This window comes from Castor canadensis, chromosome X (genome assembly GCF_047511655.1).
Source record: "Castor canadensis chromosome X, mCasCan1.hap1v2, whole genome shotgun sequence".
NCBI classification, from domain to species: domain Eukaryota; kingdom Metazoa; phylum Chordata; class Mammalia; order Rodentia; family Castoridae; genus Castor; species Castor canadensis.
This window is the reverse complement of record NC_133405.1, coordinates 14757793-14829881: the sequence shown is the minus strand read 5'-3', so window position 1 is coordinate 14829881 and position 72089 is coordinate 14757793. Positions and strand designations below refer to the sequence as shown.

Genomic DNA, 72089 nt, shown 5'->3' with positions numbered 1-72089 from the left:
AGGTGTTGGAGTTTTGCCTCTTCTTGGTGGTTTTTCCTGCAAGGTGTATCTCCAGAGTCTCTCCAAGATTTTACTTTAGGAATCATGCTTTCTGCTTCCTCCCTCTAATCGCCATCTTGGAATCTCTCAATGGTCTTTAAACAAATGAAATGATACAGCCTGCTAACTACAATGAGAAAGGTAGGAACATGGAGGAGGAGCAAATACACACCCTAGCTAAACTACCATCACATTCTCACTTCCAAGGTTGTCCATTTTGATTTGATATCTCAGCAGACCTCTCCACATCTACATTTTTCCAAGAACAATTTCAGAGGTAGCTTTTTAAAATTTTTCTGCCTACTATATGTCACATATTCTATACACATTATTTCATATGATCCTCACAATCACTACATAAGAAAGATACAAATTCTAGTTCATGGGCTTAGAAAAAAATGAATAAAATTACCCAAGAATTTGAATCTAATTCCAGCTTGGCTTAACTCCCAAAGCTCTGGTGTACTGAACCTCACCATGCTGACTCTCAAATTTTAAAAAGTAAGGTGATGATTAGGTTAGAAAGAGCAAAAGGGTTGACCACCATAAGTGAGAAGGGGTCTTTAGACTTGATCACTAGGAAATCATACCTGTGCCCACTGTGCTAGTTTTCTAGGGCTGCCATAACAAAGCACCACAAACTTGTTGGTTTAAACAATAGAAATTTATTTATTGTGTCACTGTCCAAAGGCTAGAAGTGAGAGATGCATGTGTCAGCAGAGTGGCTCCTTTTGAGGGCTATGGGAGAGAATCTGCTCCAGACCTCGTTCCAAGCTTCTGGTAGCCTCCGGTGTACCTTGGCATGGAGTTGGCATTCTCTCTCTGTTTTCATATCATCTTCCCTTTGTATGTATCTGTCTTTGTTCAAACTCTTCCTTCTTATGAGGACACCAGTCATATTAGATTAGGGTCTAGCTTGATGTCATTTTTGATTACCTCTACAAAGACACTATTTCTAAATAAGGTCATATTCTGAGATAGTGGGGGGTGGTTAGAATTTCAACATATCTATTTAAGTGACTTCAGACACAGTTCATCCCATAATACTCATTGCACTGTGCAAGCACTTTGAGCTCAGTAGCAAGAACAGGAGGCAGTTCGAAGTGTCATAAGAGATGTAAAGTCACTGGGATTAGGTGGGGTTAGATGAGTCTTGAAAATGTTTTCAAAGTGAGAGAAAGGCCCTATAAGAAAGGGAGAACTTCAAGATCTATGAGGAGCAGGGTATAGCTCAGTAGTAAAGTGCTTGCCTCTCATGTGTGAAGCCCTGGGTTCCATCCCCATTACCACAAAAAAAAGCTATATAGAAGGGATAATTGACAGAGCAGAGTCCTGAAGCAAGGAGAGAGGATGTGAATTCTCAGAAAAAAAGGAAGGACACCACTTGTTTTGAAACAAAGAAAGAGGTGAGAGAAGCTTTAACCCACTGCTATTGGGGTGTGATTCTACAGACATATTCATCATCTCAGCCCAAATCTCTTCCTGGACATTCCAGAGGCCTACCTTCTACTTCTTCAGTAACTTGGAGCTACAGCTTTATAACTTCCTAATAATTTTATTTCTTGCTTTATAGTTCTCAGGTACTGCTTACCACTTAATACAGTGTATCACAGGACATCCCATTTATTTCTAAAAAATGTTTGTACAGTTGGATAAATTAATGCACAGCATAAAGAGGAGACTTTGTCATACAAAATAATCAAGTCTTGTCTTGACTTAAGCCCAACCATTGCACAGTGCTCTGCAGAGCTGAGGTTAAGAATGCCTGCATTAGAGGCCTGTGGGCACAGACAAGGAAAAGCACTGAGTGAAGGTGTCGACAACATGTGACAGACAGGAGCCTTCCACTTACTGCAACTGCTCACACTCCAGAAACAAAACACTCAGAGACAACAACCACAAGCTCTTCCAGCCTAATTTCCTGCTAGAGTAGTCAACAGCTAAGGGCAAACCTGAAACCCTTAACGTATGGTAAGCAGTTTGAAGGGAAAGGAAACCTTATTGCTTAGAATGTCAGTGTTTCTACCCTGTTGTCAAAATTCAAAGTTACTGGACAAGAGACAAGACCTACAAATGAGTGTGTGGTGAGTATTGTTGGAAACAGCCATTTTGGATATGGTGATCTATCAACCATCAGGATTCCAGTGCTTCAAGCAGGGCTTTGTGGAGTTCGTCCCTGGTGTCACTGATCTGGACACTTGGTAGAGCATAGCTCTTGTTATCATTTCATACTCATTTTCACAAGCTGAGAAAGCTCATTAGAGAAAGTTGAATTGCTTTCCCCAGGCCCCCTATCAAGTTGATACAAGGGTACAGAGTGTGACCCAGAAGACCCAAGTACCCAGCTTGTCTACTAGCCCTGAATCACAGTGAACTCAAGTCTATAGCACAATACAGAAGAGAAGTATGGTAACATTGTCTGTATTTCTCTCTCAATTTCTTCACAATTCCTTCTGAATTCACTGTAATATACATTTATGGAAAGAGTTTATAAATAGCTTTCTTGCCTAAGACCAGAATTTGTTTCATATAAAATGTGACATCTTATAATTGAGCAATACTCTACACACCTTATTCTTTCAATAATTTGACAGTTATGTCTTGAAACAAAAGGTCCTCTTCAATTAGCACCTTCTGTATATGTATCTGTGTGTAACTGTACATAAAATAACCAAGAAAATATTTCAGTATGTAAAGTAATAATAGGGCTAAATTTAATAAGCCTATCCCCAAAAGAAAATGAAGGTTACAAAAAACCTGACATGTTCAACCATTACACCTTGTCCCTTTAAGGCATTGTTCATAGAAACAGGTTTTTGGAAATGCATATCAAATTATAAAAATAATTATGTACTCCAACTGCTACATTATCTGTTCATAATTCCAATATTTTATTTTCAAAGCAAAGTTCCCATGAAGAAACAAATTCCAGAAACAATGCTTGGACTAACTCAGTCCATGCATGGCTTAGCTTTGCTTTTCCCTCTCCCTCGGCTCCATTTCGGAGCTAAGAGGCAATTACTGCTGTCCCTATGCACTCTGGTTAACCACAGAAGCACTCAATTCAGAAAGTCCAACTGTTGCTCACTCATGCCAATTAAAGGACTCTGTGTTTAAATTTGCTTGTGGCCATCTATTAGAAATAAGCCTTTGCAACCAAAATTCTCATAGCGGCTAAGGCATTCAAAATTAATTAGTACTATTCCCAGGTACCAGCAACAATACTGCTGTGCCACTGTGCTTTAGGAAAGTGCACTTGGGACTCAAAGATATGCTCAGAAATTGCACTATCTTACTTACTTTCTAAGTTGATTCTTACAAATAACAGATACTGGCAGGTCAGTTCAGGCAAGGTAAAATTCAAAGAGCAAAGAACTAAAAGTTGAGCTAAACCTTCAATTCACAATACACATGGCCTTAACCTTCTGCTTCAGAAGAGATTTGTATATCAAGAGGGCTCTTCAGACAAGCAGGGATATGGAATCTGCCTCTAAGTTGTCACTGATGACATGACATTTAATGGTGACAAAGGGAAAAATGGCACTCAGGTCTTCTTCTTTTATGTGACCTGGTGCTGAATGTCAAAGTAAATGATTTCATATGTTTAAATGGTTAGAATTTCTTCCCTCCTGTTAACTTTTCCATCTTTATCCTACTCCACTCTTTTCTTCCCCTATACAAATTGACAAAATACTAAATTCACCTGTGGAAGATGGAATATAGAAATGTCTTAGTTATAACACATTGCATTGGCTAGGACAAAAAGTGGATCCCTTATAATATTTGCTTTGACACACTGTCTTCCAAATGTCTCTTTAGTATCTTTTAGTCAACAAAATTGTGAGATTATCTCCCACCACTTTTAAAAATACACAAAAAGTCTGCTAATATACAGTTGACTCTGTGGTTACTCCAGCTCAGGGAGGGGTAATAGCATGATGGGACTTCTAGAATTAAATTTTGTTCTATATTTATTCTCACTGTCAGGCACACACTTGGAACCTCACACATCACCTCATTTTCCTTTCTTTTTCAGTGGCCTTTATAAGCTCTTCCCTACCTTCCAGACCTTTAAAGTGTTAGAGGACCCAAGTCTTTGGACATCTTCCCTTCTTTAAGCTTACTCTCTTGGTGATCTCATCTGTCTCATGGCTATCACTTCCATGTAGACACAGACAACTCCCAAATCTAGATATATCCTTTGAGGTCCAGATGTATGTATCTAGCTACCTCTTCAATAATGCCATGTGAATATCAACAGGCATCTCAAATTTAACATCTCCAAAACCCAAGCCCTGACTTTCCCCCCAAAACCTGCTGTGACTTAATCTTGTCCTTAAATTAATGACAATCCTACCCTTCTAGTTGTTCAGGCCAAATCCTTAGACTCATCCTAACTCCTCTCTTCCTCTATTTGCAATACTTTCAAAATACACCTAAAGGCCCATCATTTTTCACCTCCTCTGTTGCCAACCTGGTCCAGCCATCATCATCGCTCTCCTAGATTGTTGCAACAGCCTCTTCATTGGTCTGCCTCTGCCCTTAGTCCTTCAACCTGATTTTTTATTATTATTATTCTTTTATTCACATGTGCATACATTGTTTGGGTCATTTCTCCCCACTGTCCCCCTCCCCCAACCTCTCCCTCCTTCCTCCCTCAGTTCCAGGCAGGTCCTGTTCTGCCTTTATCACTAGTTTTGTTGAAGAAAAGAGACAAGCCTAATAAGGAAGACAAAGCATTTTTGCTAGTTGAGTTAAGGATAGCTATACAGAAATATTCCTAGCATTGCTTTCGTGTACATGTGTTATGACCCATGTTGATTCATCTCTAATTGATCTTTGCCCTGGTTACTGATCCCCTTCTCATGATAACCTCTGCTGCTTTAAGGTTTCTGTATAAGGTTTCTGTATTAGTTCCTCTGGAGTGGGGACATCAAACGCTTTCATGTTTTGGGTTTTCTACCTATTTCTATATTACCAAAATGTGCTCTCCCCTTATCATGTGATCCAAGTCCAACCACATTGCTGCATTTGTCCTAGATCTAAAGTCCGTATATGAGGGAGAACATATGATTTTTGGTCTTCTGAGCTTGGCTGACCTCACTCAGAATGATGTTCTCTAGTTCCATCCATTTACCTGCAAATGATAAGATATCATTCTTCATGGCTGAGTAAAATTCCATTGTGTACAAGTACTACATTTTCTTGATCAATTCATCAATAGCATCTTGGTTGTTTCCATAACTTGACTATTGTGAATAGCACTGCAATAAACATGGGTATGCAGGTGCCTCTGGAGTAACCTGTATCGCATTCCTTTGGGTATATCCCTAGGAGTGGGATTGCTGGATCATATGGCAGGTCTATGTTTAGATTTTTAAGGAGTCTCCAATTTTTTTTCCAGAGTGCTTCAACCTGATTTCAATGCAGCAGTCTGAGTGGTCCTTCCTCTTAGTACATCTCAAGCCACATTACTTCTCTGCACAAATCCTTCTATCAGCTCCAAATTTTCCCAGAATATAAACTCAGTTTCTTGTGCTGACCTGTAAGTCCCTCCATGATCTGAAGGTCTATGGGCAAGCTCATTTTTGTCTCCTACCAAAATCTATTTCACTCACACAACTCCAGATACAGTATTCCAGTGGCTCAGTTACAATTATGCCTAAACTGAGGTCTTTGCAGTTGTTCTTCTCCCTTGCTTGGAATGGTCTTTCCCCTAGATATCTGCCTACATCATTTCCTAGACTCCTTTAAGTATTCATTTAAATGACACCCTCTCAATGGGGCCTTCCCTTGCCACCAAATTCTAAATGACACCTTCTTCCATATACCACATGTGCCCTCAGCCCCCTACCTTCCTTTAGCCCATAGCACTTATCACTGATATACTGTACATTTCATGTGCTATTTAATTCTTTCTCCCCTGACACATGAATATTTGTTCAATGAGGTCAAGGATTTTATTCATGTCTTACACTCTCTTCTGTTCCAGTCACCTGGAACAGTATATTGAGCTCATGATAAGTGCTTACTAAATATTATTTCAATATAATGAATTAAAATCACAAAGCAATTAGTCAATCCAGAATAGAAATAAGGCAAATCTGTTAAAGTAGTTATACATCGAATAAAATGTGCATTCCAACCACCATTCAATTATTTGAATTGCAAAAGAGGAAAAAATACACTAGTTAGCAATGAAAGAATGAGATCAGGAATAAGGGGGAATCTCTGACCATAGGTACCCCTGCTCTTGGGTCACCATCAAAGCAGGAAGCCAATTTTGTAAACCCAATCCTTTAAGAAATAACTTGCAGAGCTTATGATGAAGTAGTACTGACAATTCAATTTGCCATACAAAAAAAGGCAGATTCATCTAAGTCCCTGCTGAAAAGTCTGCATTTTATGACATGATGTGTCTACAATCAGTTATAAATAAAATTACCAAGTCTAATTATTTCTTTTATCTGATAGTTCACCATAAATAGAAAAACAGACTAAACTCAACAGGAAGAAAATGATAGATGCTATAGGAGGAAAATATGGTTTAGCAATGAATTAATAATCTTGTTTGTCTTTTCTACTATAAAGTCCTGCTTTCTTCAGCTCTCAATTCTGTCATTTGAGTGAAAAAGCTGAGTGAAAAATTCTTTGCAAGAATTTTTTTAAGCCAGGAACTTCATCTCTGCTTGCATTTTTTTTTCACCTTGTGATTTTTTTCCTTCAAGACATATTTTACTCTCACAGGATTTCTCACATGAAAGCAGAGTTCAAGATAGGTTACTACACACAAGTCTAATTAAATATTTGAGAAAATAGGTCTTTTGATGCAGCAAGAACTCAAAAATGTATTCATTCATTCATTCTTAGTATACTAAAGTTTGAAAGGTGGAGGTTTAAGATATCTGAACAAATAACAGGTCAGAGCATAACTCATCAGAGATCACAGACTTGGATAATGGTGAAAACACTATCTAGGACTCAAGAGTCCTGGCTTCCACACCTGTAAGACAGAGAGTAACTCTTTTTCCTGCCCATCTCAAAGGATTGCTGGGAGACTCAAACATGAAAATGAGTGGGAATGGCCTCTATCCATTGTAAAAGATGCACTTACATGCCTGACTACTGAGAGAAGTAGAGAAACTTGCATCTACTTTGCTCCCAAGCTGGGTGAGCAAATGGAATTGCTAAACTTCAAAAACTTTTAGCCCTTGAGGAAAATGAAATGCTTTAAAAGGCAAAACATTGTTGTGTTGAGTTGCTCAAAAATTTCCTTAATGTACCATCCGATATGATATAGTATCTTTAAGACAGTATGATGCTTCTCCTGTTAAAATGTCATAGTTTTGAGGATAATAATTTAAGAATTTCAGACAAGCCAATAAATTTCCCTTAGAAGATCCTTTTTTAAAAAAATGACCAAGTGTAAATCCTTTACCCTTAGTTTATATAATAATAATTGATAACCATAGTGGCCAGCTGACTTGTAATTGGCTAAATCCTACCAATATGGCTCTTAAATCTAGAATGTAGGGTACAATAACTACTTTTATAAAAGCCTAAGATACATATCAAAAATCAACTCCTAATATACCACTATTTTGATGTCAAAAACCTTATAATAGGTACAAGAGTGTCCTCTCTGTTTCCTTTTATCTATATTATGCTGGCAAATTGCACCTCATTTTCCCTGGGTTCTTTTGTTCTCTGATGATTCTTATAGAGAGGATATTTAGTGATTATCATTTCATCCTCCAGTTTTGATTCATACATAGATTAAGGACAGCTTGCCGTGTTTCTGCAACTGAAATGTAAATGTGGTTACATCATAAACCACCCACTGATGCAACCCAGAACACAAAACCATAAAAAAACTGAAAGAATCTTATTCTTTTTTTTAATCATTTATTCATATATGCATACATTGTTTGGGTGATTTCTCTCCCTTGCCCCCATCCCCTCCCTCTAACCCCCAAACATCCCTCGCTTCCAGGCAGAACTTGCTCTGCCCTTATCTCTAATTTTGTTGAAGAGAAGACATAAGCAATAATAAGAAAGACAAAGTGTTTTTGCTAGTTGAGATAAGGATAGCTATACAGAGAGATTCCTAGCATTGCTTCTATGCACAAATGTGTTACAACCCAAATTGATTCATCTCTACGTGACCTTTTCACTAGTTCCTGATCCCCTTCCTATATTGACCTCTGTCGCTTTAATGTTTCTGTATTAGCTCCTCTGCAGGGGGGACATCAAATACTTTCAAGTTCTGGGTTTCCTACTTATCCACATTCCTCCAGTATGTGCTCTCCCCTTAGTGTGTGACCCAAGTCCAACAACATTGCTATATTTGTCCTAGATCTAAAGTCCACATATGAGGGAGAACATATGATTTTTGGTCTTCTGAGCCTGGGTAACCTTGCTCAGAATGATGTTCTCCAGTTCCATCCATTTACTTCCAAATGATAAGATTTCATTCTTCTTCATGGCTGGGTAAAATTCCATTCTGTACAAGTACCACATTTTCTTAATCCATTCTTCAGTAGTGGGGCATCTGGGCTGTTTCCATAATTTGGCTATTGTGAATAGCACTGCAATAAACATGGGTATGCAGGGGCCTGTGGAATAACCAGTGTCACATTCTTTTGGGTATATCCCCAGACTGGGTTCTCTGGAATATATGGCAGATTTATGTTTAGATTTTTAAGAAGCCTCCATACTGTTTTCCAAGATTGGTTGCAACAGCTTTCATTCCCACCAGCAGTGTATGATGGTTCCTTTTTGCCCACATCTTCACCAACACTTGTTATTGGTGGTGTTTCTAATGATGGCTATTCTAACAGGGATGAGGTGGGATCTTACTGTGGTTTTGATTTGCATTTCCTTTATGGCTAGAGATGGTGAGCATTTTTTCATGTGTTTTTTGGCCATTTGAATTTCTTCTTTTGAGAAAGTTCTATTTAGTTCATTTTCCCATTTCTTTATTGATTCATTGATTTTGGGAGAGTTTAGTTTTTTAAGTTTTCTGTATATTCTGGTTATCAGTCCTTTGTCTGATGTATAGCTGGCAAATATTTTCTCCCACTCTGTGGGTGGTCTCTTCAGTTTAGAGAATATTTCTTTTGTTGTGCAGAAGCTTTTTAATTTCATGAGGTCCCATTTGTCCATCCTTTCTCTTAGTTGCTGGGCTGCTGGGGTTCCATTGAGGAAGTCCTTGCCTATACCTATTACTTCCTGAATATTACCTGCTCTTTCCTGTACACACTTCAGAGTTTTGGGTCCTTGATCCATTTTGAGTTGATACTAGTATAGGGTGATAAACATGGATCTAGTTTCAGTTTTTTGCAGATGGACAACCATTTTTCCCATCAACATTTGTTGAAGAGACTGTCTTTTCTCCATTGGATGTTTTTGGCACCTTTGTCAAAAATAAGGTGGGCATAGCTGTGTGGATTCATATCTGGGTCTTTTCTGTTTCACTGGTCTTCATGTCTGTTTTTGTGCCAGTACCATGCTATTTTTATTGCTATTGCTTTGTAATATAGTTTGAAGTTGGGTATTGTGATACCTCCAGCATTGCTCTTTTTGCTAAGTATTGCCTTGGCTATTCATGGTCTCTTGTGTTTCCAAATGAACTTTAAGGTACATTTTTCAATCTCTGTGATGAAAGTCATTGGGATTTTGATGGGAATTGCATTAAACATGTAGATTGAAAAAAAAGAAATACTACACACAGAAAAGGAAAAAACATATGTAAAAAAAAACATGTAGATTGTTTTTAGTAGTATAGCTATTTTTACTATGTTGATTCTACCAATCCATGAGCATGGGAGCTCTTTCCACCTTCTGTAGTCTTCCTCGATCTCTTTCTTCAGGGGTTTGTAGTTCTCCTTGTAGAGGTCATTCACATCCTTTGTTAAGTTTACTCCTAAGGATTTGATTTTTTTGAGGCTATTGTAAATGGAATTGTTTCCATATATTCCTTCTCAGTTTGTTTGTTGTTGGTGTATAGAAAAGCTAATGACTTTTGTAAGTTTTTGTATCCTGCCACCTTACTGTAGTTGTTTATGATGTCTAGGAGTTTTTGGGCAGAGTTTTTTGGGTCTTTAAGGTATAGGATCATGTCATCTGCAAATAGGGATATTTTGACAGTTTCTTTACCTATTTGCATTCCTTTTATTTCTTCTTCTTGCCTAATTACTCTGGTTAGGAATTCCAGGACTATGTTGAATACAAGTGGAGAGAGTGGGCACCTTTGTTTCATTCCTGATTTTAGGGGAAATGGTTTCAGTTTTTCTCCATTAAGAATGATATTGGCTATAGGTTTGTCATATATAGCCTTTACAATGTTGAGGTACTTTCCTTCTATTCCTAGTTTTCTTAGAGCTTTTATCATGAAGTGGTGTCAGATCTTATCAAAGGCTTTTTCTGCATCTATTGAGATGATAAAGTGGTTTTTGTCTCTGCTTTTCTTAATGTACTGTATTACATTTATAGTTTTGAATGTGTTGAACCATCCCTGCATCCCTGGGATGAAGCCGACTTGGTCATGGTGGATGATCTTTCTGATGTGTTGTTAGATTCAGTTTGCCATTATTTTATTGTATACATTAGCTAGGTCCATTTGATCTATGCTGTGATTTAGTGAATTTCTTTGTTGATTTTTTGTTTGGATGACCTATCTATTGGTGAAAGGGGGGTATTAATGCCTCCCACTATCACTGTGCTGGAGATTATGTATGTTTTTAGGTCCTTCTGAGTATGTTTGATTAAATTCGGTGCATTGACATTGGGTGCATATAGGTTGATAATTGTTATTTCCTTTTGGTGTATTTCACCTTTTATTAGTATGGAGGGTCCTTCTTTATCTCGTTTGATCATTGTAAGTTTGAAGTCTACTTTGTCTAATATAAATATTGCTACCCCTGCCTGTTTTCGGGGGCCATTGGCTTGGTAAATCTTCTTCCAGACTTTTACCCTAAGCCAGTGCTTGTTTCTGTCAATGAGGTTGGTCTCCTGTAAGCAACAGATTGTTGGATATTCCTTTTTAATCCAACAGTGTCTTTTGATGGGGGAGTTAAGTCCATTAACATTCAGTGTTAGTGTTGACAGGTATGCTGTGATTCCTGTCATTTAGTTGTTTTTGTTGTTTAAGAGTTTGATTGTGTGCAGCTGAATCAATGTTACTCTCTACTTTCTTGTCTTTTCTCCTCCTGCGGTTTGGTACTGCTTGTCCTTTCATTGTTTGGTTTGCTTTCATTTAAAAGAATCTAATTCTTAAGCTGTCAGTTAAAAATTTGAGCTGTGGTAAACCTGTGTAAGCAGATCAGTTAGTGGTACCTCAACTTCCCTGTTCTATAGCTTTCCCAGATGCATCTCTTGATCTCTCCATTCAGAAGCAGACAAAATCATGGCTAATTTTAGCCCCTACCTCGGTATGATATACACTTAACAGAGATCAAAGCTCTAAAAGGCTACAAAAGGAAAGTAACATTTATTTTATTGTATACCTATATGTGACAAGGACATTATCTCACTTAATAGTGCATTCATTCATAAATTAATAACCTATTAAATGTTAGACAACTCAAAATAAACAAAGCACACAATGTTCCTACATTCATGTATCTTACAATCTAGCACAAAGAACACACTTCAAAATGATCACACTACTTCTGTTTCAGTGTAACAAGTCACAGCAAATAAACACTCCTGCTGTAGTAACTGCTTAAATATGAATAAACTGTAAAAATCATATTTTAAATGCCTGAGAGGGCTTTGCTAGCAATTAAGAGTGGTTGAACTAAAATTCCAGCATGTAAACAACCATTCCAAACCCTGTACTACAAGAAAGAAAAAAGGGACTCCTTGAGGCTAAAGAAAAAGATCTCACAAGGGAACACATAAATGCAGGCAGAAATGAAGAACATAAAAGATGAATGTGTGGGCTAATATGAATAATTATTAACTTCTCAATGTAATAATAACACTGCTTTTACATTAAATGACAACAATAACAAGAAGACAATAGCTAAATGGAGTTTAAAGCTTATAGGGTTTTATTGGTTATGGGATATGGCAAAAAGCTAATTTGTATTACAGTAAGGTAATCAACAAATGCATGTTGTAATTTCTAGAGTAACCTCTAAAAGTATAGCCAAAATGCATAATAAATCATCAGAAGGAAAACATGAAACAGAACAATTTTTTATTTTTATTATTACAGTTTTTTGGTCTAGAGATTGAACCTCGTGCCTTACCAGTCACTCTACCACTGAGCTATACTCCCAGTCCCCAAAATATTTTTAAGTTAATCCAAAAGAAAGTAAGAATGACTCTCAAAAAAGAGAATAAAGTTGGAAAACTCATACTTTCCAAGTTCAATATTTACTAGAGAGCAACATTTTTATGACTATTTATATTAGATGGCCAAAATAAGCAAATCCACAGACAGAAAGTAAATGAATGTTTTCTGTGGTCTTAGAGTGAGTGGGAAACTAGAAGGGGTTAATAAGTCTTGACTTTCTGTTAGGAGTGATGAGAATGTTCTAAACTTAGTGGATATGCTGAAAATCATTGAATTGAACACATGAAAAGTATGAATTAGTTATGCTATAGAAATTATATTTCAATAAAGCTGTTATGACTTTAAAGCTAACTATATTATGCTTATGAAAGTTTATATTTAAAATAAAAGGACACAGAAAATAGGACTTTTCTAAAGTGCTCTACCACTTGATCCACACTTCTAGACATTAATTTTGCCTTTTTTAAAATCTAATGATAGCAAAGCAGGATGACCGCTACTTTCTCATCAGATATACGCAGGTTATAAGATAGTAAAATGGCAAATTCAAAAAAATTTTTAAAAAATTTTTAAAGATCTCCCAGAATTCTATATCCAGTGAAAATATCCTTTAAGAATGAAGATTTAATACATTGTTAGCAAAAGGAAAACTAAGAAAATGTGTTGCAGTGTTCTTTGAACTGAAGAAAAAAATAATGGAGGAAACCTTTGAACTTTGATAACAAATAAAAAGCATTAGAAATTGTTTACTTCTTAAATTCTTTAGAGTACATATTACTATTTGAAGGAAAAGAATAACATCATCTTGTGTGGTTCCAATGTAGGCAGGTGCAATGCACATAGCAATTATAACAAAGGATGACAGTGTCAGGATTAAAGGGAGCTAGGTGTTTAAAAAGTTTCTACAATAAAAAGTTTCTACAATTTACATGAAATTCTACCCTATCAATTTGAACTAAAGTGATGAAATTTAGGGACGTATATTGTAATTGCTAGTGCAACCACCAAAACTAATTGGAGGTAGGAATCCTGGAACAATAAATCAGAGATTGATTAGTTTGCTCAGATCACCTAGCCACTGAAATTCTGAGCAAAAATTTGAATCCAGGTTATTTAACTCTAAAGCCCATGCTCCTTTCACCATTGCATGCTGCCTCTTCAAACTGGCTGTAATCATATCCATAACACTTGAATTTCTATGCACTAAGTCACAGAGTCACTCTGTAAGCCAAGAATTGAAGCAACACTGTCTTAGAAGCAACAGTCAGCTGGTGGGCAGACCTTCTGGTCACTAGGTATCCCAATGCTCGTATGTATTTCTTCATATGCAAGGAAAAGTTCCTAATATTTCTATGCATAAAATATCATTAGATCTTATCTTCCACACAAGATTATCTTCCACAGGATAAAGAACAATTTACACAATGTTTTCACACTCCTACTTTTGTTTAATCTTCCAACTATGATCATGAGGTATGAAGCTATGATCTCTCCCATTTTTATAGATGAGCAAACTAGGATCTAGAAAGGTGATGTACCTTACTCAAGGTCACGCAATGAATGGTGGAGCTGCAACTTGAACCTACGACTTTGTTCTCAATAGTCTGCCTCTAGTTTACCAGTCTACCCCACTTTTTGAGACTTGTCACTAACTGGAATGTGAAAGCAAAATTTCCAGTGCCCATAGAAGATCTTTGAAGAAAAAGACAATCACTAACTGTAATTATAAGAATCACTCTTCTCCTGCTCTGTCATGACACAGCCTCGTTCACATGAAAAAGATGGCCAAGTGCCCACCTATGCATGATGATCAATATTCAATGTATGTTCCCACCTGAGACACACTAACACCTCTTCAGAGGGCCTTAAGGGTGGACAAGAATGTTCTAGACACACAGAGGTCACTGCACACAGCCCAAAGGGTCATGGGGCCAGTTTCCAGAGACAAAGGCATCTGGCAGCATACATTAGCACATCAGAATTGAAAAACATGAGCTGCTGAGATTGCAAGAGCAGGCTCCCAACTCCAGGGAATGTGTGAGTAAAGGAGACTATAAACTGGTAGAAGACTTAAGGTAAATTGGAGAGTCAAGTAAAGGAAAATGAGGCAAAAGACCAGTGAGGTGGTCTGGTTGAAGAGTTCATCTCAGACATAGTGGACATAGGCCCTGGAAAGAAAGGAGACCTAGGGCTCACCTTATGGCAGGGATAAGACTTCATACTCTTTCTGCCTCAAGGCTGGTTGAGTCTAACTCCATACGCGAAAAGCTGAAGGAAGAGGCTGATAGAGCTTTCCCTGGACAGAAAAAATTCTCAGTAGTTTATTGAAGAGATGAAAATAACATGGTTTTCCTGCAGTTTGATGTATGGGAGTGAAGTGATTAAAAGACCTACCATTTTGTTTCTGTAACAAACTTGTCTCTAAAGATCAACACACTCATCTCTAAGACATTGCTTCATCCTTTCTTGTGGCTGCTTCTCTTGGAGAAATGCAAAAGAGTATTTCAGGTAACAACCAAGGCTAGAGGCTTTTCCTTTCTAAGCCAAGTAAGTCCTAGAGAGAAGTGAAAAGGATGAGATGAAATTTTGCCAGGAAAACCCTGAGAGGTTACTCTCAGCATGAGACTCTCTTGCCCAGCCCACTACAGGCTGGCTCTTTGGGCCTTCATTTTCTGAGAACACTGTCTTGTCTTGCTAACTAAGAGGCCACCTAACAGCCATAATTATTTCCCAGGTGTACTACAGCATGAGGGTTGTTTTGTGGATGATTGACTCAATCAGTCTGAGAAGAAGAATCTAATACTATTTCTTCCTCATAACACAGCTGTTCCAATGGAATTTTCAATAATTTTCTCAACTTTAAAAATACCAGGTACATCATTTATTTTAGTATTCTTTATACAATTAATCATCATTTGTGCTGTGTAGGCTTTGGTGAAGAAAAGTAACTAGTTACCAACTGTTTTTATTCAAACACTCTTCTTTATGAGAAAATTATAACTGCTTCCCATTCAAAACCCTCACTATTCAGCACTCTGAGTTATGCTGGCCATAAATTTCAATGTGAAATTTCTCAGAACCATATTTTGAGGTAGTCCTTTGAGCCCAGGTCATGTTCTGAGAACTGTGTCCATATTAATTTCTGAGCCATTCTCAGATCCCATTTTGTAGTCACAAAGATCTGGTGATTGACAAAGACTTCAAGTATTTAATACTCCCAGATTTCTGCTAATTGATTATGTCACTTAATAAGAATAACTGAACCAATCAGTTTGAATAAAAGTTACTATGGTCCTTGGAAATTTGCAGTCACAACAAAAATTCTCTGAAGTAAGAACTTTGGGTTGACCCATATAAATTATGGCCTAGTGTACTGAGGATATTATTTCTACAGTGCAATATTTGAGTACAAAAACAACTTTAGTGATTTAGTGTTAAAATTGCAGGAAGGAAAGATGGTGGGATTTAGACAACATAGGTTTGGGAGTCAGACAAATCTGGATCACATTCTGCCATTTCCTAGCTGTGACTTTGAGCAAATTGCCTTATCTCTGTGAGACTCAGTGTCCTGATCTGTAAAGTAAGAAGAGAAAAAATATAAGCATGTTATAAGAATGAAAATAGAATAAATATGAGAAGAACTTGAGAAAAAGCTCTGGTATGTGGTTCACTTTCAATAAATAAGCACTACTGATACAGCCAGAAGTATTTAATTATTCACAAGGTCTGCAGTGTGTTGACCACACATCCTCTATTCCAGGCATCCTCAACTACTACTTGGATTGTTCTGGTGAGTACCTTACATTCACTGTCTTATTTCTCTTTTTTAATCCTGACAACCACTCTATGTGGAAAATGCCAACACAGTAGCTAACCACAAGGATTTTACAATCAGAAAGACATGGGTTTCAATTGTGACTCTCCACTTAATAGCTATATGACCTTGGACAAGCTATAAAACCTACATTAGCTACAGAGTACCAACTTCTCCACCTGTAACATATAATTCCTAGTTCTGCTGTGAGTATTTAAGGGAAGAGTATCAGTAAAGTTTCTGGCACATAGCTAGTGTTCATTGTTAGACAACTTCCTTCTTTCTGTACAATTTAATAAGAAAAAGACAAATGAATGAGTTTTATATTGCTTTATCACTCCTTAAATGTAAAAATTAAACCAAGATTTGTAGGAAGAAATACAGTAGTGGAAAAAATCATCTTGGAAGAAATAGAATGAAATGAGATTTTTTAATCTCAGCTTTTTCTTCTATTACACCTGAAAACAGTGCTATTTTTATTTGGATGTGGTGTTATTTCTCAGTTTTATTCACTTGACAACTGCTTCAGTAGTTCTTCATTGGGGTTATGTTTACTGGAAGAAAGCATATTGTGACATTTGAATAAACCATTTTTAGAGGCTTTGTTTTGGCCAAATGTAGACAATATAGATGTCAGGCAAGCAGTCAGAAATCAGCCCAGTGGCTAACTTCATCTTAGTGGTAATAAACCTCAACTGTCAATTCCCAGAACCGTTCTCACTGGCCCCTTCCCAGCAAGAGACAGGGTTCAGCCTCTACAGAACATCACAAGCTGCCCCTGCCCCATTGCGCCAATGCCTAGTACTCTTATTTCCTCATCTGCCTGCTACATTTACTCCATACCTTTCTCCTCACTCGAGTTCCCTTCATTCATTGGCACTGACCATTCCAACTTTAAATGGCCTCCCTCCGTGGGGAGTAGGGGTGAGAAGGAAAAGAGCAGAGGTGGGTCAAAGGGTACAAAGTTTCAGGTAGTTGAAATAAGTCCTGTTGGTATATTTCACAGCATGGTAATGATGGTTAATAATGTAATATGTAAGGTGACAGAAACATTCATTCCACCATGCATACATGAATCAAAACATCACATTGTATCCCATAAATACATATAATTATTATTTGTCAATTAAAAGATAAAAATTTAAGAATAGTCACTCCCTCAGATGGACAGATAATCTAGTCCAACCAAACTTTCATCTTTGGCTTCCTCCTGGCCTGTGTTTTTATCATCTCCCAATTCACATTCTGATATTTCTCACAATAACACTCTCCTTGGGTTATTTGGCTCCATAGAAAACTTCTGCCCATGCACTGCCCTTGTTTGCAGCTTGCTAAACCTGTTCTGTCATAGCCTGGTATACACCCCTGGACTAACAGGGAGAAGCAGGAGCCAGGGGTCAGCAACCCAATAGTCATCCTTACAAAAAGCCTGAACAGGAGGGCAAATGGAATTCTTACAGAATCAAACTTCTTCCCACAGCCTGTCCACTCTCTTTTTCATCTTTCTTCCTTGTATTATCCCAGCTCCAGTTTCTTTTAAGATCAATTCCCACAATCACCCAGACTTAATGTCTTCTCCCTAATTGTTCTCAATATCTAGCAATTTGGATGTTAGCAGCAATGGTGCTCCCAGTAGCCAATATAAGTGACTGCGACAAAAGAAACATCTTTCTGAGTTGCTGCTGATCACAGCAATATCTTTAACGGCTTGTGTGGAATGGTCTAGCACATGTTCCATATTTCCATTTAAGACAAATGCTTTGGCTTCTATGGACATAACTACAGCAAACACTTTGAGATTTCTTCTCTCTCTCTCTCTCGCTCTCATTCTTTCTTTGTTGTACAAAGCAGTTTCACTGTGATATTTCCATACATGCATATAATATACTTTGATCAAATTCACCCCACCATTACTTTTTCTTATCCCCTGTACCCACCTTTAAACAACTTTAATGGGTTTCATTATTCTGTTTTCACACATGCTTATGAAGTACTTCAATCATATTCACCTTACCTTCACCCTCTCCTTTTGCCCTCCCAATATTGAAATTTCTGCAACATTCAAACAACTTATTCATAATACCTTTTGCCACCAAAGGAATTTAAACTATGTTACTATATGGTATGACAACATTTTATTGATCTCATTTTAGTTCACAATAAAATGAAAATTGAAAATAATAAGATAAAAAGTCAGGAAATTGAGCTAAAGTAAAAATAATGGCAGAAAGGTTAAAACAGGACCAGGAATAGGTTATTATTCAAAATGTCCACTGAAAGTCTGGAACAGTTGCCAATTGGTGAGCCACAACACTGGCCAGTATGAGGGAAGAAGAGTGGTTACATGATTTACATTACCTGTAGGAAATGAGCTAAACAAGAGAGGCATGGGGATCCCTACTAATGAGAGCAGTCATGTTATCCACAGCAGTGCATTTCACAGGACAATTTCCTGTATGATCACTTTTGCAGCCAATGTCTTCAGCTCCATGCACAATCAGCTTCTACTGGGAGTCAGAATAAACAGATAAGCAGCTCTCCAACAGAGCTCTTTCAGTCACCAGTTAAAAACTGAACCATGTGCTTTAGCAATGACTGTAGCTGTACTGAATCAAATACTCATGTTAGTCATTTAAAAATATAAAATATCAAGCCTAGAACAGTGTAGTGTCCTGCTACACACTTTAAAATGAATGACAAGTGTGGCTGATAAATAAATAAATAACGTGATAGCTCCCATGATGCCTTCTTCCTCGTGTCTGAATGTAGGTAGGACCTGTGACTTGCTTCTAGCCAATACATATGACAAAAGTGACAGGACATTACTCATGTGAGTAGGTTACATACTATAAGACTTCATTTTGTTAGTGGTCTGGCTTTAGAGACTCCTTACTAGCTTCATGAAAGAAATAGTCATATTGGGGAGGTCCACACAGGAAGGAACTATGAGCAGCCTCCAGCCCACATAAACTTAGGGCCTCAAGAAATGAACTCTGGCAACCACCTAAATGAGCCTAGAAGTGGTCTTCCTCAACTGAGTATCCAAATGATTACACAGCCAGGTTAATACCTTGACTGTAGCCCTGTAAAGACACGAAAGCAGAAGACCAGTCAAGCCATGTGTAAACTTTTGACCCACTAAAACCATGAAATAGTAAATGTTGTTTTCAACTACTGAATTTGTCCTGCAGAAACAGGTACTCAATACAACACACACTTGTTTTAAAATGTTTGCCAAAATAGCAGTCCATTTGTTTTTGGCTTCAAACAGATATCAGAGCTATCTGTTTCTCTTGGTTTGTGCCAATACCACCATTTCATCTTCATTGGCTGTGCCCTTACTGTGTGCAAAGCAGACTTACTAGGCGGTGGGAGAGCAAGAACAGGGCAAAAATCCAAACCCTAAAAAAACTTACAAGAAGCTCTGGGACACCAAGCATATAAAAACCAAACAACCTACAAATACCAAGTACAAACATAATGCTAACTAGCAACGTTGCAGGTAATTCAATCAGAAGAATAGCATGCATTTTAAATGCATTTCCATTCAGCTTTAGATGTTTGAAGTACTTATATTTGATTGTGCAAATGCCTGCTATCCTGAGCGACCCCTCAAAAAAAACCAAAAAAACAAGAACACCACACGCCCATTAGCCCCCATTCTGCCACTGGACACTGGAAAAGGAGCAGACTCATTTTTTTCCTATCAGTTGATAATAGTTTTGTCCTCCCTCACACTTTCCCTGGAGCAGAAGAGATACCCAAAGGAAAGGCTAAAGTTCAGTGGACTTCTCCACTATATCTAAGTATATAAGCTTCAGCAGTTTTATTCTTGATTTTTAAAAAAATACATGCACTCTACAAAATTGTAAGGAATTACAAACAAGGAGAAAAGATACTTAAAACTTATAATTCCCCCCCCAAAAAAAACTTTTAAAAATAGAGGGGTAACCTGTTGTGGCTTAGAAATGTATATGTGTATGTTAAAACCAATTGCATACACAGTGAATATAATCACACTAACACACCGATATTTTGCCTCACTTAACAAATTGCAAGCATCTTTCCAAAATCCTTATCATTCTTCTTTTTTTTTTTTTTTTTTTTTGGTATACTGGGGATTGAACTCAGAGCTTCATGCTTGCTAGGCAGCACTCTACCATTTGGTCCATGCCTCCAGCCCTTTTTTGCTCTAGTTACTTTGGAGATATTTGGAGATAAGATCTCTCTGGCAGGGACACCGGCCTTCCTATTTTAAACTTTCCACTATCACTGGGATGACAGATGTGTGCCACAATGTCAAACTTTTTTCCATTGAGATGGGGTTTGCAAAGGCTGTCCTGGAACTGCGAATCTCCCAATATCAACTTTCTGCGTAGCTTGGGATGACAGGTGCTCTATACCTCTTGAACTATTTGCTTGGATTGGCCTAGAACCACAATCTTACAAATCTTAGCTTCTCAAGTAGCTAGAATTATAAGCATGAGCCACTGGCTCCAGGCCCTTATCATTCCTTTTAAAATCCAAGATGTTGTTTGTTTTCAGCTTTCTTGAAAATAAAGCAAACAATCCAGTTTAAGATCATTGGAAAAACATTATTTTAGATCTAGTACATTCATTTGCATTCATTGATTGAGACCCTAATTTTATTCCATACTAATCACCAATTTAAAGAGCACAATTTAATGATTTTTGTGTATGCATAGAAGTGTAGAACTGTCATTATGATGAATTTTACAACATTTTGATTACCCCCAAAAGAAACTTTGTCCCCATTAGCAGTGATTACCGTTTCCCACCACCACCAACTTGTCCTTATACTAAGCTCTTCAGCAGTCACTAATCTACTTTCTGTCTCCATGGATTTGCTGCTTTGGGAGACATTTCATACAAATTGAATGATATAATCCTTTGTGTGACTGGCTTCTGTAAATTAGCATAAATTTTTTAGGGTTCATCCATGTTGTAGCATTTATAAATAGTCCAGTCCTGGTTTTGGCTTAATGACATTCCATTGCATGGATAGACCACATTTTTCTATCCATGCATTTGTTGGTGGACATTGAATTGTTTCTACTTTTATGCTATTACAATAACTATAATTAATATATTTAGAAGTGAATTTTTGCAGTTTTATAATTCACAGAACTAGCAGGAAAATGGAAGAAGACAAAGAACAGGCAATTTACAAAAAGGGAGAGCCAAAAGTATAAAAAGCATACAGAGACATATTCTAAAATGTGAAAAGAGAAATATCAACTGAAATGGATAGCATTTGCCTCTTTTTAAACTAGAAAGAAGCACAAAGGAGGAGGATGTCAAGCACTGGCAGGAAAGTGCCATATAGAGATCCATATGCACTGCTAGTGACAGTGTGGATTGGTGCGGCCAGTCTGAAGAAAGCAACTGACAGAGCTTAGACAAATCAGGACTATGAACACTCTAAGACCCAGGGATTCTGTTCCTGGGTATAATTCCTAAGCAAATTAGCACACCGTTCCATCAAGATACTCATAGAAGGTATCCATTGTTTTAGGCAATCTGGGTGTGGATCACTGGGAGAGTAGTTAGGAAAATACGTGGTATTATGCACACTAGGTAGAAACAGAAGCATTAGACTAGATAGTCATATAGCAGCACAAATTGATCTTAAAATGATGACACTGATTTTAAAAGTTAAACATAAGCATATGCTTCTATTCATGTAAATTAAAATATATACAAGCTGAACAAAATAGCTCAAACAAAAAAACCCACAAGTATAGAATAAATTAACTTTTTTAAAAGGTGACATGGTAATACTAGCAGCAATACAAAGTAGTACTGGAAAAATTCCATATCTGTATAAAACAAAATAACATAATCTGACTATTACCTCACTCCATTATACAAAATTTATTCAAGATAGATGATATAGTCTAAAATATTAAAGCATAAATCTTTTATAAGCTCAGTGCTGTAAAAACAGAATAAAACTGTGCTGGTGTTAACAGTTCAAAAAAGAACTTCCGGGAGAAAGCCATTCTTAGTACAAATGAAACACTGATGATGTATATCAGTCAGTTTGCTACTGCTGCATAACAACTTCCATAAACTTAGTGGCTTCAAACAATATCTTCCTTATATCACAGTTCTGTAAAGTCAGCACTACAAGCTGGCTCAGGTGAGATTTCAGTTTAAGGTGTCACAAGGCTGAAGTCAAGGTATCAAGTAGAACTAGACTCCCATTTGGAGGGTTTGGTGAATAATCCACTTTCAGGCTAATTACACTTGCCGGCAGAATTAAATTCTATTATTTGACTACAAGAATTCAGTCTCATGTTGACCGGTAGCCACAGGTACCTGTGAGTTCTGAGAGATCAACCTTCTGTCTTTTCACAAGGCCCTCTCTATCTTCAACGTCCCCAATGGTTCATCAAATCCTTTATGTACTTCAAATGTCCATGACTTCTGCTATCATTTGAAGAAAGCTCTCTGCTTTTAAAGGGCACTCCTGATTGTATCAGGCTCACCCAGACAATCTCAGCATCATAATATAACTGATTTGGAACTTTAGATATCAAAATGACACCACGAAGGATCTGGAAATTAAATTGGAATTGGAATCATGGTTCAGAAAAGTAACCATGGACCTGAGTGTCAACCCTACACAGGCTGACTGCCTGCTAAAGAAGATTGAGAGTCTTTTAACATGAATGAAAAAATGTCCACAACACAATTAAAAATCACCTATCATACCAACAACCAGAAAAATCCTATATAATGGGAAAAGAGAAGCATGGACAGCAACACTAAAGTAAATCAGATGTTGGAATCATCTCACAAGGCTATTAAAGCAATCACCATCAAAAAATGTTTCAACAATTAATTGTGAATTACCACAAAATATTAACAAGCAGAGCGTCTCAATAAAATTTTGAAGCTATAAAAAAAGGAGAAAATGGAAATTACAGGTGCCAGTGGTTCATGCCTGTAATCCTAAGTACTTGGGATGCTGAAATTAGGAGGATTAGGGTTCAAGGCCAAGCCGGGAAAATATATCCCATCTCCAAAATATCCAGAGCGAAATGGACTGGAGGTATACCTAAGCCGTAGAGTGCCTGCTTTACAAGCCTGAAGCTCTGTGTTCAAACCCTAGTCCCACCAAAAAACAAAACCAAAAAAAACTACAGCAAAGATTATTAAACATACATTGTATATGTACTGAATTATCATAATGTGCCCCATAAAGATGTGCAAATAATAGCTGGGCATAGTGGTACATGCTTGTAATCCCAACTACTTAGGATGTGAAGGCAGGAGGATCACAAGTTTGATTCTGGCCTTGGCAATGCTAGCAAGAGTTCAAGGCCAGCCTGGACTACATAGTTAGACTCTGTATCAAAAAAAAAAACTAAAGATTAAGAAATCTTGAATGCAGTCAGAAGAAAATAACACATTACCTCTTAAGGAAGAAAAATTTGGATAAAAATCAGTTTCTTATCTGGAACTATGGAAGGCAGATAGACATTTTCAAGTCTGAAAGGAAAAAAGATATCAACCAGGAATTCTCTATCCAGTGAAATAAAGGAATTTGCAGAGCAAGGATAATGAAAATAACTTGTTGACAACAGTCCTATCCTTAAAGAATGACTAAAGGAAATTCTTCAAAAGGAAATAAATAATAAATGAATGAATCTTGGAGCACTGGATAGGAAGATGGAACAATGGAAAGAGCAAAGATATACCTTTCCTCAGGAGTTTTGTTTTGTTTTTTTTGGGGGGGGGAATTGAACTCAGGGCCTTGCATTTGCTAAGAAGGAACTTTACCACTTGAATCCCATCCCACTGCTTTTGCTTTTTAATTTGTTTTTCACATAGGATCTCACACTTTTTGCCCAGGCCAGCCACAGACCATTATCTTCCTAGCTCCATCTCCCAAATAGCTGGGATGACAGACATGAACCACTACTCCTGACCTCCTCATAGTTTTATAAATCAAATTTAATGATTATAAAAAACCATCAGAACTGGAGATCATCGTGTTCAACAAAATAAGGCAGACCCAGAAATACAAATATTGCATGCTTTCTCTCATATGTGGTGTCTAGATAAATAAAAAAAGAAGACATGAAAGTACAAGGAGGACTATTAGGGAAGAGGAAAGAGCCCAGAGGAGGGCCAAAGTGTATGAGAGAAGGACATAGGGACATGAATATGATCAAAATATATTGCATACATATATGAAAATGTCATAATGGAGCCCATTATTTTTGTACAACTAATACACATTAAAATCACCATCTGCTTATGAAGAAAATAATGTTTACAAATGGAGAAAGTGAAGGGACCAAAATCAAAGTAAGATTTCACACTTCACTTGAAGTGTTAAAATGATAAGATAATAGATAGTGCCAAGTGACACCACACACACACACACACACACACACACACACACACATTACCCACAGCAACTGCTACAAAAATATCTCCCCAAAGAAGATACACAGATGGCAAACAAAAGGAAATGAAAAAATGTTGGACACCATATGTCATGAGGGAATTACAAATTAAAACAACAATGAAATACCACTACATCCCTATTAGAATGGTCAAAATCCAGAACACTGACAATACCAAATGCTGGTGAACATGTGGAGAAACAGGCAACTGTGATTTATTGCTGGTGAGAATGCACAGTGGCCTGGCCACATTGGAGGACAATGTACCTGTTTCTCACAGAACTACATATACTGTAACATAGAATCCACCAGTTATGTTCTTCATTATTCATCCAAAGGACTTGAAAACTTATGAACACATAAAAACTTCCACGCAGTTGTTTTGGGGAACTTTATTAATAATTGCCAAAAGTGAAAGTCACCAAGATGTCTGTCAGTAAGTGAATGGACAAACTGAGATCTATCCAGACAATGGACCATTGCTAAATGCTAAAAATGAATGAGCTAGTGCCAGGAGCTGGTGGCTCACACTTGTAATCCTAGCTACTTGGGAGGCTAAGATTCAGAGGATCTTGGTTTAAGGCCTGCCAGGCAAATAGTTTGCAAGACCTCATCTCCAAAATAACTAGAGCAAAATGGGCTGGAGGTTGGCTCAAGTGGTAGAGTGCCTGCTTTGCAGGCATGAGGCCCTGAGTTCAAACTACAGTGCAACCAAAAAATAAATAAATAAAGTTAAAAAATAAGAAATGAGCTAGCAAACAATGCAAAGACATGGAGGAGCCTTTAAAGCATATTACTAAGTGAAAGAAGCCAATCTGAAAAGGCTACAGACTTAGGAATCCAGCTATATGACATTCTAGAAAAGGCAAAACTGGAGATAGTAAAAATGATCAGTGTTTCCAGCAGGTGGGGAGTAGACAGGGTGGAGCACAGAGGCTATTCAGGGCAGTGAAAGTAGTTTGTATGATACTGTTAAAGTGAGCATATGTCCTTATACATTAATGTACAACACCAAGAGTTAACCCTAATATGAACTATGGACTCTGGGTGATAATGATATGTCAGGGTAGGTTCACCAGTTGCTTCAAGTGAGCCACCCTAGGGAGACTATGCCTTTTTCTCAATTTCTCTGTGAGCTTAAAACTACTCTTAAAAATAAAATCTTTAAAAGGAACACAATAGCATCCGTACTTATGCCAGAGAAAATGAAACACTTAAGTATACACTTACCAAAACATATGTAGGATCTAAGCACTGAAAATTATGAAATGCTGTTGAAAGAAATCAACACCTTAAACTAATGGAGAAATATGCATATCATGTTCAAGGATTGGAAAACTCAACACATTGAAGACGTTAATTCCCTTAAATTGACATACAAGTTTTATATAATTCCTATTAAAATCCTAGCAAGACTTTTTTATATACAAACGAGATCACTGTAAAATGTATATGAAAAGGTATAGGTCCTTAGAATAAGAGCAATCTTTCCAAAGAACAATAAAGTCGGAGGAATCACTCTACCTAATATAAAGGCTTACCATATAACATTGGTAATCATGACAGCGTGGTATTGGCAGAGGGATAAACACATACATCAGTGAAAAAGAGCAGAGGAACTAAAAATAAACTCAAAACAAGATAATCAAATGGTTTGGGAAAAATTGCATCAAGGTAAAATAGTCTTTCTAACAATTGGTGCTATAGGAATTAGATATTCATACACACACACACACACACACAAAAATGAAGTCCGACCTAAACCACATACCTTACCCAAAAGTTAATTCAAAATAGAGCACGGGCAAAAACCTAAAACTGTAAACCATGAAACATTTTGAGAAAAAAACAAGGAAAAAATCATCAGAATCTAGTTAACTGAGAGGCTTTTAAATATGATCTTTAAAAGAAAAAATGATAAAATGGATTACATTAAAACTAGTAAGTTCTGCTCTGTGAAAGAACTCATCAAGAGGATGAAAACACAACCTACAAAACTGCACATCTAGCAGAGATGTCATTGGACCTTAAAAATCCAACAGTAAAAAAAATCAAACAATCTAATTGGAAAATAGGCAAAACATGAACAGACACTTCACCAAAGAGGATGCCGAGATGGCAAACAAGGAGATGATACAGTGTTCAAATCACTACCCATTAGAAAAACACACCTATCAGAGTGGCAAAAACAAAAAGTAGTGATAACATCAAATGGTTGCAAGAATGCAGAGAAACTGCATCAGTCAAACACTCCTGGTAGAAATGTAAGGTATACAGCCACTTGGGCAAACACTTTGGCAGTTTGTTGAAAAACTAAACATATGAGTTCCAGACAAGCAGTAAATTGCATTCCTGAACATTTATCCCAGAGAAATTAAAAAGTTACATCTATACAGAAACTTGTACATGAATGCTTATAGTATGGTACTGCAAAAAACTGGAAACAATCAAACTGTCAGGAGGTGAACTAAACACTACATCCTTATTATGGAATACTAGTAGGCAACAAAAAGGAATTCATTACTGAAACATGCAACAACATACATGGATCTCAGGGGAATTGTGGTGTGTGAATGAAAACAGCCAACCTCAAAAGGTCATCTACTGCATGACTCCTTTCATATAGCATTCTCATTATAGAGACAAAGCAGATCAGTGGCACCAAGGGTTAGGGATGATTGGAGGAAGGAGGCGAGTGTGATTATAAAGTGTAGTATAGAGGAGGTATCTGTGGTCATAGGATTATACTGTATACTTACTGCAGAGGTGGTTACATAAATCTAGACATGTAACGAAATGACTAAGAGTTATATGCATACATCATCCCAATGCCCATTACCTGATTTTGAAACTGTGCTATATTTATGTTAGATGTGAGCCCTGGGAGTAAAAGGTTGGTGCAAAGGATCTCTCTGTATTGATTTTGCAATTTCCTGTGGCTTTATAGTTATTTCTAAACAAAAATTCAAAAATAAGGTCCAAAATTTTTCCACATTTTATTTAAAATTTCAAAGCACAGATCTAAGCATCTAAATGAACCCCTAAGAAAGCCTTGTCTTATTGTACCCAAGTTTCTGAAAAGCAATGACAAAAATACTGCTTTCTAATCAGAAATAAAACATGCCAGAAGTCAATGGAATGACATCTTTTATGTGCTGAAATAAAGAAAAATACTCAATCTAGAATTCTACAACCAGTTAAATTACTTTTTAAAAATAAAAACAAAATAGAGACATTTTCAAACAAACATGAATTATGAAACCTACACTATTAAAATTGTTAATGGAAATTCTTCAGAGTGATGAAAATAGTATAACAGATTGAAATTTGGATTCTCCACAACGACATGAAGAGGATCTGAATGGTAAACATGTGTCTAAATATAACAGATGTTTCCTTATTTTTAAATGTCTTTGAAATATTATTGACTGCTTAAAGTAAAAGTAATAACAATGTAATGTAGGATTTATAACATATGTAGAAGTAAGTATCAAAACATCAAGAATGGCAGGTAAATTATAGTATACTTTTATATGAGTTTTTAATACTATATATGTTGTAGAATAACACCATATATTAATATATACTATTATATAATATTCAAAAACGTATTTGTATATATGTGTATGTATATTTGAATAACTATGTATGTATATGGATATATGTGTATATATATGTATATGTGCATATATCTATATATACATGTGTAGACTTACATACACATAGACATACCTACATGTGCTCAGAGACAGGGTTCGTATGTATCACTACATGGATACATGGCAGAATAAAGGTTATAAAGTCCTGATTATGAGGAAGAGCATAAAGAATCCATCAGGTGACTCAGGAAATCTGAGCATATTTTAAGGTGTTTTAAGGTAAGTGACAAATGATTTTTTTTCATCTCTTTACCTTTAAACTACATGATATTATTGCTCCCTGACAAAGATAAAATGGATCCCACCAGTGAATTTTGCCACCACAGTAAATGTAGCCACCACACTTACCCGCATTCTGAAGATGTATCACTTTCTGCTTCAGCCTCAAGTCAGCCACACTGGCAGAAGCCCATGAAATCAGAGGTGACCTTTGATGATGACCACTGCTCATTCTCTTCTCCTGACCCAAGAGGCCATTGGAAATAGTCCAAAGACCCACTGAGGGAGATGGACATTATTTCCCAGAAGCAAATACAGCTCAGCTTGTACTTTGGAACAACTGACCAGCCTTACCACTTGCACAATCTACTAGCAAAGGTCATGCAGCGCCTGAACACGATCATGGCAGAATCACCGGGTCTCATTACCATCTGCCTTTTCGGATATCTCCTCAGTGCTGAATGTACAGGTTTGTTTCCTTTCCAAAAGTACATTGAGTGTGCTTGTCTTTCAGATATAGAGATGTCTGGAACTGTCTTCTTTCCTAAATAATGATTATATGTGTTGACAGAAATATTTAAGATTCTAGTAGCCTGCATGTGGGTTGGTAAGCTCTGGCTCTCTGGTAGCCCGAACTAACTAGATTTACAATGATTATGTCTTTATTTAATGGACACTGTTGAGCTTACGATTTGACAAAGTAATGCCTCTCCGAAAACATTTGTCTGCTTGGTTTTAAAAAAGTTAAAAGTGGGAAAATCTCTTAACAAAGAAACTGCTGAATATGCAAAACAAATAATTATTTTTGATTTTTTAGACTCATCACTTTGAAATCAAAAGGAGAAACATCAAAACCACAAGCAATGCTCTGATTTACACAAAAAGTCTTATTTGAAGATCCATGACATGTTTCAAAATTTTAGAGCTGTAGAATGAGGAATGTCTCTACTTTTTAAAATTAGATGCCTTTGATTAAAATTTTTAGTTAAAGCAGTAAGATTTACCTTATATTAGTAACTTGTTATTTATCATGAAACTTTTCCATGGATTGAAGTAAATCATTTTGTCTGTAATTCCACATGTCTCAGAGTTGATATTTTAGGAAACTCAATTCCCAGTTTAGCATCCTAGGGGACAAAAGTAAGTCCACAAATTGATATAATGAATAAAAACTTAGTTAATGCAGCATATATCACTTTGGATTTTTTTTTTGCAACCACATTGACTTTATATACTCCTCAGAGGAAAGGACAAAGGAAAGTCTTATTCCATTTAGACAAACAGCGTGTTCTCACAGGAAGCATTTATCACACTTACTTGTCAACCTACTGGAATCAAGTCTAGTATCTGAGAGTGCCAGGATCAGCGGTGTCAAACCCTAAGCATCCCCAGAAAACAGACTGGTTCTATGGCTCCCACTCCAGACATGATGTAAGCTACAGAATCAGACTGAAATGTTGAAATAATGATGCGAGACTGCAAAGGTTAAATTGAACTAGAAAATGGACAGAGTTAAGAGATTAAGAAAGTATGTTGGAAAACTCCCAAAGCAGACCATAAAGCCAGGTCATTAGAAATATGTCATCAGTGTGACATACGGGAGGACAAAAGATCCAAACCTTTTCTTTGAAATAAGTGGTAAGATGATGGAGGGTGTAAGAGAGTTACTGTCCTCATGAAGACCTCAACTCAGAGAAAGTATAGAAAGAAACAGGAACCAAGAGTTCAGAACTGGGGCCATAATGACTCATGATAATTCTGAAGGGAAGTTAAATATGTGATCCCCAGACAATACTGAAGAAAAAAGCTATAGGATTCTGGAGCCATTGTGGTCAGAGATAATAGGCCCTGGAGAAGAGGGCCAGGGGAATGTCCCTTAGGACAGACAGTATTGACCAGTACTCTCTCACTGGCTTCTAAAATCAGATGCTGCATGGTCATGGCTGCAGCTCTGAGGCATTACTGCATCAGCTTAAATTTTTAAATCACAATTTTTTGTGGCACCAATTCAGTTTTATAAAGTGCATGGATCAAAACTCTCATTCATTCATTCAGACATTACTAAGTTATTACAATGGTGCTAGGTGCTGTGGCAAGGCACTAAGGACATGGGGATAAGCCAGGCTCCCTCTTTGACCTAAAGCACCATGAGGTTAGATGAGAGGTTTCAATATAATGTGATAAAATATGTACTGTGTGCCAGGGGAGCACAGAGAAGGTAACACAGAAAATTGAGGAAACACCTAACAGAGAGACAATATTTGATGCTGGGTCTTAAGAGATGAGTAGAAGTTCACTGTCCTCAAATGTCTGATCAAAGATATTCTATGTAGAAAGGATCCCTTTAGTGCCAAGATCCACATCCACAACAATGTGAGGCTTTTCAGGAGCTCCATCTGGTTTGAATATTGACCATCACAAGTGAGGGAGGAGAACTAAGCAGGGCCAGGTCAGCAGATCATAAAGGTCCTAAACTAAGGAGATTGGACAATGGAATGCAATGCGAATGTATCAGAGGTGTAAACATAAGAAGTCCACTGATGGCTGAGTTACTCTGTCTGGTAACACTTAAACTGCTATGGGGAAGGAGAAAGTAAGAGAGAATAATCTTAAGGCTATTGCAATCATCCAAAGGAAACACTGAAGCCAGAACCTGGACAGTAGCTATACAGGGAAGAGGGGATTCAAATGATATTACTTAATAAATGTGAATATGGAAGGTTTAGGAGAAGTATATCAATTGTGTCTTGGGGGTTTTGAGTTTGATGTGATTATGAGGACACAGTACAGTGCCTAAGAGCACAGGCTCTGTAATGCAACTATCAGACTCTAACTCCTGGCTCTGAAGCTTTAGTATGTGACCTTGAGCAAATGACTGTCAACAACATGGTGAGGTACATACATATTACACCACTATCATGTCCACTTTACGTATGAGAAATTTAAGGTTCAGAGATTATGTGACTTGTCCCAGTTCAATAGTAGTTATGTAGGTAATTCAAATCCAGGTATGTCTGATCTGATTCTAAACCTTGTTTCTTTTTTTTTTCACTTGCACATGCTGTAAATAGATGCAGATATAGATGCATCCATTTAGGAGGGCCCAGAGCCAAGTAAATGAGCTTCTGAGCAAAGGTGCAGGCCTGGTGTAGCTGAAAAATATCAATACGTGATGGTACCCATGGGCAACTTGGTAACGCACCCCTGCCCAGGTGGTCAGCTGCCTCAGAAGAGAAGCTAGAGGCAGATGGTTACCCCGTTCTAGAGCTTGAGATTACAGGCCAGGTGTAGCATTGACAGGAGATGAAAGAAATTAAGAAAGTTGGCAAGTGAAGAGTGGAAGAGAAAAAATACTGAGGGTAAATTCAGAAAAAAAAGTGAGCCCAAAGAGGACTTACAGAACAAGGATGTCAAGGCACTAAAAGGTTCCATAAAGCAAACAGCTGCAATGATATTAATTTCATTTCTTTCTTCTTTTTTTTTTCTTTTTGAGTTAATGAGAAAGTAGTCCCAAATGCCCTGGAAAATTCAACTTATAAGCACTTGGTCCTGTTGAGACCAGTTATGTTGGTGGTCTCTTGAAGAAGGAACAACCCCAGGCAACTTCTTGAGTTCCTATTATTAATTATATACACACAAATACATATGCAAATACATAAACACATGTGCCTGCATGTGCGCACGCACACACACACACACACACACACACACACACATATATATATATAAAGAGAGAGAGAGAGACAGAGACATATAGACAGACTGAGTCAGACATAGACACAAAGACACAGGGGAGGGAGAGAAGGAAGGAGAGAATTTGGACAGAGGCCTCAATCCTCCAACGTTCAGACATGTCCCTACAGACTAACAGTTATAACTAAAATATACCACTTCCTGAATTTCAGAGAAATACTTCTATCACTGAAATTCCTATAATATGTATGAATTAAAGATGGCATGGGTCTGAAGATAAAAAAATTAATGCGATGCTCTTTCTTTAACATCTAGTGAAAGACACTGGAGTCACATTTGCAGCTGGACTGCAAGTAGGCTTCTGTTCTCCAAGAGACATTTGTTGCAGAGTCATTGGGTAATGCATCCCACTAACAGCTCAGCCAGGGTGATGGATCACCTTGCAAGGATCTGCAATGAGCTATTTTCAAGTGATGACAAAGTGTGAAGTTAACTGCTTATTTGAGAACTTTCTTTTGCATCCAAAGTAAATTCAAATATGATTGAAAATCTGACCATTTATTATTGGAGCTCTCCTGACTAAAAGTAAAATTGAATTTTAATTCCTAAATCTCCATTTGTATACTGTATGGGGGGAACATTACAGATTTTGGCTCCATGTCCCCAAAGAGCAATTGGCTTTGAGATTGCTTGGATTAAAACAAAGCTTTTCTTAAGAGATGTATTTAATTTTCATGATGATTTCTTTTATTAAAACTAAAGAATAGTTCTTTTAAATTTCAGTTTTTCTTGATCGTGAAAATGCCATGAAAATTCTGAGCAGGCCAAAGAGATATAATTCCGGGAAACTGGAAGAGTTTGTTCGAGGAAACCTTGAAAGAGAATGTATAGAAGAAAAGTGTAGTTTTGAAGAAGCACGAGAAGTTTTTGAAAACACTGAAAAAACTGTAAGTATGTCCAGATAACAATGGATAGAGAAGCCTTAATTCAAAAAAGAAACTTGTCTTTTAAATTTTGAAACATCCATACATTTATTTGCATTATAAATATTATATAAAAGAAGGAGCCGACATCAAAACACCTTAAATACTCTTTTTTTTGTCTTTCTAGACTGAATTTTGGAAGCAGTACGTTGGTAAGCAATTCATTTTATCCTCTACATAGAGAATGAAACATTTGAGAATTGTCTACTTTTTTCTTCTGCATCAATAGATAATATATTCCATTCTTTCAAAAGGTTTCAGTAAAGTCAGTCCAGCTCTTCGACCCAATATCAAATAGTAATGCAATACAGGTTTATGTCAGTGTGGAAGGTACCAACTAGAAGCAAAATGAACCCCTCCCTACAGCTTCACAAAGAGCATCATTCCACCCCAGAAAACTGGATGGAAGAAACCCAAATTGTTATTATTTCATTTTAGAACTGAATGACAGTTTTCAATTCTCAGTAATGTCAGAGAATGCTAGTTGACAAATGTTTATTACTTTAAGTCCTCTTCGTTATGATAGCCTACATGGCTCCATGATTGCCTTTACCCTCTCTTCCCCTTTCAACTTCCTCTTCCCAACTTCCCCTAGGCTTACTCCCTCACCTCCTAGGTCTTTGCATAAATATCACCATCTCAATGAGGACTGCCTTGATCATCTATTAATACTTCAACATATCCTCCCCAAGTAGCCCCATTACTCTAGACACCTATATCTTGCTCTAGTTTTTGTACTATGGGTTGAGTATCCTTTATCTGACATGCTTGGGACTAGAAGTGATTTTTTAAAAATTTTTCCAGAGTATTTGCATATACATAATGAGATATCTTGGAGAATGGACCCAGTGTAACCATGAAATTCATTTATGCTTCATACATACCTAATACACATAGTTATTTTATACAATAACTAATAATTTTGTGAGTGAAACAGAGTTTGAGGTATGGAATTTTCCACTTGTGGTAAACACATTGGTATTCAAAAAGTTTTGCATTTTGAAACAATTTGAATTTTTGATTTTCAGGCTGGAGATACTCAACTTTAGTACTTTGCACCATCTAATGCATCATAGCATTTTCTTACTTATACTATTTAGCACTGATTTTTTTCCACCTTCTTAGAATGCAAGCTTCATTTTGGCACAGAATCCATTGTTTCATTTATTGATGAATTCCTCTGTAACAGAGGTACTCAGTAAATATTTGTCCAATGAATTGGCCAAAAAGAGGAAAACTCATATTTTAATGACAACCAAGTTTACATATACTTTGAAATTTTGGTTGCTTTGTCTATGATAACCAATTTTAAAACTAGCTTAAAATCCAGCAGTAGGATTTTTGAGGGAAGGGAAGTTTCATGGGTTGACTAACCTCAGACCTTCTGCTCAGAGAGAAACAAATTAACCTGGACACCACATCCACTGAGTTCCATCAACTTGAGGTCCAATTATATTTTCCACAGTTCTTGTTCTGGAGTCACTACTGGACATTCTCATACCCTCATAACTCACAATTTCTCTACTTTTGTTTTTAGATCATGAGATAAAAAGAGGTTCACTGTATTATATTGCTTTATCCACCTTTCCTTGTTCTTAGGAATGAATGCTACCATGCTCACTTCTGCTGAGTTCATCCCAACTCTAAAGTTCATCCCAACAGGCCTTTTTATTCTCTATTCCTACTGAATTTAAAACTGAATCTCATGCCTGGCATGGTGGTTCACACCTGTAATCCCACCACTCAAGAAGCAGGGGCAGGAGGGTTAAGAGGAGGATAGTGAATTCCAGGCCAGCCTGGGCTATAAAGCAAGACTCTGCCTCAAAAAGCAAGCAAACAAACAGAGAAAACCTACTTTGAATCTCATGACTTTTTTTTTAAAAAAATGGATCAATGTCGACGTTTCCAAAACCAGTATTCCACGACACCTTCATTGCTTACCTCACCCCCCACCACACACAAACACACACACACACACACACACACACACACACACACACACATCTGAGCTCCAAGAGCATATTTTGAAGTTGGGCCCTGACTTCTAGGTCACACAGGTGCAATATGTACATATCTTGGATAGATACCTAGGGAGCATCAGGGTGTGCTTCTGTCCCTGCTTCTTTGTAAAAGAAACCAGCTCCACACCTCTTTTCACTTGAAGCTGAGATTCCTAAGGATCACAAAAGTTGTTTATGTTACATCTCACATACAGCAGAGACCCAAGCTCCTTGACCTTGTCCTATTCCTTACCATTAGTTCACCATGCAAAGAGCCTGGTTAAAGAAGAATCATCACTCAGCCAAATTAACTAGCATCTGTCAGACACTGTACAGAATGAAGTTTAAGAAGCTGTTTTCACATTTAACCCTCACACCATCCTTGTAAACAAAGCATTATGAGTTCCATTTTGCAGAAAAGGAAACTGAGGCTTAAGAAGGTTAAGGGATTTGCCAAAGTCACTCAGCTGGGCAGTCACATAGCTCAGAAGAGATCCACATTCTCTGCTTCCCAAGCATGCTTTCACTATCAGACCTCATGGCCTTCAAATCTAAATGCTGTTATTCCTTAAAAGGAACCAATAGTTTTAAACAGGAATCTCTCACTGGGCAAGGTCTTGTCTCTTGTTGTCTTTAATTCCTGCCTAGCTATGGCTTTGTCTTGGTACACAGTACACAGAGACACAAACCCAAAGAAGGACTAAATGTGGGATAAAATGACACTCATTTTAAAGATATGTCTCAGCAAATGAGTTCCTGTGTATCTGGCTGCAAGCCCAGACCCTTTCAGTGAAACATCCTAAATAATTCAGATTTGTTAGTGTATAATATAAAGTGCAAATGTAGCTCATTTTTAGACCAGTTTTGAACATCAATAATAATAAACCAGAGATAACGTGTTTTGTTGTCATAGAATTGGAACAAATCGAAATATCTGTGCAAAAGCACATTGGATCAAGGGGCAGAGGGGACAAGGTCTAATTGTTACAGCAAGCTGATTTTCCAGAGAGAGACTATTTCTGATAAAGGGATATTATTAGTTTCTTTGACAGTGGAACCTGGACACAGCCTTCTGTCAGAAAGGAAGGAGAAGGGGCAGACATCTATACACTAGATGTCAGGGAATTTTGCTATATAAAGTATGACTAATAATTAGAAATTTCTATGTCCCCCTTTCTCTTTCTTTGATTCTTATTGTCATCTTTATCTCTCTTACTCTTTTCTTCCCTATATATTGAGTCTTGCTGATAAAGCTCAGATTTTTTTCTTCAGGGTTATTTTTCTTCGCTCAAAGTGCATACCACTCTCCCTTCTGGTTGTATGGATCCTCTTCTCCTCAAACTTCCTTAGAAGTAGGAATTGGGAAGAAAACTAAGAAATCAAATTTAAAGGTTCCGTTCTCATCATGACCCTTCCCCTCTTGCCTATTTCTTCCTCTTGTTTTCTTACTATCAGTGTCTTCAAAGAGAAACTCTGTAAATGTAGAAACTTCAGAAAAGGTAGAATGGAAACAGTCAATCTATACAGCATATTGTAGGATGTTCTTAAATTCCTTGTGATATATATTGAATGTTGTTTCTCACTTGGAACCTAATTTGTAGACAGTAAACTCTCTTTAAGCCATAACAGATGCTTCTGGCATCTTTCCTACTGTCTTGAACCCTTACTTCATATCATACTTAGATGTTATAAAAGACAGTACAAGGAAGTAGGTGCATTTTCTCCATGCTTAGCCACCCTTCCTTGAGTTGGAGCATCATTTATTGTCTCTCTCCACAAGACCTGCACAAAAGCAGGCCTTTGTGTGACATACAGATGATATTTGTTGAAGTGATTTTGATTTGATTTCTGCTATCATTCCATAAGGAAGAATTGAAAATCCTTCTCACTCTGCTGATACAGTACATTTCCATACAAAGATATTCTTCTCCCTCTTCCTTGGATTGCATTAACTATACACATGCCTTCCTCAGGGCAGTTTCCTAGGGCAGTGTTAGCTTGAAAACCTTTGCTGGGGTAACTGTTAGAAACTCAGGAAAACAGGAGCATCACTTATCTATCAGCAGCTGAATTCCAAGTCAGTAGTTCTGCTCTGACCTTAAAATCAGACTCCCAGCCTCATAAGTCTATGCAAAGGAGGACTGAACATTTTAAGCAATTCATGTGATAATTCAATTTCTTAACCTGTCTTAAAGATGGAGATCAGTGTGAGTCCAATCCATGTTTAAATGGTGGCAGTTGTAAGGATGATATTAATTCCTATGAATGTTGGTGTCGACTTGGATTTGAAGGAAAGAACTGTGAATTAGGTAAGTAACTACTTTTATTCATAGTTCAAAGTTTCCTTTAGAAACCAGATGAAACCAGAGAATGTAATATGTATGTATTATGAGCTTATAAATATCCACTTCATCTGTACTCACAGTTTTTAGGGTATGAATTCAAGAAATGATATTAAGAGCAATAATAACACTTAGTAGCTAATGTTAAGTGGTCATGTTGTTCCATTCACTTTACTTATTAGGCCTTAATAAAGCCTTATGTGTTCAATGCCACTATTATCCCCATTCTATGCACATGAGTAAACTTTAGCTCCAACAGTTCAAAATTGGAGGTAAAAATGGTTGAGCTTATTTTGACCAAAACCAAAGCTTACAATGACTATACTCAAAACTCAAAAAAAAACTGAACCCATAAAATTGTTTGAACTGGTGACTAAATTGCTATCACCCTAGACAATGGAAGTCAATAACATAACAACTTTTGTTCTCATAAGCTAGAATATTTTTTGAGTTTTTAGTAATTGGAGCAGTAGACTCCAAAGTCCTTACCTGCTTGATTATTTCCTCTGGATGCAATATGACTGATATTGTGAATGTGAAAATTCCACAGTGCTAAGAAGGGTCTATCTACTCTGAAACTCTAGAATAATAGAGATGTAATCCTAGGAAAAGTATTTAACACCCTAGGCTACATTACTAAGTATAAAGAATAGAAAATTATCAGAACACTGTTAAGGCATTATAGCCATCCATCCGACAGATGAAAGGGCATGAAATGAGAAGAAATGTAGCAGCTGCACTTCTTCTACTGAGAAAGGGAAAAAAGTCACCTTCATGTTCAGAAATCCTTTCAGTACTGAGAGGAAATTCATTGATCATCTTCCTTTGAGATCTAAAAGATTTTAGAAGAAAAGGAAAAGTTGACAGGGCAAAAAGCATTTAAAGAGAAGAAAAGAGTGAATTCAGGTAGGTAAACTAATATACCTGGGTTGGACTTCTAATATATTAGGTTTCTCAGTGTGGGGACAAACCAATGCCTGGATTACCCTTCCTGTGAGTGTGTTCGTTGGTTCATTATCTCTGAAGTGCTATTTTCATCTGAAAGTTTATAATTTCAAATTCAGATTTACCTAGGTAAATTTGATTCTGCTGTTGTAGAATTATACAGAAATCTTTGGAGTAGTTACTTATTACCAGCTTAAATAATGTAACTATTGGGAATGAATAATTCAGTTGGTTCCAGTTACAACTGCAGGGTACAATGTAGTAAACTATTGAAAACAAATGTCTTGTCTAGTTTTAAAATACAGATGTTTTAAAAAGGAAGAAGAGAATAGCCTTGGGGAATGTAAATATAAGCACAAAATTTCTATAACAGGGTACTTACTATATATGTGAGATTATAACCCACAGAGAAAAAGTGCTAAGCCTACAACAGGCACCCTTTCAATATTTCCAGGTTCCCACATTTCTGTTTGGTCAAGGTTCCACAGCTGTACTACAGCCATCATCACACTTGGCCTCTAGGGTGTATTGATCCCACCCAACCAATCTGATCAAGAGTTAGAAAAATCTTTTCAGCCCAGTTAGTTCAGAAACAAAATGGGAATTGTCTCAGAATGCTCTTTATCTCAGGCACTAGAGGAAAGCAACAACAGAGCATATAAAAACTCCCATTTAAGCTTATTGCCTCAAGCTGAACTAAGAGCTAATCTCAAAAGCCACTAGATTGCACAGTTTATACAGTAACTGGGCCCCAAGTTTCATGCCTTACACTGTCTTGGAAAAAGAAATGATATTTCCATTGTTAAGACCTTTAGTTTTCTTTTTCCCCTGTTCATCAGGATCTTCATAAGATTAAGAGAGATGTAAACATTCAGGGCATGCTTTCTAGTTAGAATAGTAACAATTAATTGGATATTGAGTCCTTGACTAGAATAAAGATATCTGTATGTCCTCAGCTGCATGTCAAATCCAAATCTCCTTCTGCTAGATCAGGCCTATAAGAATTTGGTTGTCCTTGTCCCTTCTGAAGAATACACAGAAGCATATCCCCATGATAAGATAGGATAGAAAGAAAAATAACACAAACACAGAAATATTCTTTTTGCATTTTTTGCAGCACATCACAAATAATACTGTCTTATTTATTGTGGAGTTTTGTGGTAGGGAAAATGTTGGATTTACCAGATTACCAACACATTTTGGGGTAAATTTGCTAATGAGAGCAATTTTTGTTCGAGATTTGGTTGGCAAATCAGTGGACATATCAGGCAAAGTGTAGGCAGGGTAAAGGAAACAAAATATGTTCAATTTTCTAAGTAGGCATGAAAGGAATTAAGAATAGTGTTTGTGTTAGCATGCAGGGAGAAGAATGGATGCTTTAAGAAATTCAGATATTGTAGACTCTGAGATCTCAGGACCTGGGAGAACTCATGCCTAACATAGTGTGTGCCATCTAAGTGTTCAATAGTTGATGAATGAGATACATTCTGGCTGTTTCTTAGGTCCTGCTCTACTGACCTCTCCCCTGCAATTCATTGTGCTATTATTCTATTTCTAGAATACCAAGCTTTTTACCTGGGGGTGGGGAAAGGTAAAAGACTACTGATGAGACAGCAATATTTCTCACATGCACAAACCAAGCCAGAGATCAAGAGCAGCAATAACATGCTGGACCATAAATGACAATGACAAATGAGGACAATGATCAAGAGGTTTGGTTACTTAGCCAAGGACACCGAACCAGAATTGGGAAAATCACACCAAGTTTACTCATTCCCATCATACATGACCTGGGCAAAACCAGGCTGCTTTCACCACCTGCCTGTGTTAACTTATCACAATCTCATATTGACTGTACACTTTCTACAGGTGGTATTTGATTTGGCTGAACACTTTAGTATTGCTTTGTAGCAACAATATGATAGCAAGTAACATGAAAAGAGCCAAACATGTTATCACCATTCATGAGGAGAAAGGTCCCAAAGAATAAGCAAATCAAAAAGGACCAAGTGCCATCTTTCTGAATCATAAACTTAGTGGATTATTAGTAGCAATAATTAAAACTCAGGCTGATTCTTTTGTTCACCTGATAGCAGTTGATTTGCCTCCCCTTCCTGAAGTATTAGTAAGGACTATGAACTGATTATTACATTAGTCTATGGTAGCATATCTGAAACAGAATTTTAAAATTTAGATTTGTCACTTAAAATTATGCTAAGCATGATAATATATGCCTGTAATCACAGCACTCAAGAGGTAGAGGCAGAAGGATCACTTGTGAGGCTAACCTAGGCTACATAGTGAGCTTCAGGACAGCCTGGGCTACATAGCAAGATACTGCCTCAAATAAACACAAACCCCTATACATACACATCATATATATGACATGTACATATCATATACACAGGTTTATATGTATATACACATATATATCACATATATGATGTTATTTTATACCTATTGGTTTAATGTGATTATATATATATATATATATATATGATAGCCTCCCAAACTGTATATAGCAATGCATTCCCCCATAACAAAGAGCCTGTTAACATAAGCCTATTTATTCAGGTGGAGAATCCTAGGAGGCAAAAGTAAGGGGCAAGAGAGTGAGGTGGTGAGTAAAGGAGAATGAGTTGGTAAACTACTGCAACTGATTGCCTGATCTCCTGGGGTTGTCTGTAAGAAGTCAAATGAACTGATATAAGGATAGTCCACCTGAGAGGCAAGAACAGGTGAAGTTCAGAAGTTTAGTCTATAGCACATTAACCCCCTATATTTCCCAGTTAGGTATGTTTGGGCACCCAGAGAGTCATATGACATCTCATGCCCTAACATTAACAGGGAAACTCCAAGACAAGAGATGAAAGGCACATAGTACAGATGTGAGTCAAGGCAAATCAAGTCTGCACTTGTGTGAGGTCAGTTGAAGTTCATGTAGATCTGATCACCACAGTACTAGAAAAAGACACAGGTGGGGCCAAGAGGAATGAAGGCAGTGCATAGGAGGTATCTAATACAGTCACTCATTTTTAAACTTTCAATGTAATAACTGCACTGACAACTGAGCATTTCTTTGGAAAGTTGTACTGTGGTTGAGCATGCAGGTAAACGGAAGGTGTCTTTACATTCATATTTTTCCTGTGCTGCTCTAGAGACAGAAGTAGGACCAAGGGCAGAGCCTGTTTCTCTTAACTCAGCAGGACTCAGTCATCAAACCCTGAACCTTGCTACTTCCTGTTATGGAGATTACATAAGAGAAACAAAGGGAGAACACAGTAATTAAAAAATGCCAAATAAGATGGCACCAATAATCCAACGACATCAAGAATCAAAATTAATGAAAATTGGACTTGCTAATCTTAATGACAAATTTCAGTTTGGAGTTAAAAATCTAATTGCATACTGTTGACAAAAGAAATACTTAAAATTATGCTAGGAGGCTAAAATAAAGGTATGTAAAATGAATTATCAGGTAAATGCTAACAAAAAGAAAGTGGCAAAGCAATCTTCGTATCAGACAAAAAAGAATCCAAAATTAAAAGGTTTACCAAGACAAAGAAAGATATTTTATATTAATAAGGGAGACTGCATAGGAGAATAAAGAAAATGTGGGCTACTGAAATGCTTAGCATTGTCAACATATGATGTCTCTAGCATTTGACTCCCATAAAGGACCCTATCTCATTTTCTTATGTCTGATACATATCCACCTCAGCCAGGTTCAAGTTGCTTTTAAGCTCTTATGGACTTCCTAGCACTACAATTTCTAGGGCTCTCCAGATTCTCCTTCTGGAGGTAACTTGTTAAATTGTCTAGCTTTGGAAGCCAAGCAACTTCTAGAATAACTAAGCAAGAGAGACTATAGTTCAGTACAGAGAGATAGTATCTACATGAAATTATGGAACTGCTGTTGTCTTTCTTGCTCATCGAAAGAAATAAATTTTTTAAAAATGAAACTTTCAGAAAAATGATATAGAAAACCAAGGCACCTAAACAATAAGAATAAATAGATATACATAGAAAGGCTGCTATATGGGGGGAGAAGAGGTAAAGGAGAATGATAGAGGAGGTGAATTCAACTATGGTATATTGTAAGAACTTTTGTAAATGTCACAATGTACTTCCAGTACAGCAATAATAAAACTATTTTAATTATAAAAAAGAAAGGCTGCTAGATACAGAGCCAGCATACAATAATAGTGTGTGTCTATATACCAGCAAAGATTAGAAAATAAGTGTTTCACCATTCCCTCTAAAACCAGGAATGAGACAAGGATGCCCACTATCTCCACTCTTACTCAACGTAGTACTGGAATTCCTAGCCAGAGAAATTAGGCAAGAAGAAGGAATAAAGGAATACAAATAGGTAAAGAAACTGTTAAAAATATCCCTATTTGCAGACAATATGATCCTATACCTTAAAGACCCAAAAAACTCTACTCAAAAGCTCCTAGACAACATTAACAGCTATAGCAAGGTAGCAGGATATAAAATCAACATAGAAAAATCATTAGCATTTCTATACACTAATAATGAACAAACTGAGAAAGAATATATGAAAACAATTCCATTTACAATAGCCTCAAAATAAATCAAATACCTAGGTGTAAACTTAACAAAGGATGTGAAAGACCTCTACAAGGAAAACTATAAACTTCTGAAGAAAGAGATTAAGGAAGACTATAGAAAGTGGAGAGATCACCCATGCTCATGGATTGGTAGAATCAACATAGTAAAAATGTCTATACTCCCAAAAGTAATCTACATGTTTAATGCAATTCCCATCAAAATCCCAATGACATTCATCAAGGAGATTGAAAAATCTACCGTTAAATTTATTTGGAAACACAAGAGGCCAAGAATAGCCAAGGCAAGACTCAGTAAAAAGAACAATACTGGAAGTATCACAATACCCGACTCCAAATTATATTACAAAGCAATAACAATAAAAACAGCATAGTACTGGCACAAAAACAGACATGAAGACCAGTGGAACAGAATAGAGGACCCAGATATGAAGCCACACAACTATAACCAACTTATCTTTGACAAAGGCGCTAAAAATATACGATGGAGAAAAGACAGCCTCTTCAACAAAAACTGTTGGGAAAACTGATCAGCAATCTGCAAGAAACTGAAACTAGATCCATGTATATCACCCTATATCAATATTAACTCAAAATGGATCAAGGATCTTAATATCAGACCCCAAACTCTAAAGTTGGTACAGGAAAGAGTAAGAAATACTTTGGAACTAATAGGTATAGGCAAGGACTTTCTCAGTGGAACCCCAGCAGCTCAGCAACTAAGAGATAGCATAAATAAATGGGACTTCATAAAACTAAAAAGCTTCTACTCAACAAAGGAAATGGTCTCTAAACTGAAGAGACCACCCACAGAGTGGGAGAAAATATTTGCCAGCTACACATCAGACAAAGGACTGATAACCAGAATATGCAGGGAACTCAAAAAACTAAATTCTCCCAAAATTAATGAACCAGGAGCTAATACAGAAACCTTAAAGCAACAGAGGTTATCATGAGAAGGGGATCAGTAACCAGGACAAAGATCAGTTAGAGATGAATCAACATGGGCCATAACACGTGTACACGAAAGCAATGCTAGGAATATTTCTGTATAGCTATCCTCAACTCAACTAGCAAAAACACTTTGTCTTCCTTATTAGGCTTGTCTCTTTTCTTCAACAAAACTAGTGATAAAGGCAGAACAAGACCTGCCTGGAACTGAGGAGGGAAGGAGGTAGAGGGTGGGGGAGGGGGGCAGGGGGGAGAAATGACCCAAACAATGTATGCACATGTGAATAAAAGAATAAAAGTAAATAAATAAATAAATTTAAAAAATAAATTTAAAAAAAAGAAATGGGCAAATGAACTAAACAGAACTTTCTCAAAAGAAGAAAGTCAAATGGCTAAAAAACACATGAACAAATGCTCACCATCTCTAGCCAAAAAGGAAATGCAAATTAAAACCACACTAAGATTCCACCTCACCCATGTTAGAATAGCCATCATTAGCAACACCACTAACAACAGGTGTTGGCGAGGATGCGGCGGGGAAAAAGGAAGCCTCTTACACTGCTGGTGGGAATGCAAACTAGTAAAACCACTCTGGAAAAAAATCTGGAGGCTTCTTAAAAATCTAAACATAGATCTACCATATGATCCAGCAATACCACTCTTGGGGATGTACCAAAAGAATGTGACGCAAGTTACTCCAGAGGTACTTGCACACCCATGTTTATTGCAGCACTATTCACAATAGCCAAGTTATAGAAACAGCCAAGATGCCCCACTACTGACAAATGGATTAAGAAAATGTGGTATTTATACACAATGGAATTTTATGCAGCCATGAAGAAGAATGAAATCCTATCATTCGCAAGTAAATGGATGGAACTGGAGAACATCATTTTGAGCGAGGTTAGCCTGGCCCAAAAGACCAAAAATCATATGTTCTCCCTCATATGCATACATTAGATCAAGGGTAAACACAACTTGGGACTGGACTCTGATCACACGATAAAGCGAGAGCACACAAGGGAGATATGAGGATAGGTAAAACACCCAAAAAACTAGATAGCATTTGTTGCCCTCAATGCAGAAAAACTTAAGCAGATACTTTAAAGTGACAGAGGCCAATAGGAGAAGGGGACCAGGAACTAGAGAAAAGGTTAGTTTGAGAAGAATTAATTTAGAAGGTAACACACATGTACAGGAAAGCAATGTAAGTCAATTCCCTGTATAGATATCCTTATCTTAACTAGCAAAAATCCTTAGTCCTTCCTATTATTGCTTATACTCTCTCTTCAACAAAATCAGAGATAAGGGCAAAACAGTTTCTGCGTGGTAGCGAGGGGGGTTGGGGGGGAGAGGGAGGGGGTTGGAGGGAAGGGAGAGGGAGGAGAAATGACCCAAACATTGTATGCACATATGAATAAAAGAAAAAGAAAATAAGTGTTTCAATACAATCAAAATTAAATTCTTAGGAATAAAAAGAAATGTGCAAGAACTCTACAAAAAACTTATGAAACACTACTGAGAAAAATTTAAAAAGTTGTTTGTAAATAAATAAATAGATAGGCTATGTTTATAGACTAATGGATATAATATAGTAAGTATGTCAATTTTCTCATAATGGAGCCAATGAATTACCAATCAAAATCCACAAAAGGCATTTATGTGGAGGCTAGGATTGACAAGCTAAGTTTCAAATGTAGCTACATAAAAATGCAAAGGGTTAAGGATAGTCAAGACAATTTTGAAGAATAATAAAATTAGAATCTTTACACTACCAATGTTAAAACTTATATAGAAATATTAGTTAAGATAGTGTGGTATTGCCACAAGAGTAGATAAGTAGATCAATGTAACACAATTAGAAATTCCAAAGACCTACACATGCATGTGTAGAGACTTAACTTATGAAAGAGGTACCACTGCAGTGGAGTAGGGAGCGATCAATGTTTGCAATAAGTAGTGATGGGTCAATTATATATTCATATGGGAAAATGCATGTGTATTTTCCCTCTCTTCTACTATGTACCATAATCAAATCCAAGAAGACCAAAAATGTAAATATGAACTATAAAACAATGAAGTTTTATATCCATGACCTTGGGATAAGCAAAAATCTCTTAAGCAGAATACAAAAAGTGCTCTCTACAAAGGATGAGATTGATGAATTGAGCTATTAAAACTAAGAATTTATTCGATCTGGGAGCCCATGGCTCATGCTACTTGGGAGGCTGAGATTGGGAGGATCTTGGTTCAAGACCAGCCTAAGTAAATATTTCACAAGACACCGCCTCTAAAATAACCAGGAGTGAAAGTGTGGTTCAAGGAATAGAGCACCTTCTTTGCAAGCATGAAGCTCTGGGTTCAAACTCCAGTCCCACCAAAAAAAAAATGTTCATTACAACATTGTACATCAGAACAAAAAAATGGAACCAACATACATTTTCATTAATAGTAGAATGGATGATAAAAGTTATAATATTAATACAATGGAAAAATACACAGCAATGTGAGCAGACTACTGCTATACCAAACTACATAGATGAATCTCACAGACAGAATGTTAAATGAAGACACAGAAAAGTAACAGAAGAGTACATATCATTACTTTCTATTTATATGAATTTCATGAGCTAGTGAAAATGTCCAGATAAGTGTAAGAAGATAAGAAGTCCAGATAAGTGTAACCTTTGAATAGGAGGAAGGATAGAGTGATTGGGAGGGAGCATTATGAGTGTTTTGGGGGTTTGATAATGTCTTATATATTGATCTGTGCAGTGATAAATCAGTTGACTTTACTTTGTAAAAACTCATGTAAAAGTTGCATATGCGTTTCTGCATTTGTATTACACTTCAATAAACAGTTTTTTTTATTTCAGCCCATGGTTTAGTGAAAGTAGAATATTTGATCATTTAGTTTTACATCAATTCAAAATATTGTTCCCAAAATATTTATGGCTTATTGAGAATTTTATTTTACCTTTCTTTCTACTCTTAGCTCAAGGCTCCCAAGCTTCTCACCTTTAATGCTCTCAGCTTATATCTGATCCATACATGAGTCAGTAGTTCCATGTACTTTTTAGAAATATATGCCAAATGCTGGTTTTGCTGTTAATCTTGCTTTCTTTCAGATGCAACATGCAACATTAAGAACGGCAGATGCAAGCAGTTTTGCAAAAGGGGTGCTGATAACAAGGTGATTTGTTCCTGTACTGAGGGATACCAGCTTGCAGAAAACCAAAAGTCCTGTGAACCAGCAGGTCAAAATCTAAATAAGTTTTCAAGAGAAAATATATTTGAACCTTTAGCATTTTAACTTCCTATTTTTAATCCTTACTTCTATCGATGTCCTTTTGAAGTCAAACAAAAGATCAGTAGTTTGAATTGAACGAATTAATTTTCCAAATTGTAATATCATTTTTTCTGTATCTAATTATCTATAGCCTGAATTCTTTTCTATGTCCAATTTTTTCTCTGACTTTTATATCACAAAGCAATAGATTTGTGTGATCTCTGAATGCAGTATTTGTGATTCATTATATAAAATTAATGTGATAATATAGTAATGTACCATACAAGAGATATAAATAATTGACTGAGTAATAGTTTTCTAGTAAAAGATGGTGAATTGTAAGCTTAAGTTTATCAGGGCCTGGATAGTTTACTCCAAGAAAGCTATTTCCTGGCTTTGCGTCACAAGCTGTTTCCACACTTGCTGTCAGAATGGTTCCAGCAACAACTGTTTAAGTTCTACTAGACTGACCAGCAGTCTCTACAGTAATGGACAAAGCAATGTTTCTCAGACGTATAGACCATTCCATCATGTTGACAGCTGATTGGTGTATTAAGAACTTCTACATTCCACACTCATATTACTCTCTGCTGAAGAAAAAAGCAGTAAAAACTTTGATTTGAAAAAATTAGGCTAAGCACGATCAATTATATTTGAAAAATGATGAGTACTTTTGAAGCAAACTAGATACAATTTCTTCTGCATTTCCAAATCCTGATATTTTATTAAATTGGTACAGTAAATCATGCACTATTCTTCTGTTACTGGGTTCGGTACCTATCTCAGTAATGCACCAGGCAGAGGAAATTAAAGAAAGGACTAGAATCCAGGAGTATACATGCTGCAAGTAAAATAAAGAGCTCCAGGGCCTGCTTGCCTATCTTTCTGTCTGGTTCTTCACATACATAACTTTTACAGAGAGCCTACCTTGGGAGGAGTGTGTATATGTGTGTGCACACACATGTGTATGTGTGTATTTAACTTTAAAAATCTAATTTTTAGTGTAGACAGACAGCATAGTAGCTAAACCCTTACAACCCCTCTATGTTTGAAGACAAAAAAAGAGTTGAGAACCACCTCCAACTATTAAGAGTTATATTTGAATATAGCTTTGGTTTTAGCAGAATAAGTAGGCCAAACTTAAAATAAGCTTTTCTGCCTTTTCAAAGATAATGGTCCCTTTTTTTCTGGCCATTGATTGTGTTTATTTATGCATACGTATTTTGAACTAATTTCCTGTTTTCTCAACTGCATGCCTCCTTCATGATACTTTGCTATATAAATGTCTGTTATAAGGAACACGGCTAGGAGGAAAGTGAAAAATGAAAATGAAGTGTGAGGTAACTTTGTTTGACTATATAAATTTCTATTCTGGTAGTCCTCACTGTATCCTTAGATGATTTTTTTTAAGAAATAAATCAACCCAAGGGAAAAAAGGTGGTCAGGTCCCAGATAAATACAACCATGATAATCATATTAGTAACTTATTTGGTTAATTTTTGACACCCAGGTAATTGAATCACCACGATCCCTCCTCCACAAATAACTAAAAAATCCACCTTGAAATCTAGAGGGTATTCTAGTCTACAAAAGAAATCCTGTTAGTGACAAGCACCAGAAGTCCCATTTACCTAATTCTAAAGTGAGTTATAAGAAACCAATCACAAGATTTCCATTCAGGGATGGCACTTGAAAGTAAGACTTTAATAAAGAAACCAAACAGAAAGTCATTTGACTCTATAAAGGCTTAACAAATTTGATTCCAGAACACCTATTTTATTTCCATGAAGATGATGAATTCCTGAAAAAAAAAATTCTTCCCATGAAGGCTCTGAAAAGTTCCATGAAAATAATGCAACTGACCTTTTAGTTTGAGACTGTATTCTTTGATTAGATTTTTTAAAAAATATTGGTGGGTCTGCTTCTCAGAAGTGACAGGGATGGGCCTCATTCTCAAGTTTTGTAATGCTTGTTCCATTTATCAATAAGAAATGTGAGAATACTAAGGGTTTTTTTTTTCTATTTTTGTAGTGCCATTTCCATGTGGAAGAGTTTCTGTTCCACACACTTCTACGAAGCTTACCCGTGCTGAAACTATTTTTCCTAATATGGACTATGAAAATTCTACTGATGATGAAACCATTTTGGAAAACATCACTCAAAGTAACCAATCATTTAATGACTTCACTCGGGTTGTTGGTGGAGAAAACGCCAAACCAGGTCAATTCCCCTGGCAGGTACTCTATACTGATAGTGTGTCAAAACTGCAGCTCAGCTGGCAAAAAGACAGGCCAGGTGAGAAACTGAGACTAAGATACTAGAAAGATCTATGGGGGTGAAAGAAGTATTTAGGTAAGTTCCACCACTAAGCAACACAAGAAAGCCTGTCGGTATCTGGTGAAAGAGATATCCAAGGACAGCTACCACATGAGGTCAAGAATTTAGCACCAAGGAGAGAACACAGGAGGATTCCAGGCAAGCAACTGGTCAGCACTAGGGAGGTCTGGAAGTACGGTCACAGGTACTGGGGTTCAGGGTACTACTTCAGCTTCAACCCCTGGGAAAACTGGTGATAGAAAGTCTCTAGGCCCAGAGAAACTGTATTATCTTGAAGGGAGAAAAAAAAAAGAACTTATGTGGAAAGCATTAAGGCAAGAACTAGGTTCCTGGAATGAGCGTATGATATAGGGGCTTCGTCTACTGCCATGGTTCTTGTTGTTAGCTAATCAGTATCACCTAGGAATTTGTTAGGACTGCAATCTTGCACTTCAAGCCTACTGCATCAGAATCACTAAGGGATGGGGCCCAGCAATCTGTGGTCAAACAAGTACTACAGGTGATTCTGATGTACACTACAGTTTGAAAAACATTCAGCCAAAGGAAACAAACTTATAACAGAAGCCAGCTTTCAAAACACCAAACAATGAACTCAACCTACGCTAGTTCTCCAAGTGTGCTCTGCAGATAACCTACAGAATTACCTGTGTACATTTTTAATGTAACAACAGCAAAGAGATTTGTAGATTTATAGCAAAACCTGGGTTGTAACTATGCCTACAGCTAAAGCCTCAGTGATTCCATTTATGAAAAGGACTAGGTCACCTCCTCCCACCTCAAGGTGAGGAGCCAAGCTGGTCCTTATATAAAATTGTGCTGTCCAATAAGGTAACCACTAGCCACATGTTATTTAAACTTAAATTAACTATGACTAAATAAAATTAAATGTTCAATTCCTCAGTCACCCCTGCCACATTTCCAGTGCATAATAGCCCTATGTGGTTAGTGACTATTGTATTAGACAGGGCAGGTGTAAATAGAATCCTTCTATCACAGCAGAAATTTCTATCAGACAGCACATATAGTAGTTTTATCTAATTTAGAACAACACTCCAGTGACAATAATCATAATTTGGTAGTGATTTCAAGGATGCTTCACTCTAAAGTATTTTCACTACTAAGTTTTGAACTCCTGCCATCAGAGCTATTGATGGCTTTAAAGACTGCAATCAACAAATTGGTAACAATTTGAGCCAATATCAGGTATTTGTCTGTAAGTTTAAACCACTAGAATTTTTCTGAGACTGGCTGTATATCTACCCAAGTTTCCTCAAAATTCCTGCCGTTATACCATTTTCCAATGTAATAGGTGTAAGATATTGAAAACAGGACATTAGGGAGAATGGTCCTGAAGGTGGCAGAACATCATTACAAAGACTTTATATTTTCCTTTCTTTTATCTTTGCTTATATATATATATATATATATTTGTTGAATCTGTTCTTATAACCAATAAAATACACTGTGAGTCCCTTTACACACCTTCTGTCCTTATAAGGACACCCTGCCACGTGTCCACTCACCCACCATATCCCTTCCTTTACTCATCCACGTCTTTACTGTTCTTCACTACTCTTCATCAGATTGACCTTCTTCATTGACCCTTCTTTGAACACTTCCTCTTGAGTACAGAAATGCTAATTATGCTTCATTCTATTTAACATCTGTGCATGTAATTCTGATATCTAATTTTGTATTTGTGCTCTCATGCATTTTCATTCATGATGTGCCCAACTTCCATAGATTAGGTTGTTATAATAAAAGATCTTGTTTTATGACAGTTATCCTCCTGGGTTTGATGGGACATTAAAGCAATGCTTATAGTGGAGAATCCTGAACCCTAGGAGTGTATTACTAGCTAAGAATATTGTTTCTATTTTTTTTAATCCCAGGGTTTTTTAATCATAGGATGCTTGTGTTGTGGGAGTAGCATTGCCTCCTTGTTGATCCAGAAATGAAATGACAAAGATAGTTAAATAAGAACTAAAATGTGGGATGGATAAAAATTTGAATTTAGTCACATAAACTCTGTTTCCTACCCACTCCCTTTATTTTTTATTAGAGTATATTAATTGTGTTACCAGGAAGTCATAACACTTATTTACCTTGGTCCTTGCATCTGGGGAGAGAGGATTTCAGGCAGGCAAGACACAAAATTGTAGTGAAAATGTTAGCAAAGCTTATTAGGAGAGGAGCACACTTTCAATAGACTGAAAGCAGAGGTCTCTAAAGTAAGGAGAGTATCAGCATTTGGAGCTGGACTATTTATTGAGGAATTCTCAGTCCCTGGTCTATCTGATCCTTAGGATGCAGTTTATGTGCCTGGGCCTTTGTCTTGCTAAATTAAAGAGATTACCTGTGTGGAATTCCCAGCCCCAGGTACATCTAATGCCTAGGGTATGGCTTACTCCTGAGCAAAGGAAGGATTACATTTTCAATGAGTGGCATTCTATGAAGCATGCTTGGTGAGCTATTTTGCTCTCAACAGAGACTGTTGAGAGTTGGAAAGTTTAAATGCAATGTTTTCCTCTCAAAGACCTTGAAGAATTCTCCACTTCAGGCAGGGAAGAGATGGTAGCCTATCCCATCCTGGCTCACTCTTCCCTAGTCAAAGGGGCAAAACCAATCATGAGAGGTATTTCCTTCCATTTCCCTCTGGAAGTGAAGTGGTGGACTCAGAGATCCTTGTGACCTCAGAGAAAAGAAGCAAGGAATCTGAACAGACATGTAAGTTCACTTAAGGGTTAAGTGCACCATATGGGAACAGAAAAGAAAATTTCTTAACTATTTAGCAGAGTGGAAAACTAAATCAAGACTTGAATTTCATACAGCTACATAGGGAAGAAATGAAAACTCTGGAACACTGGAGAAAAAAAAGGAAATTGCAACACCTGTGTTATAAGATCACTTTCATCAACAGCTCAAAAGTGTGAGGTTTGACCAACCAACACCATGGATTGCCTGTTTAAAGCTCTAATTTTGTTTTGATCTCATGCCCATGCCCATGCCAACTGACAATTCTGAGCAGATACAAACAGGCTCCAAGAACTGTCACCTTTTCTGCTTCAGGTTAAGATCTATCTAGCCATGTAGTGATGTGTCCAACTTCCTATTTTCCAGTGCCATGGGCCTCCATTCTCTATGAGGCATATTTATTCCACATTTAATAATCTGAAGATCATTCTACCGGATTGTAAAAGGAACACAATGGAAGCCAAATGATTATGCTTTCTTTATCCTTATGTTATATCATGTACATTTAACAATATTTAACATTTTAACCACAAAAAGTGTCAAAAAAGGAGTCTGTCCATTCCTTATTCTATTTTTGTCCTAAATCTTTAAAATACCTTAACATTTTCCCCAGTGTTGACTTCCCTCAGTTTTGACCTGAAGCTATCCTTGAAGCTACCTGAGCTCTTGCTCTGTACTACTAACTACACAGATCCAATCTTTTCCATTTGATTAGCACACAATGGTGGCAGACAGAATGCAACTTGTTACATGTATGAACCAGAGCTTTCTCTTTTTTTGTGGGAGAGGATGTTACATGAAGCTCTTAATTCTACAGAAATATCGTATTCCTAGCTCAGGTGATAAAATTCCAATTAGGAGAAATAAGAACATGACATATGTAATGTCATCTGGCTCCACAAAGATAAATTGGATCAAGTATTTAAACTATTATCCTCTAAGATTATTTGATGAAATATATTTCAATGCTCATTATATTTTAATCATTGTAGTTAACCATTAGAAAACAAAGTAAGAGAGGGCTGGCAGAGTAACTCAAGCAGTAGAGTACCTGCCTAGCAAGCATGAGACCCTGAGTTCAAATTCCAATACTACCAAAAATAGAAGAGGGCTGGGTGTGTGGCTCAAATGGTAGAGGCCCTGCTTAACAAGCACCAGACCCTGAGTTCAATCACAGCTATTCAGGAAGGAGCGATCAGAAGGATTATGATTCCTTGGGCAAAAAGTTAGTGAGACCACATTTCAACCAACAAGCTGGGCATATTGGTGCATACCTGCCATCCCAGCTATGTGGGAAGTATAAATAGGAAGATCAAGGACCAGGCCAGCCTAAGCAAAAGCAGGAGACCCAATCTAAATAATAACTAAAGCAAAAAGGGCTGGAGGCAGTGGCTCAAGTGGTTGAGCACTTGCCTAGCAAGCACAAGGCCCTGAGTTCAAACCCCAGTACAGCCAAAAGCAAAAAAAAAAAAAAAAGTGAGTATTCCTTCTGTGCCCAGCAAAATGAACAGGGGCATGGGCTGGAAAAAACATATCTGTGGGCTTAGCAAGCTGTATGTCATGTACAAGTGGTTTGACTTTGTATATGAGGGTTAAAACACAGAAATGGTGTTTTTGTAAAGCTGGGGTGGGTAGGAAGGGAGAATAGGGTTTTACTGAAATCACAGGGAAAATCTAGGCTGGAGATAAAGGTTGGAAAGGGAACAGCTATTGCTCTAGGGCGGCATTGTCATGAAGAACATAGAGTTTGTGAATGTGTATTTTGTAGATGCATGGTAGGGGAGAGGAACAGGCTCCCATTAGGTTGTGGCAACCATGAAAATGTTTGACAGATCAGAACTCAGAACTCAGATGCCTTGCTCAGAACAAATGCTTTCCTATTTCCCACCATGGTTCTCTGAAGTAGTGTCTTGCAAGAACTTGTCCTTGGCCAAGCAGGCAGCTCATTCCCTATATAGCCAATATTTAGATAGCTGTGATCCTGAAGTGGTCAAGCAAATATTCCAAAACCATGCCGTTCATAATATCTTTAAATGAAAATGTATTTTAGTCCTTTTTCTTGGCAAAGACATTTGCTAAAATTTCTAACACCAATCAGAGATTGGCAAAGAATGTTCTTCAGACTTAAAAGAACACAACCATATTCCTCAGCTATCCACTGGAAAGAAGTAGAAGCTAGCAGGGGTCAAATTACATGATAGTCTCTGGTCCCAAGGGCCAAGCATCCCACTAAGTTGTGAGATATTCAATACCCACAAAACAGCAGCTAGAGGAGAGGCAACAGGACATCACTGCATGTTAATTCCACTTGCTTGAACAGTACATTAAGCTGTAATAATCAGGACCAATATAGAACCACGTTGCTCATATTTGCTTGGTGATAAAAATCACTTGGGATCAAGGTCAGCCCATGGTCCTATGACCAGTGCACTTGCTTGGGGCTCTGTACAAAGAAGGGTCTCACATCTGGTGTTCATTTGTGTTTGTGTTCTGTAAGTAAACTCTGATGAGACAGTGCTGGGGACCTGGATTCTGGGATTACTGCAGTCTCTACTTCTCTCTGCCCACACCTTCTCAATGACTACTCTATCCCCACCCCATGGTGCCCAAGCAAACTCTCCCTCCTAATCTCTACCCAGACACCATTGCTGCTCTCCTCCCATGGCAGGATGCACACAAGCATATGGAGGGTGTAAGCAGGTACACATGCCCTGTGCTATTTGGAGAAGGGGTGTTTGGAGGGTGAATGGTAGGGGTGAGCCTCTTGCCAACTTAGCTTCCAAGTACTGAGAGCACCCTGACATGGAAGTTGCAATCCTTTAGGAATCACCTCTCTACCTAGTGGGCTCTGATAGGTCAATGGCAAGGGAAGATTGGCTTAGCCTCCCCTGCTGGGGCCCTGTGATCTGCAGCTAGCAAGTAGGAGGTCTTGAGTGTGTGTGCTAAAGCTGAGTAGGGATCCTGTGAAGGTCTGCAACGCCTCCCCCCAGAAAACGTCCCCTGTGCCGGAGGGAGCACGCCATTAAATCGCAAGTTTTTAAAAAAATAGATTGTGAAAGAGACCAAAGAAGAAAGGGAAAAGTTTTGCATTTTAGTATCTTTAATGGTGCTTTCCAGGCACCCCCCTCCACCACCCCCCACCCTGCTGGAACAAAGGACTCACATTTTCATTTCTCACTTACCCCCACAAAGTATGTAAGCAGTCTGGCATGAGCACTTACAAAATATAAAGACTGCCAACTCTTGGGAATTCCAATTCAGTGTATATATAAAACATTTCACCAACTTAATTATGCATACAAATATTCTGGACAGCTTCATTTTTCCCAGCCTCACCTACTAAATATTCTGGTAAAATCTGAATAAGTCCCAAATCTGCATTTTACAAGTGCCCCAGGTGATTCTCCTGCAATTGGTCCACAAACCACACTTGGAGAGATGATGAGGAGCACAGGTACTGGAGTCAGGTGGACTTGGTTTTACACCTCATCTTTACCTCTAACTCACCTTTGGGGAGTTTATACGCATTCCTAAACCTTGGCTTGTTCATCTATGAATGGATAGAGTCAGGTTATTCCATAAAGGTATTATAGCTTGAGTATTAAATGAATATAAAACACTACAATAATTGTCCCCCAAAGAAACTTCATAAATGTTCAAAAAATTCAGAAGATTGTTAAACTTGGGTAGTAGACACACTGCTGCTTATTATACTATTATGTGAGGATTTTTCATTGTTTTTCATCTTTTCAAAATAAAGAGCAACAGCTAGAAAGAGAGGGAAAGTCAGAGTATGAAAAAGAAGGTCAGAAGCCTATAGAGAGTGGGTCCCACAGGTTTCCAGGGGGAAAGGCTAATATTTGACAGTCTAGGACACTGTTGGAGCTCTGTAAATTGAATTCAGGATTGACAGCTCCCTTTCCATTGTTTATGAATAGGTATATGCCTAGGGCTAAAGGCATATGCCTTAGAAAAACAACATCCCTTCACAGAGTTAATGGGTGCCTGTTAAAGGGTTTACTGAATGTTGAGCATGCCCTCTAGTGTTCACACTTGTCAGTGTTCTTCCTGAAAATGTGGATCAAAGGAAAGCACTTGCTTACTTGGAACTAAAGTTCTCTCAGTTGTTTTACACATAGAGGTGGTGAAAACATTCATCATCCTCTGTGATTAAATGAAAAATTAGATGAAATAATGGGTTGATGGGTTGGTCTCTTACCTAACAATAATGTGCAGGCTCCAAGCAACATCCAAACAACTTTGTCCATGTTGCCCAAAAGTAGATCTTTTGGGACAAAGGCAGCTCACATATCCAGCCAGAAGGAGCTGAATGTGGTTAGGGGAGCACATGACTCCTGCTGCTCCTCATGGCCTGGATGACTACAAGCACAGCCCCATGGAGACCTTAGGTCTCCTTTCCTAATAGTCCACTTTGGAAGGGGCTTGAAAAGACTTCTGGAAAAATAAGTAATTTTTTGCTTTCAAGTGGCATGTAACAAAGAGATTTCCTCATGCAGGGATGGGAGACTCAATACTGACTACTCATCTTGAGGTCTTGAGTCAGTACATTTCCTGACATAACTGCTGTGACATCAGAGACTCTGACTCACTCCAGAAAGAAACCCAAGGGCTCTAAATCACCAAAAGAAGCCACTCCTCAGATTTGCCTCCACTAAACTCCCCCTGCCTCTCTGCATTCTCTTCAAAATAGTTACAGGAAGGGTTTTGGTTTGTGCACCAGAAACACTAATTCATCTGCAAAGCTGACACTTTCCAGAAATCCTCCAATTCTGCCAGCACCTAGAAGACAACTTTTTGTCCACTCCTGTAAATAATACATGTATTTGTTTTCTTCTGGATCAAATATATTATGCAGTAAGAGTCTTACTTTTATTTCCTCAGGTCATTTTGAATGGTAAAATTAAGGCATTCTGTGGAGGTTCCATCATTAATGAAAAATGGGTCGTAACTGCTGCCCACTGTATTGAACCTGGTGATAAAATTGAGGTTGTAGCAGGTAGGTAAACAAAAAGGACAATAATGTGCACTATGGATAGCTCTTCTGCATGAATGATGCATCATGTTTTAATAAGGTCCAATAAGATTACTGCTGAGTAAATAGGGCTAGTGGTAGAGGGGTCATAATTGTAAAACCTAACTTGCTCCATTCTCCAAGCCCCATAGTTCTTTTCATGAACCCATAATCTACTCATGTCGGTGGGGTGCAATTATTCATTGATGTATAAGTTTCCCCATCATCCATCTAAGATTCAGATCTTTGAGACTTGGTTGCCATTTGTCAGTGAGTAGACATGTGGGTGATTTGTTCATGTGAAAAACTGTAACTGAAAATAAAATTTATTTCCAATAGGTGAACATGACATTGAAAAGAAAGAAGATACAGAACAAAGGCGAAATGTGATTCAAGTTATTACTTATCACAGCTACAATGCAACTATTAATAAGTACAACCATGACATTGCTCTGCTGGAACTGGATAAACCCTTAGTACTAAATGACTATGTAACACCTATTTGCATTGCCAACAGAGAATATACGAACATCTTCCTCAGATTTGGATCTGGCTTTGTGAGTGGCTGGGGGAGACTCTTCAACAGAGGAAGACCAGCTTCAATTCTTCAGTACCTTAGAGTTCCACTTGTTGACCGAGCCACGTGTCTTCGATCCACAAAGTTCACCATCCATAATAATATGTTCTGTGCTGGCTTCCATGATGGAGGTAGAGATTCATGTCAAGGAGATAGTGGGGGACCTCATGTTACTGAAGTGGAAGGGACCAGTTTCTTAACTGGAATTATTAGCTGGGGTGAAGAGTGTGCAATGAAAGGCAAATATGGAATATATACCAAGGTATCCCGGTATGTTAACTGGATTAAGGAAAAAACAAAGCTCACTTAATGAAAAATGCATTTCCAAGGTTGATTCGTTGGGATTGAATGTGGGTCAAATCCTTTAATAACAATTTTCCTATTTTGTTAAAATTAAATACATGCATTCTATAAATACTGCTTTTTCTCTTTACAGGTAACAATTCCATTTAGAATTTAAATTTTGCTAGAGTAAGTAGATTATAGATGTAATCAGAAATATAATGTGGTACGAATTCATGACTATTCTATGGGCCTAGCCCTTGACAGAACTGAGTTGTTAAATTATCCACTCTGGTCATCAGGCATTATGGTTCTCCACTGTGATAACTCACTTGATTCTCCCTCCTTAGCAGAAATCCATGTTCCAAGTCTTTCTTGCCTTTCTCACCAAAATATTAACATTTATTAGATCTATATACAGTACCTTTGGTCTGGCCCATCACAAGGCCAGTGCCATACTCATAAAGGAAGAACATAGGAGCAACTGACAGGTTAAAACTTACCAGAAACACTACTTCTTTTCCTCTACACTTATTCTTGAAACCTTTGTATTTTCTTTTTCTTCTGATTTTTTCTTTATTCATTTATTCATATGTCCATACATTGTTTAGGCCCAACCCCCCTGCCCTTCTTTCTCCCTCACACCCCCCTCGCTTCCAGGCATAATCTGTTCTGCCCTTTTCTCCAATTTTGTTGAAGAGTAGACATAAGCAATAATAAGAAAACATAGCACTTTTGCTAGTTGAGATAAGGATAGCTATATAGAGAGATTCCTAGCATTGCTTCCATGCACATGTGTATTACAACCCAAACTGATTCATCTCTCACAGACCTCTTCACTACTTCCCAGTCACCTTCCCATATTGACGTCTGTCATTTTAAGGTTACTGTATTAGCTCCTCTGCAGTGAGGACATCAAACACTTTCAAATTTTGGGTTTCCTACATTTCCCTATTCCTCCTGTATGTGTTCTCCCCTTAGCATGGGGCCCATGTCCAATAATATTACTGCATTTGTTTTAGATCTAAAGTCCACATATGAGGGAGGACATATGATCTTTGGTTTTCTGAGCCTGGCTAACTTCACTTAAGATGATGTTCTCCAGTTCCATCCATTTCCCTGCAAATGAGAAGATTTCGTTCTTCTTCATGGCTGAATAAAATTCCATTGTGTGTAAATACCACATTTTCTTAATCCATCCGTCAGTAGTGGGGCATCTTGGCTGTTTCCATAACTTGGCTATTATGAATAGTGCTGCAATAAACATGGGTGTGCAAGTGCCTCTGGAGTAACCTGTGTCACATTCCTTTGAGTATATCCCCTGGAGTGGAATTGTTGGATCACAAGGCAGATCTATGTTTAAATTTTTAAGAAGCCTCCATATTTTTTTCCAGAGAGCAGTCCCACTAGCAGTGTATGAGGGAGTCTTTTTCCCCACATCCTCACCAACACCTGTTGTTAGTGGTGTTTTTGATGATGGCTATTCTAACAGGGGTGAGGTGGGCTCTTAGTATGGTTTTGGTTTGCATTTCTTTTATGGCCAGAGATGGTGAGCATTTTTTCATGTGTTTTTTTGGCCATCTGTATTTCTTCTTTTGGAAAAGTTTTGTTTAGTTCAGTTGCCCATTTCTTCATTGGTTCATTGATTTTGGGGGAGTTTAGTGAAACCTTTACATTTTCCCAACCCTAAATCAGTGTTTCGTTCTCATTCCTTCTCTACTTTTTTCCCTTCACAGTCATTTAAAGGAGAGAAAGGGAGCATTATACTATTTTACTGCTATACACAGATACACAGGCTGTCAACCACAGGTTAGCTTTTTGTTTGGTCTAAAACTTTTTTTATAACATAAGGACAAAGTACAGTGCCTGAAGAACATGGAGAGAATGTTGCTTTCAGAGTGATAGCTCCCTAAGAGCTTGTAATTGAATGATTATAGAGATCTAAGGATGGTTTCATAAAGGCAAAACTGGCACATCATTGTAACTAAGAAAGCTTACATCAACCAAGTTAAGTTTTCCCCTGTCTGAAAAATAACACTAAAAGAAAGAACAATCACCTTGTAACTTAGAACTACCAGGGTCTTCAAGGAAGAATTTAACAGTGTGTCTCCAGCATTCTCCAGGGCCAAACAAGAAGTAGTCTAGACCACAGAATGTGAGCACCATATCGGCTTGGCTAGTATATCCATCACTACAGGCTTAAAGGCATGATTCACTATCTTGGTCAACTGGCTCCCTCTTTTTCTGGTTTCATGCTTACCAAGGAACTTTCTCATTATGATCAATCCTTCTATATTAGATTTTCTAAGGGTTGCTGACCAACCAACGATTTTTTATTTGTGAATTGCTATTCTAGTTCATACAGGAGCTTTTCGTGAATTTGACTGATATTGAATTAGTCACCCTGCATTTGATGTTGCATGCATGGGACTACTGACAAAATCAGGCTCTGAAACCTTTTGACCCCTCTTCCAATTACACCCCCAGCCAGACCTCACTTACTGATTTCTTGAAAGTTGTTCTAGCTAATACTTCTTTACTTTAGTCTTGCAAACAGGGCTAGAGATGTGGCTGAGGTGGTAGAACGCCTGCTTAATAAGCTCAGTGTTGTGAGTTCAAATCCCAGTACTATACACACAGAAGAAAAATATTACAGAAAGACAGGAGGTAAAAAAAAAATCACCTACCACCCTACTCCTTGAGCGCAGCAACTATCACTGTGTTTCTGATTCTCTTCCAGTCTTGCAAACAGAAATATCAATAAACATCTGTTCAAATTTCTCCAAGTGTTTCTTGACAAGTAATTCAGAGAGGTATCCTAAACACTACCTGCAGCAAAGCCCTCAGAAGAATGTGTCCAGTGCAATATAACACAGAGACTTCAAGTTCTGTTACTACCCCACTTCTTATGAGGCAATGTGTACTGTGTCCCAAGAAGACAATGGTCTAGATCCACCTGGGACAGAATTGGGCCTAAGTAGCTATTGGTATGGCCTTGAATAAGTCACTCCTCCCAAAGGAACTTGATTTTTCCATTTGTATAATGGAAGTGTTTGGCAGGATGTTCTTCAAAAGTCTTTGCTAGCATAAAAGTCTCTGATTTTTATTTTTCATTCCATTATTCCACAAATATTCAAGAAGTGAACACATATGAAATAATAATGTTGATTAAATTTGAGTTAACATGTATATACATTGGGAGTTAAATAAAATAATCTATGTAAATTATTTTCTCAGTGCCTACTACACTACTACACAGTAGTTGCTCAATAAATGTCACCTAAATCAGAATCCGTGTTTATCCCAGAATAGCAATTAATCCTGCACTGAGCATCATGAAAAGAGACCGTACTTCAAAATAATGCCTGAGATTTAGGTTTCATGAACAAATGAAAGATTTCAGTTCTGTTATTGTTGGCAAAGGGAGAGAAAGAGGAGATGCTGTAATTGTCAACTGTGTTTAAGGAGAATGCTAGTTCACGCATGAAATATATTATTTCAAGTTTGAATAGCTAAAGGTCTATAGTCCCAGTGATCTGCTATTGTGAAGAGAGCCTCACTGGCCTGGTTGCCATGGAAACCACCCCTTACAAAGGCAGAAGTGGGAAATTCATCTCATGTCTCCTGTGATTGGTCTTCCCTGTGGCAGAAGGAGGAGCTCCTGGGCCCATAAATCTCTGTGCCACAGTTTTCCTTTATCCCATGAGCTCAAAAATGACTGAATTCATCATGCTCCACTTGCTACTGTTGCTACCCCTGAAGATGTGGGGCCTTTAAGCCCACCTAAGAGCCAGCAGTCTTGGAGCCAGGCGGTGGCTGAATTCTGCCTAGGGCATTTGCAATCACTATATAAGAATCATTAGTACTTTCAAAATCACTATAGCTACTTAACCTAAATGGGCTGAAACATGCTGCTATAATATTGGAAGTGACAGATTAAAAAAGAACTCTTGCTGAGTGAAGAAAAGTGTGTTAATATCGTGCGGTCATCTTACCTTGCTGTTTAACCATGATTGTTTTTAGTTCTTCTGACTGTTAGTTACTCTATGTTGGCAGCAGCCACATGCGGTCTGATTTTCTCTGCCAAGGGGAAAAGAAAGGGTAGTCTCCCATACTCTCCTGAACTGTGACCCACCAGTTTGCAAAATTGCTTAATTATAAATTCTACACAATTTCTGAATGCTTATAGTTCAAGCTAAGAATGTCAAAGATGCAAGGCCTATTAAACACCATTCAATACACAGCACCCTTACTGTGTATTGAATCTAATGTGGAGATTAAGGCCAAAGGAAGGCCATGCCCCAGGTAACACAAAGGTAGAACCAGGAAGAGAACACAGATCTCCCATCTTGCATTGCAAAAATATAGTGCTTTCAACTAGAGTACATTCATACTACTGTCTATATTTTTTAAGCAACTGGGGCTTTCTGCATTAGTGGGAAGCCATTCAGCAAACCTGGGAATGGAAGTTGCCTGGAATAGTAGTGATGCTCTTACTGACAAACAAGTGACAAAATCAGGAAGTCCAATAGGTAGCCTCAAAACAGAGTGGCAGCCAAATATGGAGCTTCAGCCCCTGGATCCACAGCAGATCCTCAGTAAATACATGAAGTATGAACCTGTAGTACTGTTGTCTGGTGTTTACCCCTGCTGTGAGCAGTGGGCCTTCCAGATGTGACATTTGACTTCCAAAACATGTTCATTGGTGACATCTGGCACACAACCATTCCAGCAGTATATCAATTTTATTCTTTGTAACCATGCTGGGGATGACACGTGCAGCACTCCAAGACAGTAGGCTACTCCAGAAGCTGTAGTTTGAGTGAAGGAAGGCTTCAAAGACCCAACAAAGATGGGCATCTGACAATGTGGTACAGCTGTGCATGGCAGAGAAACAGACCACAGCAGCTGACAGGCTTATCTAGGTAAAGCAATCAGGAACCAGGGTGCTTTTTGAAAGTGAGCCTTATGCCATCTAGAAATCTCAGGGTTACAGCCACAAACATGTAAATATTCCACAAACTATGGGGGCTGTTGAAGGAGTAGCATCAGGCAAAGGACTGTGGAAACCACTCTGTAGTCAATCCAGGTCCAAAGTTCTCACATCCTTTTCTCCTACAGTAGTTTCAAGGCAGACCTTTTTCATCCTGTCCTTGGAGATATGGACTGCCTGGAGATTTCTGAGTTAATCTCAATTTCTAATAAGGGTAAAAGTACCAAACAGGAAGAACAGCAGGAACACTCCTTCTCAAATATAGAAAGAGACAAAGTCTTCTGGAATGGGGATAGAACATTTTCTCCACCCCCTCACAAAACAGGACATTGCTGTTTCAAACTCCTGGCTGGATCATTTCACCCTAATAGGAGAGCTACCCTGTAGGGTAAGAGAAGGTTGAAGACAGAAACAAAGATATTCTTGATTCCAGAGACTTCCATTCAAAAAATTGCTTCATCACAATGTTAAATACGAGATCCTAATCTATAAAAACTTACCAACGTAATAAATCTCCATGCTGCTATCACTCTTAAACTTTTAGAATGATGTAGCTTCTCTAGAACAGTAACTGTGGCATGGATTACCTGCTGACCTCATAAAAGTAAAGGGAGCCTATGATTTACACAGTACAGGCTTTAGTGAAGATTTGTACGTAAAAGACTATTCTCGTCTTAAACTATATTACAAAAATAAGCATGCATTTCAAGAGCTTAAAAAAAGTAAGAATGCAACAACTCTGAGAAACTCAGTGTGTGCTTGTTAGATGAATGAACCAATGTGTGAATGAAATGGACGGAAACAAGCAATACTGTGCAAAACTCCCAGGCATCGAAAATAGGAATGAGATATTGATCTTGAACACATAAGGCAATATTCCATAGAGAGGAAGATAATACAAAAGACAGGCCTCTTTCATTCCCTTTCTTCCTAGTATATAAGGAGTCATCACTAATTTGTAGGATACATAAAACAGATTAACCTAGAAGATGATGGCTACAGTCCTAGCCTTTTTGTCCATTATTGTGTGCTGCTTTTGTGTTTGTGATCTCCAGAGTTGGATTTGCCTCTGTCTGTGCTTTCTCTCTTCTTTAGGTAGCTATTTTGTTGTTGATTCCTACTTTTATGGATACATTTCTTAGCTTTTAGATTTCATTCTCCCTAGAATTATTATCCAATCAAACGACCTTATAATGAAGTTTTATATCTCAAACTGTTGCCCTTGGCCACAGGGATTTAATTTATCACAATATGCCTCCCAGATTTTTCATTGTCCATGCTCTCTTCCATGTACTGGTTTTAGCCCTAGATGATTATACTTAGGATTAGAACCTCTGCTTCCTTAGTTTATAAAATGTAAATTTATAAAATGTAAAAGCACAGCTATACATCACCTATTGGTGGGATTGCTATAATTCAGGAATCTTAGCACACTCAAAGAATTTTACTGAACACTTGCTATGGTGTTTAATAAGATACAATCTTTGGCATGCTAGAACTGGCACGTACTAACTCAAAAAAAGGCAAGGTTAAAAGAATGACTGCTAAATCAGAGTGCCAGACCCAGCAGGGTTTGTTAGAGAGCCCCATATGGCAGCAGTGTAGGCAGGAAGCCATACACAAAGAAGACAACAAAAGTGTACTTCCCTGGGTAGAGTGCAAAGACTCAAGTTAGATGGTAGTTGATGATTCTTATAGGTAAACTCTCTAGTTCTTCCTTGCTGCTTTTACTGTTTATCATGGGCTTAACTTGCTTAGGAAGGAATTTAAAGAGCTAGAATGCCCTAGTCTAGGGCTCCCCCAAGTACATTTGTTCAGACCAATGTTGTACCTCTCTTCCCAACTTCATGTCAATGGCTTGAAAGCCACCATGGTTGTGATACTTACACAACAGAAATCAGCAAATGCTACAAATAAGGTTTGGGGGTGTTTTGAAAAGACCTGCTGTTTAAATATTCATCAACATACCACTGGACACAATGTAATTATTTTTCTAAAAACTCATCATTTTTGCAGTCCAGTAATTCAATTATTGCTCTGAATGAGCACTAAATACACATTGTAAATTAATATGTGAAGGTTTAAGGAACAAAATGTTCACAAAGTGGAAATATTGAGATGTCAAGGCTTTACAGATACTTTTAGATAGTAAATGATACTCATTTTGTGTTGTAAACAAATCATGTAGCATTTCTTATTTCTCCCACCTAACACATTATCCCATTGTAAGTCCATGAAGGTTTTACTGTATGTTAGTTTTCTACCATGCCCGTATGCTTATTCATAGTAATTTGTAGATATTTACAAAAACAATGGAAGAGTTCATGACTATTATTTTCAGTCAGCATGTAAGATAACTTAAAAAAATTAAATCCCACAGGGATGTATGGACCGTAAATCTGATGCAGTTTCACTACATTTCAATCATTAGGGGATATGACTTTTATTCTACTTTTCCAGTACTGAATTAAAGTAAGCAGAATGTTTTGCAGTGTGAAATACTACTGACATAAAAATGTAGAGAATAGCATTATGAACACCCAAATACTGACATCTATCCACTTCTCACCCTCCTTGTGTCCCTCCTTCCCCACCTACTGCTCTCACTTCCCTCCATCTTCATCTGCTGCCACTGTGAGAAGGTTCCTATATTCTAGTATATTCTAGTATCTGTTGATAGCAGGCATTTTGCTCAGAGGAAGTCTGAATGACACTAGATTGGTTTCTGACTAAACCTCAAACAAAAATCACAGACCCAATCTCTCTTCAAGAGGAGCATTTCTTCTGCTCCTTCAAGCTTTCCAAACTATGCTCTGAAATTTTCTGTTCTTAAGTGGATATTATTGCCCAGATACCGGCTTTTTTAACAACTGTGTTTTCTATATTGTATGACTCATACATATTTTGGAAGTAACAATGACAACATTTACTCACCCATTACAGAAATAAAAACTTGAATACACATTTTAATTTTCAGGGAGTACTTAGGAGATAGATTAACTTGTTGATTAGCTCACTGATGGGGCTTCCTCAAAAGAGTTCAAAATAAATTTAAAGGCAAAGAGCTACTTACCCATGATGCAATGCTCATCAGGACATCAAAAACAATCTGTTTTATTTTGTTGTTGTTGGTTTTTTTGTTGCTGTCTTTTTTTTATTTTATTCATATGCACACAATCTCTGTTTTAAAAATGGAAGATTCAATCAAACCAATGCTAACAGGGTTATGTCCCCTCCTCTATATTAAGGCACAAGTTCTAGCTTCCAAATGGGCTGTGAATGAGACTATTAGATCTGGCACTCCTAACTAAAGACACCTTTGCAAAAGCAAGTAATAATTCATAAAACAACAGAAGGTATCTAGTTGCTTTCCAGGCTCCCCTGGGCTCCATTATATGCAAGCAGACTTTTTCAGTATGTTGAAATATCCACTCACAAACATAGCTGAGTCTGAAACTGCTGTTATTGCTGCCTTGGAGATTTGGGTAAAGAACTTTTGAACAAACCATTTTACTTGGCTCTGCTCAGCGCTTGCTCTTGCTCTCTCTCTCTCTCTCTCTCTCTCTCTCTCTCTCTCTCCCAGAGAATCATGAAGCAAGGCTGAAAGCACAAATTTGACTGAAAACACTTGAAAGATTTATGGTCCCTTTAGGAGTATATCACAAATAAATGAGAGGAAAGAGATTTTCAACTATAAATGATACTATGCTAAATTGAAAAAGAAACATGTAAGAATTTAAGGCAGGATATTTTTAATGTGAAATTATGCAACTACATTTACATTGTTAGTATGTTTACAATGTAATTAAAATTTGAAGACTTAAAGGAAAATTGTTGCTATGTTTTATAGTAACACACATTTATAGCCTACATTCAAGACCATAACTGTACATTTGAATCTACAGAACTTGGTATTATCTTAAATGATTAAAATCTGTAGTTTAATGCCATTAAATTAAAACATTTTGTGCATAGGGATATCGTTATTCAAAAATTTTATCTCCTAATTGAGTTTTCTAATCATAAGACCAGCACATAAAAGACATGCATTTTGATTTCATTTTGTTATTGCTACAGAAGCATTAATTAAGGGAAATTTCAAAAAGACATTTTCATGAGTAGTTTATAAATTGACTCTCATGAATTGCAGCAATTGACATGAGCAGATGTAGGTATCTTTGAATAAAATGCAGTTGGTTTGTCTTACAAATTGTTACATCAATGATACTACTGGCATAATCTATGATCCATGATATAACATAAACCTATTTGAAAGAAATTATGTATTATGCATAGTTATTGTGTTTATTCTTTATCATAAAACCAATCACAGAAAAACATGCACTTAATATGCCAAACCATGATTCAAAAGACACAAGATTTAAACTATTATCTTCAGTGGTCTACAATATGAAATACTGCAAGCATAAATTCAACACTGCACACAACATCTGGCCATGTGTGTCAAAACAAATGATCACAGTGTTCACATATTTCAGTCATCTATTCATGTATTTTTTAAAAGAAACTTAGAAAAAAAAGTACGACTTAAGAAAAACTTTGGGATTTTCCAAGATGGCAGCTAGAAGGAGGAAGCAGAAAGCATGCCTCCTATAGTGAAATCTTGGAGAGACACTGGAGACACACCTTGCAGGCAAAACCACCAAGAAGAGGCAAAACTGACCCCTCCACACCTCCAGCCAGTGCAGAGCATCTCCAATTCACATTAAACGGAGAAACCAGGAGGGCCCCCAGGCTGCCAGATGGCTTGGGAAGACGTGGACAAGGTGAGCTTAGCAGCACCGTGGTGCTCCCACAGACAAGACTGGGCCAGATCAGCATAGCCCCATGGACAGACCGACCTCTACCCAGGGAAAAAAGAGAAACTGAGTAATAAGCAATAAGAACAATAAAGACACATGGGAAAGAGGGTGGGGCGCCCTGAGCACTGAAGATTGGGGGAAAGGAATCCTTCCCGGAACTGTAAATAAACAAGCTGGGCAGGCCGGAGAGGCTCCAGCAGGAGCGGGGGGCGTGCACCCAGCAACCAGGAGCGGGAAAGCTTGTGAGAGTGGTGGAGGGAGGAAAACTACACAGGAAAGGGGGGAAGACCCACTTCCCACATGAACTGTAAACAAACACACCAGCTGGCAGGAGCAGCATTGCCCAGTAATCAGGAGCGGGAAAGCTTGTAAAAGTGGCGGTGGGAGGAAAACTCCACAGGAGAGGGGGGAAGACCCACCTCCCACATGAACTGTAAATAAACACACCAGTCTGAGAAAGTGGGTGCAGTGTCACCTCCCCCCAGTGTGCTTGGAAAAGGGAAAGATTGTGGCAGAGGCTCCCGCACAGGAGAACTCTGAGTAAACAAAGCCTGTGGGGCCAAGTGAGTGCTCAGCTCACCCCAGAGATCTGCATAAATAACGCCGCCAGCAACAGCAGGCTGACAGCAGCAGTCAGGTGAGCCACAGCCGCAGATAGACATTCACAGAACTGTCTCCAGACTCTTTTTTTTTCTCTCTCTCTCTCCCTACCTCTGATGAGAAAACAACCAAACTACACCTGCATGCTGAAAAACTTACTGAAACTGTGTTGCATTTGAACTTGGGAAACTGTGGGTTTTTGTTTTTTGTTTTTGTTTTTTTTGTGTGCAGTTTTGTTTTACTTTATGCATCCCCTTTGATGAGACAACTACAGAACAACATCTGAGACACCATCTCCAGGACTGGAGACTGAGACGGACACCAAAATTATTAACACTGAAACTTCATTGCATTTGAACTTGGAGGGGTTTTTTTATTTATTTTTTATTGTCTATTTTTCATTTTGTTTTATTTTATTTATATATATTTTTTTCTTTCATTTACTTATTTTTTATTTTTATTCTTATCTTTATTCCTTTTATTTTTTATTTTCAATCCTCTCTGTCTCTCTAATGCTTGTTCAGATTACTGTCAATTAGTACACTAACGTTCCCTGTTTATACCTCTGTAATTTTCTTGTCTGATTCCTTGTTCTGTTTTCTCCTATTTGTCTGTTTATTTGTTTTTCCCTTTTCTTTAACTTCTTGCTTTCCATCTCTTCTCAAATATTCTAAATATTAGACTATCTCCTAAATATCTCCTCTCCATTCTAAATATTACCATTGTTATTATTACAAGCTAGAAAATACTTAATTGCACACAGTACAGGGACAGTAACAACACCAAGGACAATGATGGGAAGACAGAAAAAACAGGGAAACCAGTTTCCCCACAGCAAAAAATTAGTACAAGAACCACAGGGAAATGAAGAAAACAGATACTCAGATCCAGACTCCAACAAAATGAAGATAAACTATGCCAAAGAACCCAATGAAGCCCACAAGAATGATTTAAAAGAAGACATACTACAGGTACTCAATGAGAATTTTATAGAGATGATACTGGATAGGGTCAACCAAAATGTACAGGAGACACTCAAGAAATTCCAAGAAAACAAAAATAGAGAATTTGAAAAAGCAAAAGAAGAAATAAAGGAAACCATAGAAGCACTGTATAAACACTAAAGTAAAACAGAGAACACGATTAATAAACAGATAAATGAACTCAGGACAAAAATAGACAACATTAAACAGGAAACCACCCAGGATATGGAAAAACGACAGAAAAAAGAATGAAACAGAACTGCAAAACAAAATGGAAGGCCAATCCAGCAGAATAGAACAAACAGAAGACAGAATCTCAGAACTTGAAAATGAAATGGTAATTAAAGGAAAAACCGAAGAACTATTAATTAAACAACTCAAGACCTGTGAAAAGAAAATGCAAGAACTCACCAACTCTATCAAAAGAACAAACCTGAGAATCATGGGCATTGAAGGAGGAGAAGAGGTGCAAGCGAAGGAAATGCGTAATATATTCAACAAAATAATAACGGAAAATTTCCCAAATCTAGAGAAAGATATTCCCATACGGATGCAAGAGGCCTCCAGAATACCAAACAGACCAGATCAAAATAGAACTACCCCATGGCATATTATCATTAAAACAACAAGCTCAGAAACTAGGGAAAGAACATTGAAGGCTGTAAGAGAGAAAAAACAAGTAACAAACAAAGGTAAACCCATCAAAATCACAGCAGACTTCTCAACAGAAACATTAAAAGCAAGAAGAGCATGGGGTGAAATCTTCTGGGCACTGAATGAAAATAACTTCAACCCTAGGATACTCTACCCAGCAAAACTATCATTCAAAACAGATGGAGCAATAAAAGTCTTCCATGATAAGCAACAACTAAAACAATATGTGACCACAAAGCCACCACTACAACAGATTCTTCAAGGGATTCTGCACACAGAAAGTGAAACCCAACTTAACCATGAAAAGACAGGCAACACCAAACCACAGGAAAATAAAAAGCAAGAAAGTAGAGAGTAACCTCAACTTAGGTACACACAATCAAACCTTCAAACAACTAAGACAGCTAAATGACAGGAATCACCACACACATATCAGTACTAACACTTAATGTTAATGGACTTAATTCACCCATCAAAAGGCACTGCTTGACGAAATGGATTAAAAAGGAAGATCCAACAATTTGCTGCTTATAGGGGACCCATCTCACTGACAGAAATAAGCATAGGCTTAGGATGAAAGGCTGGAAGAAGATTTACCAAGCCAATGGCCCCCGAAAACAGGCAGGAGTAGCAATACTTATCTCTGACAAAGTAGACTTCAAACCTACATTGATCAAATGAGATAAAGAAGGACATTCCATACTAATAAAAGGGGAAATAGACCAAAAGGAAATAATAATTATCAAACTGTATGCACCCAATGTCAAAGACCCAATTTCATCAAACATACCCTGAAAGACCTAAAAGCATATATTAATGCCAACACAGTAGTTGTGGGAGACTTTAACACCCCTTTATCATCAATAGATAGGTCATCCAAACAAAAAATCAATAAAGAAATCCAAGATCTAAAATATACAATAGATCAAATGGAGCTACTTGATGTCTACAGAACATTTCATCTAACTTCTACACAATATACATTCTTCTCAGCAGCCCATGGAACCTTCTCCAAAATAGATCATATCCTAGGGCACAAAGCAAGCCTCAGCAAATATAAGAGAATAGAAATTATACCGTGCATACTATCTGATCACAATGCAGTAAAACTACAACTCAACAACAAAAGTAAAGACGAAAAACATGCAAACAGCTGGAAACTAAATAACTCATTACTTAATGAACAATGGATCATCGATGAAATAAAAGAGGAAATTAAAAGGTTCCTGGAATCAATTAAATGAAAACACAACCTACCAGAACCTATGGGACACAGCAAAGGCTGTCCTGAGAGGAAAGTTCATAGCCATGAGTACATATATTAAAAAGATTGAAAGATCCCAAATCAATGACTTAATGATACATCTCAAACTCCTAGAAAAACAAGAACAAGCAAATCCCAAAACAAATAGAAGGAGAGAAATAATAAAAATAAGAGTTGAAATCAACAAAATAGAAACCAAAAAAACCATACAAAGAATTAATGACACAAAAAGTTGGTTCTTTGAAAAAATAAACAAGATCGACAGACCCCTGGCAAACCTGACTAAAATGAGGAGAGAAAAAACCCAAATTAGTAGAATCAGGAATGCAAAACGGAGATAATAACAAGCACCATGTAAGTCCAGGAAATCATCAGAGACTACTTTGAGAACCTATATTCAAATAAATTTGAAAATCTTAAAGAAATGGACAGATTTCTAGATACATATGATCATCCAAAACTGAACCAAGAGGAAATTAATCATCTGAATAGACCTATAACACAAAATGAAAATGAAGC

At 37.5% G+C, this 72089-nt stretch overlaps 1 protein-coding gene across 1 annotated transcript; it reads left to right on the top strand.

Annotated features, from left to right (window-relative positions):
- Window positions 1–28788: 28788 nt before the first annotated feature.
- Window positions 28789–59541, top strand: F9 (coagulation factor IX). The gene is made up of 8 exons (XM_074064250.1): window positions 28789–28945; window positions 32953–33116; window positions 33280–33304; window positions 37348–37461; window positions 47111–47239; window positions 49303–49508; window positions 57265–57379; window positions 57734–59541. Exons 1-8 carry the CDS (start codon window positions 28858–28860, stop codon window positions 58279–58281), a joined length of 1389 nt encoding a protein of 462 aa, XP_073920351.1. The 5' UTR covers window positions 28789–28857; the 3' UTR covers window positions 58282–59541.
- The last annotated feature ends 12548 nt before the right edge of the window (window positions 59542–72089 follow it).

Bases quoted from the DNA above. Each gene is read 5' to 3' on its own strand.
- F9 (XM_074064250.1), top strand. From the start codon at position 28,858: ATGCAGCGCCTGAACACGATCATGGCAGAATCACCGGGTCTCATTACC. The intron at 37,462-47,110 runs GTAAGTAACTAC...GCTTTCTTTCAG, and splicing joins AGGAAAGAACTGTGAATTAG to ATGCAACATGCAACATTAAG. The intron at 57,380-57,733 runs GTAGGTAAACAA...TATTTCCAATAG, and splicing joins TAAAATTGAGGTTGTAGCAG to GTGAACATGACATTGAAAAG.